This window comes from Archocentrus centrarchus, chromosome 11 (assembly GCF_007364275.1).
Source record: "Archocentrus centrarchus isolate MPI-CPG fArcCen1 chromosome 11, fArcCen1, whole genome shotgun sequence".
Taxonomy (NCBI): domain Eukaryota; kingdom Metazoa; phylum Chordata; class Actinopteri; order Cichliformes; family Cichlidae; genus Archocentrus; species Archocentrus centrarchus.
In genome coordinates, this window is record NC_044356.1 from 1385788 (window position 1) to 1440580 (window position 54793).

Below are 54793 nucleotides of genomic sequence, written 5' to 3' on the forward strand. Positions count from 1 at the left end.
GCACTGCAAACCTTATTTAATTATTTTGTTTTCTTTTCAAACATATTCATCATATCCCACATATCTTCTGTCAGTCTCCACTCGGTGTCAGGGCAAAGCTGGATAAAAACACTCAGGTCTGTGGGGACACGTTCTCATCAGGTTTACCCATAGATATCTGTTCTGGAATCAAAGCATGCACGGCTGATGTTTGGATTAAATGACTGATCACATGCTGGACCTTCAGCTCGCCTGAGGCACCAAAATGGCTCGAGCCGACTCTGACTGTAGTGAACAGAGGAAACACGAGTTTCTCTATGTTAACATTCGTGTGGCTGTTTCAGTTGCTCAGTAGTTCAGTGGAACACACAATAAACCGATTCATAAACTACAATATATTCTGAGAAAAGATGCTCTGTTTATTGTGACAGCTGATTGTCACAGGATGACTGTTTAGTTCGTCAAATCTACTATCAGGCAGGCGCTAATATACGAGCGTATCAGATAGAAGAACATCAACATTTTATTCTGTAGTTTGAGGAATTTTATTAATTGCACTGTAATCAAGCAGAATAGATTGGATGGATGATTATTGATACTGCAATCTAATTCTATAAAAGCCGATATCCACAACTCTCAACAATTGACAACAGCAGTTATACTGCGAGGTCTTCACCCTGCAGTATAACTGTTGTTGTAAATACGAGAGAGAAACTCCAACAATCACACGACTCCCTGTGAGCAAGCACAGTGGGGAGGAAAAACTCCCTTATTAACAGGAAGAACCCTCCAGCAGAACCAGGCTCAGGCAGGGGCAGGGGTCTGCTGTGACCGGCTGGGGGTCAAATGTACACATATACACGTAAAATGAACAGAGTTTACAAATTAAAATAAGACACTTCATTTTCTTTTAGCAATGAAACTACAGCAAAATTAGAGCTCCAAGTTTTATCGCATACAATAAAATTTTAGGGTTAAAAAGGTGTCGGGACACGGTGACAGTTTTAACAAATATATTAAAAAAATGATTTTTTTTAGCAAAAGTTACATACTGCAGCTTGCCAAGTGACGGCAACATCAAGAATAAGGAACACAAGAAGCTTGATAAATTTCAAGGGCTCAGTGAGGAGCAGGAAAGGATGTGGAAGGTGAAGGTAACAGTGGTCCCTGTGGTAATCAGCACACTGTCCAGAAGAGCGCAGTCCTGGGAACAGCTAAGATACTGGCAGGACCCTCTGGTAGAGGACCCCAGATTGAAGGACAAAGACTGCGCAGCCAGGATTTATATGTGTGTGTGTGTGTGTAAGTGCACGTGTGAATTGAATGTACGTATGTGGCATCTGTGCTCCGTCTCCTTATTTTTTCTCTTTTCTCCCCTCTACCCTTTTCTTTCTCACTCTTTTCTGCTTGTCAGACCTGGCAGTCATATTGTGTGGACAGTAATAGAAATGTGTTACGACCCGTCTAGGGGCCCGGAGCGCAACATGACTGAGAACACCATTCGCCCCCCAAGACCCAAGCAGCCACACAACAACCGTCTATGCAAATATATATACACAAAGCTTTATTAGTTCACAGACAGATACACAGAGCGATTCACATCAGGGTGAGCCCAGGCCAAAACAATAAACAAAACGGGAACTAAAAACTACCGTGATCCGGCGTCTAACCTAAACCAAAAAGAAACAAAACAAATGACACTTGCTTACCTCCCTACCTATAACAACACAGGAGAAAACTGAAGAAACAAACTGGCGGCTCACCCCTACCCACTCTGGAACAGAACATATGTTTAGTATGGTGGCTGGTTGAACGCTTGGGGACACAAATGATGCTCTCGGGTCCGCGTGGTCCCTCCAGCCTCCTAAGTAGGGCGTGTCCCTCTATCGCAGCCAACCGTCAGCAGGCGGGAGCACACCGCACCAATCGAACCCGAGCACCTGCACAGACAAATTAGCATATAACAGACACACCCACACACAATACCCTTACAGACGTAACAAATGAGTGCATAAAATAAAAAAAAAACTAAAAACATTAACATGAGTAGCCTATAGAGAATTTATAGAGCTCTTCTTGTACAAGCAATTATGTTTGGCACAACAGTGCATTTGGATCATGATCCTGATTGCAAAATCTGCCAGACATGACAGACTTAAAAAAAAAACAAAAAAACTTTCATTTTTAAGATTGTTTTTTTTTCTGTATTATCAGAAAATATTAGCATCAGGACATAGACAGTGATACTGAACTAACTTTATTTATATCTCTTGCTCATATTCAGAGGTATGCCTGAGAAACACAGCAGCTGCGACAGATGTGGAAACCAAAGCTGCAGGTAACAAGAAAAAGGACCAGAAGGTGGAAGAGCTTCAGGGGCTGAAGGAACAGCTGGAGCAGATGTGGAAGCTGAAGCCTAAAGCAGCTGTCCTTTGGTGGAGAACCTGAGAAAAGCACACATACTGAAGCGGCTGCTCACTGCAGTTACTTTATCAGTGTTAAAATTATTGACCCTCTTCATAGATTTTTCATTATGAAAATCTCAGAAGCTGCAAAGACTGACCCCCCCCCCAAAAAAGAAAAGACTTTTTAAAATCTAAAAACTCACTTAAAATATATAACTGCTGGAACAAGATATAAAAGCAAAAACAAGGGAGTGAGAAAGATTTTTTTATTGAGTGAAGACTGCTAATGCTAATTCACACAGAAAGAAACAGTAGACTTTTCTTTGAAACAATAAAAAACATCAACTTGTTACTTTTTGCCATTTCAAAAAAGAAGCTGTAAATATTGAATAGGTTAGTCCTGCTTTACAACCCTGTTATTATTCAACATGTCACAAAGATTTCAGAGGTTTGTTACACTGAGAAAGTCTTACAGCAGATATTTCACTGATTTACAAACAGTCAAACAGTCTCCTCATGGGGAGTGAACTTTCTGACTATAACTTTATTTTAAAAAGCACATTTAATCATATTTTAGAAACAACCCCCCCCCCCCCCCCCCCCCAAAAAAAAAGCATATTAAAGATTTCCAAAGTAAAGTTTCAACAGGAAAGGTTTCTAAATTTCACATCTGCAAATTTTAAAGTGTTAATATGAAAATTCTATTTACAGAATGAGTTTTAAGTGATCCTGCTGTACAATAAATTTGGATAAAAACGAGAAGCATATTTTAAAAGAACTTTCCAACTTTATTACTTTAATATTCAGCTTAGCATAAGGATCACTGATGCATTTTAAAAACCCCAACATGCTGCACTGGTTATTCTCCATTCATAAAATCCTGATTCATTAAATTTGTTTAACCTCACACTTTTAAATGAGCTAATTTCCATTTCACTTTGATGGAGGATCAGCTTAAGGCAACTTTAGCACCTTTTAAACCAATTTCATCAAATTCAATAGAACAACATTTTACTGATGATCCAGTTGTTTAATCTCCTCTCTTTCCTCCTTCGGTACATCTGGATCATGTGAGTCTTCATGAGCTGACAGAAGTTCAGGTTTTCTGGTCTGAGACAGAAGATTTGATAGTACATGTAAAAATATATGTGCAACAATATATTATGTTAAAACTATACAACAGTAGAATTAACCCTCAGTATGTAAAGTAACCTTCAGTCTTTGTTTTGGAAAAGAAAAAAGTGACTTGTATACAATTATTGATGTGTATTCATTAGTTGATTTGGAGAACAGTTTTCAAAAGGCCTTTAGAGTTATCACTAATGTGGACTTGTGATGTTTACATGAATGTATCACTCCACAACTTACAGGGTACAGAGGAAAACTTACCATTCACCCTCACTGTGACAGGGGTCCATTGGCCACACACACACAGAATATTAAAAATCATCTACAATCATTATGAATAAAGCCTGGTGGAAAAACACTTACTAAGGAGAGGTACGTTCACTTGGCCATTGGCACCACCTATACAAACACACACACAGAAAATATTAAAACCCATCTTCTCTAAACATTTTGTATGAATGTGAAGGGAGAAACCACATACCAAATATTAAAACCCATCCATCTATCCATGTAACCATTTTATTTACTTATCTGGGGCCAGCAGCCTAAGCAGAGAATCCCAGACCTAACTCTCCCCAGCCACCTCCTCCAGCTCATCCAGGGGGACACCAAGACTTCCCAGGCCAGCCAAGAGATATCCTGGGTCTGCTCTGGACCTCCTCCCAGAAGGACATGCCCAGAACAGCTCACCCAAGAGGTGCCCAGGATGCATCCCACTCAGATATCTGAACCTCAAGAGCTGGCTCCAACTCTACTCTGAGCCCCTTCCAAATGACTGCACTCCTTACCCCATTTCTAAGGGAGAGGTCAGCCACTCTTCGAAACAAGCTCATTTCTGCTGCTTGTACCCACAATCTTGTTTTTTCAGTCACTCCTCAAAGTTCCTGACCACAGGTGAGGGTAGGGACATAGATTGACCAGAAAATCAACAGCTTCATTTTAACGCTCAGCTCTATCCTTAGAGCAGACTGGTGCAGCATCTGCATCACTGCAGATGCTGCACCAATCCATCTGTCAAGCTCCTGCTCCCTTCTTCCATCACTCGTGAACAAGATACTTAAACTCCTCCACTTGAGGCAGCAACTTGCCCCTGAGCCAGAATGGGAACTCCACCCTTTTCAAGCTGAGGGCCATGGCTTGGGGGTGCTAATTCTCATCCCCACCACTTCCCAGTTAGCTGCAAATTGCTCCAGTGTGAGCTGGAGGCCACTAACTGGATGAAGCCAGCAAGAGTACATCATCCACAAAAAACGCAAAGATGAGATTCTGTGGCCACCAAGGCAGAAACCTTCCACCACCTGGCTACACCTAGAAATTCTGTGCATAAAAATTATGAACAGAATCAGTAACAAAGGACAACCCTGGTGGAGTCCAACATTCACTGGAAACAAGTCCAACTTTTTACTGGCAGTGTGAACAAAGCTCTCTCTGCGGTTGTACAGGGACTGAATGGCTCACGGACCAGACACCCCATAATCTTGTAGTAGACCCAACAGGATACCCAGAGGGATACCATCGAATGCCTTCGCCAAGTTCACAAAACACATGTAGACTGGATGGACAAACTCCCATGCACACTCAAATATCGTCAAGAGGATAAAGAGCTGAACCAGCGTTCTGCAATCAGGATGAAAACCACATTGTTGCTCTTCAATCTGTGGCTCAACTAATGGACAAACTCTCCTTTCCAGCACCCTGGCATAAACCTTGCTGGGAAGGCTGAGGAGCAGGATCCCCCGATAGTTGGAGCACACCCTCTGCCCTCCTTCTTGAAGATGGGAACCAAAACCCCAGTCTGCCAATCCAGAGGAACCACCCCAGATCCCCATGTGACGTTGCAGAGGCGTGTCAATCAAGACAGCTATATATCATCCAGAGCCTTCAGGAACTCATCCATCCCAGGGGCCTTGCCACCAAGGAGTTATTGAACTATCTCAATGAACTCGTCCCCAGCGAGCACCTCTTTTATTCCCAGACTCCTCTATAGAAGGCATGTAAGTGGGATTAAGGAGGTCCTCAAACATTCCTTCCACTACCTGACTACATCCTTAGTTGAAGGATCCACCCCATCCACACTATACACCAGAGATCATCATCTACATTTAAAATAAAAACAATACTGTATTCTAAGTAATATTTTATCATTTGCTATATCAATTTTCCTTTCAAATTTATACTATTTATTATGATGTAAAGTGCATGTCTTGCAATTACATGTTATGTTGATGGCTGTTATGGAGACACCGCAATTGTGCACAGCTGTTCTCATTATAGATATAATGAACACGTGAAACAATAAAATGTTAAATGAGAGCAGCCAGTTTATCTATAGACAATCCACTTTTCAAAAGGCGTTTTTGTGGATTTTTTTTTTTTCTTTTTTTTAAATGAGTAACATGAAGAGTTCAGATGCAAAGCCTTCTAAATCTGCCTGGACACTTTCCTTTTTAAAAGAGCAATTGTTTTTATCATCTGGATCTTATGGTAAGTTTTAGTAATTTCATTTTATATCCAATGTTGAGGTGCTCCCCCAAAACGCACTCACACACACACACACTAAAAAAAAAAAAATTAAATATAGTAATTTACCTACATTTTAAAAATATTTTATTTTGTAGCAAAACCAGCAAAATCTTCAGCGCCTCCTCTGTCCAGCATGAATGAAGGTCAAAGGTGCAAATATAATAATAATATGATAAAAACGATTGACATATATTCACACAGTACAACTGCGTTGACAGAATAGAAGATACTAGGCCGCGGGCTTCGTGACAACTAAGGGACGGACACATACTGGGGGCTGTGACCACATGTGAGTATATGCCAAACCACCTACCCATCTGGTCCCTGCACAAGCAGACCGTGTGAGAGACCCGCGCAGGCCCAGGAGTACGCTTAGCAGCCAAAAATGATCTGTCCGCAGGTTCACAGGCAGAAATCTCTCTACAACTTTTACTGCTTTTAGTTATACAAATTTGATCCGAACATTTTTCTACACAAATCAAGGCTAGACTCACCTTCAGCTGGTTTTACAATCTGATCACCACCAACAAAAACTGGCTCCTCAGCGCAGTAGTGCTGAAAATGGTCCGATTTTGCATTCTGATTGGTTCTAGGGACATGGAGGCTTTTGTGGGCAATGGGAAGTGGCATTTGAAGGCTTTTGATAATTCAGACTAGTCAGAGATGGTTATTTAACAAGTTATGATCCAACATGACTGACTAATGTATAATACCTGTGGAAAGGATTCTATAAATATCATTATCTAATTTTTGATGGAAGTGGTGTTTGGTGTCTTTTGCATCTGAACTCTTCATATATTTTTTCCTCCTCACTAGGCTAGTCTTGATTCCAGTAACAGTCGGGGGGCCGGATGGAAAGCTCTGGCCGGTCGGATGTGGCCCGCGGGCCACCCGTTGACAGTCACTGGTGTAAATCGTGTGGGGGTGTGGAACATGGTTCATTTGTCATTTGAATGCAATGTCCTTTGTATGAATCTTTGAGGAAGAAAGCACATACCATTAGCAGCAGGCGCATGTCCATTGGCACCGCCTACACACACACACACACAGGAAATATGAAACATCATCTTCTACAATATATTTTGTATTAATCTTTGAGTGTGTGTGTGTGTGTGTGTGTCACTTACCATTCGGCACAGGTGTGATCACAACGCCATTGCCATTGCCATTGCCTACAGACACAGACACACAAGTTAAGGACAAACTGCAACAACCTGTTTTTAATTTTCTAAACATTGATTTCAGCTCAGTGATGCCACATGTGAGAGAAGCATTTAAAGCTGCTCCTGTTCACTCTGTCACTTCTGTTATCTTTTATTACTGAACTGATCAGGACTGCAGGTGCTTTAAGGGGACTCTCACATGGGAACACTTTCAGGAATGCTGCTCTATAAATATTTCCACACAAACACTTAAAATTTCAATTTTTTTTAACAAGGTCCAGAGCAGAGATCCAAAGTGCTTACCTAATACGGGAGAATAAATTGTCTGAATTCCACCTGTAAACAAACGTTAAAGACAAAATCAAATATTTTTATTCAGACAGTGCTTTATATCAAATTATTTTTATCTGTATTTTTTATAAGAAGCCACAACTCTATCAATTAGACAAAGATATAACTTAAAGTGTAACCAGGAGAGTGAGACTCCTGAAACTGACCAGCAGTGTTGCAGAAAAAATTCAGAAAACTGATTCACCACATCTGAAACTCTTTGTACAGGCACACAGTGAACTACTTTCAGATTCTCCCTGATTCACAGCACAGAGCTCTGCATGTTTGACTTGTTCTTGAAAGTGACCGGTACCAAGGGTACGGACTGGAGGGAAGGGGGTCCCCTCGGTACAGAATGACTGCTTGCTAATGCTAATGGCTGCCCCTGCTAGCTAACAAATATAGTGATCCATTCCAGTAGTTAACAGCTGAAATGCTCAGCCCGGCGCAGTGCGGGACGATCAGCTAGAATCCTGCTGTTCACCCACTCAGAGCCACACACTGCCTTTAAGCAAATACTAATCTGTTAATGGAGTTAATGGATTGGGTTGGTTGGGTCAGACTGACACAATTCTCTGAACATCAATAAAATTAAGCTGTTACCTTGGTTGCTGGCTTCACGCCTGCCTCCTGTAAACACATGTAACAAAGAGTGTGAGTGATGATGGATGTAAATGTGTGAAGTGGCTCTGTGTGCTGAGCTGCACACAAAGTTTAAACGGTGACTCAGACAGAAGACAAACTGTTATTTTCAGGTTTAATGTGATCAATGGTGCAATCTCAGAGAGCCACAGTGAAGCAAATGCAGAGCAGAATAAATGGCTCCAGTACAGTCACACCAGTTTCTATATTTAAAGCTTCTGAATGCACATGTGGAGGAAATGAGCAGCAAACTATCAGCAAAAATGTATCATTTTTGTTACAGCAGTTTTTTTAAAAAAGATGTTAGAGAGCTACATTTATGCCCCAGAGAGGTCAAAGTCATTGTATCAGAAGCTGAAAACTACAGATAGTAAAAGATACACAAACTCTCATGAATCAGCTTTTTATATCACACAATGACGGGCAGCAGGTGCTGTTCGATGTGACCTTTGAACCTCTCGTGAAGTCATAATAAAATAACATGAAACGTCTTAAGGTTGAAAAGATTCAAGGAGCTGCTGTGTTTAAACACACAACACTGAACACTGTATCAGCTCACATTCTATATTTACATTCATTTGTTCATGTATTTAAAATGTGATGATTATCTGATCATTAAGCAGAGCTCCACGTCATCACTTTCTCTGATCTCAACAGGAAACTTTAACATATTTATTTTGACAGGATATAAAATAAATATTTTAACTCATGATGAGAACAATGATAATACATGAGTACACTGTACTTACTGAGAATGCCTTTTTTATACAAGAAAAATGCCAGACCGCCACATCCAGCACATACCAAGACCACGACTCCTGCGACTGCACCAATCATTATCTGGCAACATCCAGGCTCATCATGGTCACCGTTTTCTGAAACAGACTTTAGTTTTAGCTTCAGTTCACTTTCAGTATGTTATCTGCTGCTATTTGTTACTGAAATATAGATCTTAAGTTACAGTCATGATACAGTTTAATGAGAAAAAAAAGAGACTAGCAGGGATATGGAGCAATTTTGCATCTTAGAGCAATAAAAGGAAAAGCAAAGCAGGTGATTACTGAGGATAATAAAGACTACTCCATATCTGGGAACTACTCAGTTATTCTTTGAAGAAGATTGTTCCAGTTTTGATAGCCGGGAATCAGTCTGCCAGGGCCTCCGCCCTCGGCCACAGCCGGACACACACTGCACCCGACCCCTACGACGCCTCCTGCGGGTGGTGGGCCTACAGGAAGGCGGGCCCATGTAACCTCTTCGGGCTGTGCCCGGCCGAGCACCATGGGCTAATGCCTGGCCACCAGACGCTCTCCCTCGAGCTCCCTCCCCAGGCCTGGCTCCAGGGTGGGGCCCCGGTAACCCTATCCCGGACAGGGTGAACTGTTCCCTTGCTGTTTCAATCATAGGGGTCTTCTGCACCGCTCTTTGTCTGGACCCTCACCTAGGACCAGTTTGCCATGGGAGACCCTACCAGGGGCACAAGCCCCCGGACAACTTAGCTCCTGGGATCACTGGGGCACACAAACCCCTCCACCTCGATAAGGTGGCGATTCACGGAGGCCTACGGATGAGCTGGAGGAGGTGGCTGGGGAGAGGGAAGCCTGGGCTTCTTTACTTAGGCTCCTGCCCCCGCGACCCGGCCCCGGATAAGCGGGAGAGAATGGATGAATGGATGGAAGATTGTTCCTCTACTTCTAATCTTCAGTGGCTGCAGAGCCGGGATAAATGTGTTCTGAGAGAGACTGATGTGGACCTGACCTCAGGAATGTGATCAGAAAAGTAAAGATGCAGGATCTACTGAACAAACGCTCCCTACTCTGACTTCATGAAGAAAATTAGACAAATGATAAAAACACTAAAAAGATTTCTTACTCCAAGTTTTGTGAAGATTCACACTGGTGGCCTCATGAATGACTTCACAGCTGAACTCTGACAGGTCAGACTTCAAAATCTCTATTTGGTCTCTTCTCTGGAAGGTCTCGTCATTATTTGGAAGAACACCCGAGCTGATCAGACCGTCATCGATATTGAGAACACGTGTGTTCCTTTTGATCCTCATGATGATGTCTTTTGGGTAGAAGCCTGTGGCGAGGCAGGTCAGGATGAGGTTCGTCTCAACCCTGGCCTTCTTTGCAAACACGAACACCTCAGGAGGAGCTGGAGGGAGAAAATGTAAAACAGTGTCACCACATACAGACACCACCACTTAAAACTGAAACCACCAAACACAACTTTGATATTTAGCAAAAGTCTTGAGCCATCATTTCTTTATATTTTGCATAGGAGAAGCCTATGGAAGCCTGTTTTTTTTTATTTGTGTTTAGTTTATTTGTTTTAACCAAATAAACTAAACATTATTATTATTATTATTATCATTCTATCATACATACATTTTTTTTGGAGCTGCTTTTCCCCATAATTCACGAACTTGCTCAGCCAATCAACACACTCGTTCTCCAGGTAGCCCTTTGTGTACTCTTTCAGGACCTGGACACCGTCCCACTTCCTCTTGGTGGGTTCTGCCTCCTTTGTTGGGGCGACCCAGACCCCATTTTTATCATCGAAGGACAGGAAGTCGTCACCATCATAGTTGTACATGTCCACGCCACGCACAAACTTGAGCGTGCCGTCAGGCTGCGTTTCAGCCTCACAGCCATGCATCCACTGAAGGACATGAGGGGCTGAAGGAAAGATGGTGAAATAAACAGATGAAAACACATCCTGAGGAGACGTGCTGATGCTGTGGAGGTCAAGATTCATCAACATGTTAAAACAGAGAAAAAACTTACAGGTTGAGTCATTCTGCCTCATTCGCTCCATCAGGATGCCGATGTTCACCTTGAACCACTGCTGCTTGCTCTTGCGGGACTGTGTGCCTTTTTCCCAGTAATCAGCAGGTAAACACTGTCTCATCCAGTCCTGTCTGGGAACTTTTGTCTGATGCTCGCTGTCGAAGTAGTCGATCATCCTGTTATCCAGCATGCCCATGGCTGTGAACTCGTGGATCCCCGGGAGTGTGACGGGTTTGGAGAGGGCCGTGTAGATGTAATGGAGGGAATGAGTCTCTGAAAGTCACAGAAGGAAATTCATTTAAACGCAGCTGAGAAACACCAGCAGACTCCTGTACTGGAAAAGCTGTTTTTCTGGCAATTAAAAAAAGTCAAGGAAAGTAAAGCTGTTCACTGATAATCAGTAACTAACATTAAGTTTGAGCTGAAGTTGTTTTAGTTTCTGTTCTCTTACTCTGCTCTTCCACCATTCAAAACCTAAACCACGTTTTCTTATCGAGTCTTAACTGTGTTTACTCATTGTAAAAAAACCAAAGTATAATAAAATGCATCATCACTCACAGATTTACCTTTATACCTTTACTCAGCATTTAGCATCTCTGGTAGCATATTTTTACATTTCTGACTGTGCAGATACATGCGCACTGCGCTGTGGTTTACACACATCTGTTTGTATTTTCAGGAAATGAAGGTCTGTAACTTTTTAAAAGCTGTTCTGATACATCAAACATAAGAAAGTGTCCATTAAAACTTCAGCTCACATCCTCAGAGATATATTCAGTCTAACTAGGGCTATGCAATTAATCGAATTTTGAGTTTGGCTTTAAACGATCACAAAAACACTATAATCGACAAAAACGATTGTTATTAAAATAGCTTTGTCCTGATTGATGCTGCAGCATCGAGTCTTTGCGTGGCCTATGACATAACCTACGTAAGTTGCTGGTACTTAGGCTTGTGTAGGTGCATTATATGTTAATTACTCTTTATTATCGAGCAGGAATCTACACCCTAACCTGACCTGTACCTCCCAAGAAATGTAACTATGTGTTGGGGAAACAGGCCACAAAGATCATAATTGGCCTGTTCAGCACCATCGGTTCCTCGCTCACATTTTCCGGCAACTTTTATGATCAAAGGTTTGGACACACTCACCCATTCATATCAATGGGTGAGTGTGTCCAAACAGGTACTGTACTGCAGTTTATTTATATATTTTTTATATTTTAAACGGATGGATGGGATGGATTTTATTTTCAATTTAGTATTAATTTCCAAGAGATTGTAGAAGTGCACAAGATTTCAAGGTATTCACTGTTCTTTAAGTGAAATAAATGCAGTGTTTACAAATTCAATGCATAATCGTATTAAATATTTGTGATTTCAATATCGACCAGAATAAAATAAAACTCGTGATTATGATTTTAAGATGTCACAAAAAGAAACATCTCCAGAACCAGGAACTAGACCCCAGAATATCAACTTTCACAATAAAGCGTTCTTTCAGTTTTAATCAGCGGCTCTAACAACAGACTTCACAACACAGAAGTTTTGAGTGCCACAGAAACCAGAGCTGAGTCTTCCTGTCAGAGAGAGAAAAAAAAACTGCTGCAAACAAAAGGTTCAGCTTTTCTCAGGAATGCACCTCCAGTGCAGAGATACCTCAGGTATGTTCACTGTGCACCTGTCTCAGGTAAAGAGGCTGATTACAGTAAATCCTGAGCTGCTTCTGACTGTTCATCATGTCACAGGTATGATAATAATGTGCTCTGTCCAGCTCTGCGACATCGGCTCATATGTCACAGCGGCACACCTGTCCCTACCTGTTTACTGTGAAGTTTCATAACTGCTGCTAACATCAACCTGCCATAAACTCAGATAACTACGATTACATTTTTATTGTATCCAGTTAACACACACACACACACACACACACACACACACACACACACACACACACACACACACACACAGAGCTTTGAGTTTTAATCAGCTTTAAAACAGTTTTGGGATTTTGAACTAAAGACAAATCACCGAGAAATATAAAAACAAAATGAATACTGTGTTGAATAAACGCCTTTTTGTGTCCGTTTCTGCTTTGACATAAAGAAACTACCCGAAACACAGCTGGGAGGATTAAACTGGTTCTTCAGGTGTGCTGTCACATACAAGCCTGCAGAGTCACGTTACAGCACTGACCCGACCTAATTCATAGGTTTATATTAATAAATTAAACTAAAATCGTCGTCTGAACTTGTAATTTTTAACTACGTCACTGCCATGTTTTACTTTCGATTTCACCAGCGCGCCATGAACGTGTAAAAGACGGAAACTCACCGCTGTTCACCGTCAGCCCCGTCCCCAAAAGGACAAAAACTGCGATGAGGATCATTGTGAGTCCGAACCAGAGCCTTCTGTCGGTGATAGACTCGGATTTATCGCCCTTTGGTCGGAGTTTCCTCCCGCGTCCTTCTCTCGCTCCTCTCCTACTTCCTCAGTCTGAGTACTGCTGCATTCAGGAGCCGCTGGTAAACTACAACGCGTTCAGGACACGCCCTCTTTGGTGTTTACGCACCACAAAGGTAACAGGACCAGGTAGAACCAGCAGAACCAAAAACTGTCCTACAAACTGCATTTACTCCTTTATCACAGAAACTGCATGCTGCAGTCCTCGGTGCTTGAAAATAAATAAACTGGACTTGACTGTCTTGATGTCACAAAACAAAACAGATCCAGTTATTTTTTTCCACCGTGACTGAAGACCTGAGGACCCACAGACACGTCATATAAATATACTAAACTATTTTAACTAAAATAAAATGAGGCTCTTGTTAGATGTCATGCTGTGAGGATGAAAGACTTTGCCTCTGCCACATGTTTAATCTCTTAGATCATGTATGTGTCACAGAGCTTCCTGGTTCCTGCTCTGTTGTGCTTCCTGGTTGCAGCAGCACAGCTCAGCTTGCGTCAGTTAATTCCTCTTTTTTAGACCTAAAACGTTTCATCTGGGCACATTAAGCATGTGACAGGGTCCAAAGGAACTCACAGAAAATTAGCATCGACTCATTAAATTGTAGGAAATTTTGAATTTGCGCAGAAACATACGCATGAAACAAAATGGACGCTTTGGTGGTTTTTTATTTAAAAATATGTAGTTACCTCGTAGTTACAAAAAATTATGATCTATTATAATGCAATAATTGCATAATTCTGAAATACATGGTGTATTTTTCTGTTTTGTATGAAGGGACTAAAACACCAACAAGTTCCCTTAATGATAAACAAACTGCTGTGTCCATCCATGTAACCGGATTAAAGGTCAAACTGATCCGAACTGAAGTCTAAATTATGAAATAAACAGAAAATAATCAGATAAACGCAAAATTTGTCCTCCAGGTTGGATTTCATGTTTTCAGATGTCCAAGTAATCAATTAACTGGAGGAAGCAGAGTGAAGTATAAGGATCAGGTTGAGGCGGTGTTTACAGTGTCTGAGCCGTAACTCAGGAAGTCGATGTAACACCACCAAAGGGCACCTCTGCAGTTAATAAACTCTACCAACCCGTTTCTAAAAGTCCGACTTTATTTAAGGCTTATCTTTGAGGAAACACCAGTAATTAATTAACTGAAAAATAAATACAATAAAATAATTCAAATTAACTTTTTCGGGCTCTGACTCTGAGGCCCGAAACAGGCCTAGGAAACATGAGAGTGAGATTAAAATCTATGCAGAGCGTCTGTTTTGTAAAATACACATAACACATGTCTGAATGATCGGAATTGAGCAGCTATAGTTGTAAAAACGAGCCGTCAGCGTCTTTTAACAGCTGATTTTAACCAACACTTGTCAAGTAAACAGGAAACAGGAAACTAGCAGCAGGTTTTAGCTTTCGTGTAATGACTCACCGCCTCCAGCCGGGTCCACGGTCACCCACAGGAGCGGCAGGAATAAAAATATCCACATCTTTGGAAAACTCGTGATTTCGATCAGAAAAGTTTGTTCTGAAACACAGAAATCTGCCGATCTTCCGTCTGTCTGCCGACCAGCTTCTTATTATTGTTATCCCCGCTGCTGCGTTCAGGGGGCGCCACAGCGACTCAGCTGCCTGCGCACCACCAGCAGCCAATCAGATAATTATTCTGTGGTTGCTAGGTAGATTACAGGAGAGAGGTTTTCATGCTGACAGGCAGCTGAAGCTGAAGACGCAGGAAGTGCGGTGTGAGCAGCCAGAGATGCACACACTGCTGAGAGAAGACACACAGACTTTGGTGCTGCAAACAGTTCAGTCACAAACTTCAGAGCTTCTCTTTAGTTTGTGCTGCTGCAGACTTTAAACCTGGACCTTCCTCACTGGGACATGTTGTACTTTTAATCCAGCTGAGCTGTCACTCGTCATCCTTCTGCACCTCGTCTGTTAGCCGACCGAAACACTTCTTGGCTTCCTTAATTTTGGATTCCTAATGTCCTCTCCATCGGGCTGTCTCTGCCTGCATACCTAATGTTATACACAGGGGTCTCCGGGACTACTGCAGCTCACTGGTGTCTGTGCTGCTGGATGAGCAGTGCTGTGTTAACGTCTCTTCTGATGTTCAGTGAGCTAGAGTAATATGTCCTTGGTTGTGTGGCTGACTCCATTCTGGCCACACTCTTCATCCTCAGCTCAGAGGACGCATCTGTCAGCTGGTGGTCGGGTACAGCTGATAGTTGAGATGGTCACAGCTGATCATCTTAAATAGCTGAATAACTTAAGATTGTAAAGGATCTCTTATTTGCAGAGTCTTCCTCAAGCCATGCTGCTTTATTTGTCACTGGGTAAGAAAGAAACCTCCAGAAAGGAAACACCTGTAGCTCCTCCAGTAGGGTGACCAGATCCCAATAAACTGGGACAACAGGATCAATTATCAGCATCAGCCGTGTGAGGGACATATATACTGTTATTTAGTTTTGCTCACATGTTTTTTCCTAAATGGAAGATAACCTTTGTTTTTATGGGTTTTCAGGAGCTGGTCTCTCTGCTGATCCTCTTTAGGTTGCATCCACAGATCTTTTTGATAAACTCAACTGTGAGACTCACATGTAGAAAACTGTAAATGAGAGCCAGTCAAAATTAATATTGTCTCAGTCTGTGCAGCAGAATGAGGGATAAAAATGCTGATAGAAGATAATAGAAGATCTGAACTGAAAACGCTGGATCACAGACCCAGGATCATGACAGTTTGTCTGAGTCATGCAGCTTTAAAGAGAGAATATCCAGGAAGAACAGCCAGAGGCACAGTTGTAGTTACACATGTGATAAGTGTGACATTTCCTGTATTTGGATTTTAGTAGGAGATGAAGTGACAATTCAAAAAGACCTGAAGTTAATTTCTGTGAATTTAACAACACACTCTTTAATAAACCAAAGCAAGGACAACCTGCCGTTTGACTTTATTGGAACAATTTGCTGGAACTACAGAGCAATTAAGTATTTCAGGTTTTTGTGTGGATGGCTTCCAACCTTACTGTACAGCACAGAGGGACAATATATGTAATCAATATATGATGTAAGCTGAGTCTGAGGCTCCTGCAGGACGTTTCATAGTGAGGTGTCTTTGGATGGATTATTCAAACATTTAAATCTCATATTTCACATCCCTCTGTCATCAATCACAGCACAACATTCGTTTCTCACAGATCCAGGCCTAAACATGCCCATAACTATATTGAGGTGAGTGTGTCCACCTCCCATGATCATCACAGCATACTCCACAGTAACCTGTACTGGGATTCCCAAATCCTGGTGCCCAGAACCTGTCAGACAGATAAAATATGATATTAAACTAGACTAAAGTCATAACTGTTGTCACATTCATATAAATATGACTCTATTTATGAATATTTCAAATATTTTCTCTGCTTCTTTTCTGGGTTTCTAGCCTACTTTCCCTCCTTTAGACTTTTCTCTGAAGATCATCACACACACTAAAACAGCTTACAATCTTTTATGAACATGAACTCTTCGTGCTCTAAAAAATTCAGAACCAAAAGAAGTAAGAGCTTTAATACAAAAACCAGCTACCCTCAGTTTCCTGTACAGGAACACTTTTTTTTTTGTGTGTGTGTGTGCAGAGGTGGGAAGTAACGAAGTACAAATACTTCGTTACTGTACTTAAGTAGATTTTTCAGGTATCTGTACTTTACTTAAGTATTTATTTTTCTGACTACTTTTTACTTTTACTCCCTACATTTTTACACAAGTATCTGTACTTTCTACTTCTTACATTTTCAAACAGACTCGTTACTTTTTAACACGTCAGGGAGAAGTTTGCATTTCCGGTCAGTGCGCCGTCAAACATCAAACGATCTGAGCTTAAACGGAGGAATAATAAGACATATAAGACAATCGTACTGGCGTATCCTCCATCATCTGGGCTTATCTCGTACAAAGGGATTAAATACGCAAACCCATATAATTAATGTCTCATTTATAGCGCTATAATCGGGCCGGACCGAGTCCGTAAGTTGCGCTGCGGCACATAAACAGCTTAGCTAGCGCTACTGAAGAGCAGCGAGCATGAAGGGAGTAACGTGTGGCAGGTAAATGCAACGTTTTTAAATGCTCAACAAATATCAGCAAACACACAAAGTGTGTGCAGTTTGTTACACAGCTAGCTAAAAGAAGAGCTGCTGTATTTCAGGGAGAGAAAAGACAGAGAAGTTCACTCAGAGATGGAGAAAGAGGACAGGAGAGGAAGAAGAGAGGCTAGATTTAAAGGTAAGGACTGGAAAATAAACTGAAGTATGCTGACTTTGTGTAATTCAAAGATTCTATGAAAATGCTGCAGTTTAGTGTGTAATAAATAGGTTAGCTTGTTGTACTGTATTTACAGTAAAGCTCTGTGTTGGACTGGAGCACAGTGTTTGTGTTCATGGTCAGAGTTACAGGTTACATCAGTGCAGCAGAGATGAGTTTGAATCAAAGCTGCTGATGCTGAGATTCATTCACTGAATCCAACATTTCTACAGCCTGTATGCTGTCAGTGTAGGGGATGGAGATCAGCTCAGAGAGCTGTGAAATACTGGGTTACATCTTTGTGAATTCAGTTCATCCACACAGAGCAGTAAACCTCAGAGCAGCAGCAGCAGGTCAGCTGATCACAGTCTGCACACCAAGGTCATTTACTGCAGCTACAATAGAAAGCTGTGATTCTTCTCCCCATGCAGAGCCACTACAGCTGATCTTAGGGTTCCTCCACCTTCTGAATCCCACTGTAACCCCTGAGTATCCTCATGTCTGTGTTTAGGTGGAGGCACAGTCACCCTCTACTATGGAGGACACAGAGAATAGAGCTGTGTTTAAATTCCCTTTAACAGTTTGTGTCCTACATAACAGATTCAAGCTGAGTGCATTCATTAGGATTAAAATTTAGATTGGAATAATGTTTGCATTCTCATGTAATATTATTTTATATTATTACAATAATATATAATGAGGTTCAGTTAGTTTTACACAAAAATAGCAGGTAGAAACGTCCTTCAAAGAACTACTTTTACTTTCTTACTTTGAGTACATTTCAGAGCCTGTACTTTTTTACTTTTACTTAAGTAGAGAAGTTGAACCAGTACTTTGACTTTTACTAAAGTATTTTTTAACATAAGTACTTGTACTTCTACTTAAGTACAGAATGTCAGTACTTTTGCCACCTCTGTGTGTGTGTGATGCTTGTTCTTCAAACTGATAGAATCTCTAACCTCATTTAAAAAGTGCAGCTTCTTGTTTTGGTTATTTGAGATTTTGTTTAAATGATTTTTAACTGACTGATTTTCTGCTGTTTGAAAGTGTTCTGTCAGCTGTTTACAGACATCAGTCTGATGAGTGTCTATGAGGTCATGTTTCCTGAAGCTTCTTCCTTCATATGTTCTTAAGTTTCAGAAGCAGCAAAGAAGAAGAGACGGAGATTCTCTGAGACGTTTTTGTTCTGTGACAAAAGAATCATCACAGCACAAAAACATGAACACAAATTGAACAACGTGAAATGTGTCGGTCGGTGGTTTGAACATTTTTTTATTCCTGATTTCTTCAGATTGAGTTGTTGTAACTGAAAGTCATCACAGGATGAAGAGAGTTCAAGCACAGCTGCTCATTCAAAGAAGGATTTCTGCTTTTCTTTACATGCAGTTTGTGGGGCTGCTGGAAAATATCTGAACTGTTGCTGATCTAGCTTCCAAAACATGTTTCCAATTAAAAAACTTACATCTTACTTTCTTCGAGTGCTGATCTGTCCACCCATTCCCACTTATATAGTCTTGACATCTGTTTATTTTTGGCCTCCAGACCAATCCAGGACTCTCCTCTCAGGTTCAGTTTACTGATAAATTGCTAGTTGAGACGAGACAAAAATATTTAGTGCTTCTGCTGTAGTAACATCATCTGAATCTGTCTGAACTAAATGTGATGAAACTTTTTAGTTCTTTCATTGAGCAGAAACCAGATAAAACCCAAAGAATCAGTGAACATCAGCTCCTCCTGCAGCTCAACTAGAAAAACTCAGTTATTTCATTTTATTCAGTTACATTTACAACACAGAAGTAACCATGCCTCTGGATATGTTTTTAATACATTAGTCATGTTTCAATTTTCTGGGGATTTTGAACCCTGTTCGCACACATTAATCAAAATGTTCATAAGAGCATTTTCCTGTGGAGACAGGAAGCAGGTCAGAAACACAGTAACAGCTGACTGACAGATCCATCAAAGATCACACAGACACACACACACCTGTTCCTCTTTGCTCTTTATGATCACCAGATCAGCTCTTTTATTCCAACAGTCTGTCCAGCTCTCAGACCAAGTTTTCCTCTCAGTGGATTTAAAGTAGCAGCTGCATCCAAATCTGCTCCATCCTTCAGGACACATCTCTGAATGTCAGACAAAACAGACTTTTCTCAGTGCTCATAGTTACGACCTTTACTGTGTGATACAGATGTTTTCTAAGCTTTCAATAGTTTCTCACTTTCCATCGTGTCCTTTAACTGCTTCACTTCTTCCTGGAGCTGAATTTTGTCTGCTGCCATGAGGTGACAGAAATAAATGAATTAAAAACAACTGAAATTGGATTCCAAATATTGTTGTATTTACTTTTCTTTCAAAGCTCCTTTACCTGACAGCCTGGTCTGTAGCTGACTGTAGTTTTTACTTAAGCTATCATACCTGCTCTGTAGCTGACACAAGTTCACTGCGTGTTGAGAACAAAACTCATTCGTAAAACAGGAGAATAACTGTGAAAGTAGATTAATGCATTTGTTTTAAAATCGTTCTTACCTGAATGATCAGCCTGGAGCCGACTGTAACTGATGCTCAGCTGCTCTTTTTCCAAACTGACTAAAATATCTGGTTAGAAATGGAATAAAACAAGAAACTGATTTAAAGCTTTAACTCATTAAATGATTCACTCTGCAGCAGATTTTAACATGGAAATCTGTGGGGACTGACTCGCTTTGGGAATCAGTCTCAAGTGGTCATTAAAGGAACTGCAGTTTTTGGGACTTAGTTGGCTTCATTTTCTTCCTTGACTTGCTGTGGCAGGAGGACACACTCTGGTCCTGAAGCTGCCTGTTTGTTGGCTGCTGGGATTCAGTATCAGTGATACTTTCATTTGCAGGAGAAGTTCAGAGGTTGTATCATATCTTACAGCATATGGACAGGATGATGATCCCAGCTAACATCAGGAGGCACAGCACTCTTAGACCCAGTTTAGCACATCTGAAGGACCCCTTCTGGACTGATGGAGGGTTCTGAGTCTGCGGTCCTGTTAGAAAGCAATGTGGAAGTCGATTTTTTGCTTATTTCCTGTAACTAAGCTTTTAATAGACCTGTGGCAGTATTAGCTCAGCTTCACAAAAAGGGTCGGATGCTAAAAACAAGGACATATTCCACCTGCACTGTGACTAAAGTGAACAAACTGAGTTTTCTGTGCAGAGAGCTCTGTATTCAAAAGTCAATAAAACAACATAATCCCACCAGCTACAGGAGAAAAAAACTATATAAGTGTCAAAGGTTCATCTGGCAGATGGAGAATCAGATGTTTGATGGGCTGCAGTTATTTGGCATTAAAAGCTGACTGTAAAAAAACAAAAAACAACTGGAAATACATGTATTTTATAATTTATTTACCTCCTTCCTGTGACTGAAAATGAGCATAACTATCTCTGATGACATCCGTACTCTCGTAGATATCCACCTCCCTCTGCGCCCACTCGGCTCCGTCTTCCTGCTCTTTTCTGTTGTATCTCACCTTGGTATAAATATCTGAGGACATCGTGAGAGGACTGAGACAGCTGATCAGGACTTACTGAGTGTAAACTGTACTCTCACAGTTATGCAGTACTAACCCTGGTAGACAGAGTGCTATTCTGCACTGATGCTGCTCTCAGACCTTCTGTCTGCTTTCAAACAGGAAGAAGCTTTGAGGAAGTCACAGCATGCAAAGAAACACAGACACTTTAATTAATTTGTATTAAAAAGCTTCACTACCTTTTGTGTTTTTCTTAACTACAGATAGAACTGTTTGTTGCACAATATGTGCACTTTGTTCAGCTTTTGAGGAAAACAATCTAAATGTGTTTGCATAAAGCAGAAAATATGTAAAGTCTTCTGTTTCTACAGACTGATTCACACCTCAGTGTCACAGTGTGATCCGATCCGTTGTGGTGAGGAGAGAGTCGAGCATCAAAGTCAAAAAGGAAAGTTTTAAGCCTAATCTTAAAAATAGAGGGTGTCTGTCTGGGTAAAGTATGCTCTCTCTTTCTAGTCCCTGTCAGTACTCCAGCTGCAGCACGTTGGAGCAGCTGAAGGCTTTTCAGGGAGCTTTAAGGACAGTAATGAATGAACTGATAATAATGAATTACAATAGTCCAGCCTAGAAGTAATAAATGCATGGATTAGCTTTTCAGCATCAGTCTGAGACAAAATGAACATTTATTGAACATTTATGAAGTTTTGTGAAATTGGTTGTAAAATCTACAACCCTCTAGATTTCTTGCTCAAATTTTAATAAATAAATCTTGTATTGTTCAACATGAAGCCTGTTTAATATCTTTTGCCTGCGACATGCAGTTACAAATGATGCCAGTGTTTTTGGGACACCCTGCACACATCTCCTTCCAGCTCCACCTGAGGTGTAGACATTTGCAAAGAAAGTTGAGACAAACCTCATCCTGATGTGCCTCACCACAAGTTTCTACGCAAAGCCCATCACCATGAGGATCAAGGAACAGACATACGAGCTCAGGACTTCTTCCAAATAATGATGAAACCTTCCAAAGGAGAGTTTAAGGTCACTTTACGTCATCTGATTGATCAATCAGTTTGTTTTTTTGAGTGTAATACCATGTTTCACCACGTATTCACCACCTGACATTTAGAGGGGGCGCTGTTTCACTTAGTGTATTTAACGGTCGAGTCCTCTGTAAGAAAAAAGAGGATGTTGCTTTTACGATTCTATTCATAAGCTTCTTAACCCGCTCAGTTTTACAGGTCACGTGTTTCTGACCTGCACAGGTAATTTTCGTGTTTTGTGTAAATAAATTGTTTCACAGCTCTAACTTTAAATCGGCATCTCCGTAACAAACACAGCAGCACGAGTGAAAATGACCTGAACCTAAAACTGATGCTGATGACGTTTCAGGTTGTCACCTGCTCAAAGGCTCTGATGTTTCCATCACTGCTGCAGCTGTTGTAGTCCTGCTCGAGGTTCATGGTGTCAGTGTGGTTCTGCTGGTGTGATGTAACAAACAATGATAGGTATGGAGTACAGTCTAATCATTGTGCCTCATTCACAAACTGTTCATTCTCACAAATCTGTGCTTGTGATTTATAAATATGGTCTTCCCCGAACTTGCACTCTGTGAACAACTTTAGGACTGCCTCAGACCGTGCACACGCACCAGGGTTATAATAGTTTTGGATTTTACATTATAGTTTAGTTTTAGTTAGTTTTTACTTTTTTCTCTCTAATTCAGTTAGTTTTAATTAGTTTTCAGAGTGGTTTTGCTCGTTTTTATTAGTTTTTATTTTTGGTTTCATGCTTAGTTTTAGTTAGTTTCAGTTAGTTTCAGTATTAGTTTTAGTATTTTCATACCTGATCAGGTGCAAGATTCAAGGCGCAAAAGTGACTATTGTGTAATGAAAACTTGACAAAAGATACAGTTTAAAGAAATATAGTCAACAACCAACTGTTCACAAGACATGCTAAATTTGTGTAATATTAAGGACACACATGAACATCAACAGGGAGAAACAAAGAAAAACATGAACTCCCAAACTCAATAAACTCTACAATAAACTCCACAATAAACTTCAGCGTCAGTGCAGCAGATTAACAACAGCTACATGTGGTGTTAAACAAAAACAAACTCTTTGAAGGAGTCAAAGCTCAAATCCATCTGCATCCTGATGTTCTCACCACCTGAAGCTGCTTCTGTTTTAGAGCTAGCTTGGTTAGATGCTCGCTAATTAAACCTGCAGGGTCTTTGCGGCCTCTGTACACAACCTACGGAAGTTGCCGACCTCATGTCCGCATTTATGCTTGTGTAGCTGGATTGTGTGTGTTAATTACCTTATGGTCGTGTGCAGGTGTTTGTACTCAAAGAACCTCCATACGGGACTCGGCAGACCGCAGCCATTACTTTGCGGACCAGCGCGGTGAGCGCACGCACATGCGCACTCACACACACAGTTGTCCTGTGGCGCTCCCAGCTTAAACTCCGAGCGCGGAAACAATGATTTCATATCAATCCACAAGGCTTAAAATGAAAGTCAGTTTATCTATAATTTCAGTTAGTTTTAGTTAGTTTTGTAAACTCACAATTCAGTTTTAATTAGTTATCGTTTTTTCCTTTTAATTATAGTTTTTATTTATTTCAGTTAACGACAATGTTTTTCAATTTCAGTTTTCGTTATTTCGTTCGTTTTCGTTAACTATAATAACCCTGACACGCACAAATGATGAACGCTTAGAAGATTTAAACCAAATATATGATCAGTTTTTTCAGTCTGTCGGTGTCACTACAGCACACACACGCACACACACACACACACACACAGTCAGTGCAAAAGATGTGGCATTACATCAGGCCTCCGACACAAACATTCACAGATCTGTGTGTAAACTCTGTGTACACACATTTCAAATTTGTGATTGCCAAATATTTTGGTTTTTGTTCTGTTGCACTCTGAATGGTTTTTTCAGACCTGGTCAGCTGCTGTAGCTTTATTTATGACTCCACAGTAAACACAGAGGGTTATTATATTCAGAAAGTTTCACATGTCGTCACACTCCTAAGTCATAATTAATGCCCCCCCCCAAAAAAAAAAATCATCATATTTTGATTATTTGGCTCCGTTTTCATCTTCTCCGAAAAACCTGGAAAAATGACGTGGCTCTAATTTTAAGAGGGTGACGCTGTTTTCAGACATCCCTTTCCACCCGGGGTCTCGCCCACGTGTGCGGTACTTTCCCGTCATTGGCTTTGTCTCAGTCTTTGCTCTCAGTTTGATTTTTGGCGCAGCGAGAAACCCCGGACCAAACCGAATAAACTGGATAAAGTGGAATAAACAGGTTTCAGAACGGGGCAGAGGGACTGTTTTGGAGTACAAATGTTCGCCTGGCCACTTTTTGTCCTTCTGGGGACGGGACTAACGGAAAGCAGCGGTGAGTTTCGGTTTTCAGCGCAGTTAACGTAATGAATGAACGTGAGGTTAGACTTCATATTTTAGAGGATGACTTTATTATAAAGATGTTGGAGAACGGGGCTAACGGTCAAAGCGGCAGCCATCGCTCCGATCACTGCAAAGGAGAGATGGCTGAGTTTGTCTTTGTGTGCCTGGAGAACATGTGGCGGCTCGCACGTGGTTGTGCACAGACGCCCGTACGACATCTCCGCGTGCGCAGACCGGTGGTACCGAAGCAGATTTATGTTATGTTCTTTTTAATACACAAGAATTATGGGATGTTTGTGGATTTTCGGGTCTGAATTCAGTTCAGTTTTATTTGGGGGTCAGTGAATTAATGCTCGGGAGGCAACTTAACTTCATGACAAAAAAGGATTTTAGAGCAATTCTTGCCATCACTCTAGAGCCACAAAACACATTTACGCCTTACTTATTTATGCTAACTGTTAAATGTTTGTGGTTTTCAACTCTTTGTTTGTTTGTTTGTTTGTTTGTTTTTTTAACATATTCTGACTAAAGAATTTCCCACCTTTAGGCCAGTAAAGTATATCTGTAACCTGTCCCGGCTGTCATAGGGAGAGAAGCAGGGCACACCTTGGAATAAATGTTGTCATACTAAATTCTGACTTTCAAGCTTATTAGAAGTGAGCAAACACTTGTTTTTGTCTCATATTCTGTATTTCCATTTCCATTGTTTGTGCATTTCAATAAATAAATGCACCTGTTTCCCATTTTCCCAGCAACATCATGCTGTAATGATCATAGCATATGTATGTATGTATGTTTGTATATTTCCCAATTCCTCCAAGACAAATGGACCAATCTTGATGAAATTTAGCTTCAACAGTGCCTGGGGCATATGGCATATATGTATATATTTTATACAAATCCCACAGTTGTGGATGTATTTGTACATTTGACACTTGATGTCACAAGATAATGTATCATAGCCTCATACTGCAATGATCGTAGTGTGTGTCTATTTATGCATGTTTATATGATCCATGTCTCTCTGGTGTGGCACGAGGGTTTGATAAATGAATAGAATAGAATAGAATAGAATAGAATGCCTTTATTGTCATTATACAGGATGTACAATGAGATTGGAGGGCCACTCCTGTTCAGTGCCATGTAACAGAAAATCAAACTCTCTAAAATAAAAATATTATAAAAATATTATAATCTAGTATGATCAATATAATCAAGAGATATACAGAAATAAACAATGTGTAAAATATGCAAAAAATAGAATGTATAAAAATATATACATACATTGGTGCATCTGTACATTGTAAGAAAAGTAAATATGTGTATACATATAATAATGAAGATGATGAATATTGCACTAGTGAATGAATACTGGATATTACACAATATAGGAATGTCAGATATTGTTCAGTATGAATAATATAATATTGCACAGTTACAGTGGGTGAGTGTGTGAGTTCAGGGTGGTGATTGCTCTGGCGAAGAAACTGTTCCTGAGTCTGTTTGTTCTGGCTTTGATGCACCTGTAGCGCCTGCCAGAGGGCAGCAGGTCAAACAGGTCAAAGCCAGGGTGTGAGCTGTCCTTGATGATGTTCCTGGCTCTGCTGATGCAGCGGGAGGTGTAGATGTCCATCACGGAGGGGAGAGGGCAGCCAACGATTCTTTGTGCTGTCTTGACTACCCTCTGAAGCCTGACCCTGTCTGCCTCAGTGCAGCTGCCGTACCATACTGTGATACAGTACGTTAGCAGGCTCTCAATGGATGAGCGGTAGAAGGTCAGCAGCAGGTTTGAGTCCAAGTTGTTCTTCCTGAGGACCCTCAGGAAGTGAAGTCGCTGCTGAGCCTTCTTGGGGGTCATCAATGAGGGGGTCATCAAAGAGTTTTGCACAATTCTGCTAGAATTATTAACCCCTTATTTATTTGATTACAAACAAAAATGAATAATTATGTTATGAAAAACTACCAACGTGTTTAAGTGGAGTTGAGCACAGTGAATCTTAGCCGAGTTTGGCGTAACAGTGTGATAACATATTTACAGCTCTTCTTGTAGCACTGGGCCCAATATATATATATATATATATATATATATATATATATATATATATATATATATATATATATATATATATATATATATATATATATATATATATACTGTATATACTGTATATATGGGTGGCTGTAGCTCAGGAGATAGAGCAGGTCACCTACTGATTGGAAGGTCAGCGGTTTAATTCCTGGCTACTCCAGGCTGCATGCCAGTGTATCCTTGGGCAAGATACTTAACCCCAAGTTGCTCTCCCACACAAGCTTTGGAGTGTGAATGTGTGTGTGTTAGATAATAAAAGCACATGGCTGAGTTAATCATGGAAGTGCTTGTATGAAAGGGGTAAATGTAAACATGTTGTATAAGTGCTTTGAGTGCTGAGACAGAGTAGAAAAGCGCTACATATAGAATCAAATCAAACCTTTATATAGTAAGGCAAAGGAACCAAAAATATGAGAGGGGGAAAAAAACCCATCCATCCATCCATCCATCCATCCATCCATTCGCTTCCGCTCATCCTGTTCAGGGTCGCGGGGGGGGGGGGGGGGGGGGGGGGGGGGGGGGGCTGGAGCCTATCCCAGCTGTCATAGGGCGAGAGGCAGGGTACACCCTGAACAGGTCGCCAGCCTGTCGCAGGGCCAACACAGAGAGACAAACAACCTTTCACACTCACATTCATGCTCTCATTCACACCTATGGGCAATTTAGTGTAGCCAATTAACCTAACCTCAGTAAGTGCATGTCTTTGGAATGTGGGAGGAAACCGGAGTACCCGGAGGAAACCCACGCAAGCACGGGGAGAACATGCAAACTGCACTCAGAGAGACGGAGAGGCCTGGGCCAAGGTGGAATCGAACCCAGGCCTTCCAGATGGTATTCTAACTGTGAGGCAGCAGTGCTAACCACTGCACCACCGTGCAAAAAAACCCCAACAGTCAAAATGACCCCCTATGAGCAGCACTTGGCGACAGTGGGAAGGAAAAACTCCCTTATAACAGGAAGAAACCTCCAGCAGAACCAGGCTCAGGGAGGGGCAGTCATCTTCTGTGACCAGTTGGGGGGCGTGATGGAAAAGAGGGATGGTGTGTTAACCTCCCACTAATAAGTTTAATAGAAAAAAAGGTGGAGGAAGAGCACCATTGTACTCCAGGTTAAAGTGGAGAAACAGAAGACTGTCTGCAGAAGAATCTCTGCAGAACCTCTGCAAAGGGACACTTTTTCTTCTTTTTCCGGCAGCGTTCCTGTAAATCTTTGTTCTGCAGTGTGAGGTCTTTTACCTTACGAAAGGCTTCTGCATTCTCTTCTTCAAGTTTCTTGCATCTCTTCTCAAGTTCTAAAATTTTCTTCTTTTCTGCCTGCTGTTCCTTCGTTTTGTTACATTTCTCTTCCTCTGTTTTCTTTGCCTCCCGTATTACTTTGTCATGCATGTCTTGTAACTCTCGATTTTTCTGCTGCAATTTTTGAAATGCTTGCTTCGTGTGTTTGTGTGTTTTCTCATGTTGTTGCATCTCCTTCTGCGTTTCAGTGTTTCTGTTCTGTACATTGTTATATAGTCCTTGCAGTTGTGTAATTTTATAATCCATTTCTTGGATACTACACTGCATCTCATTGCATGTTTTCTCCAGTTCTACCTTCTCTGCCTCCGTTTTAATGTTTTTGTCTTTGACTTCGTTATAAGATGCTTGTAGTTCGGCATTTCTCCTCTCCAAGTCTTGGAGAATATTTTGCATCTCTTCCTGCTTTTCTCCCACTTGTTTGCTCTCGTTTAGTTTTTCTTTATTTATTTGCAGTGCTTGAGCAAGCTGTACTTGCAAACTTTCATTATTTTTCTTACTTTCATCAAGCAGCTGTTTATTGTTGGCATCTAGTTCCTCTAACTTGTCCATTTCTTTCTCCATCCCTTTATTCTCTGCCATCAAATCTATAATTCTGCTCTGTGCATTACTAAGCAGTTTGTCCCAACCTTCATTTATGATTTGCAAGGTGGACTGGAGTTCCAGATATTCTTCCTGTTTGGAAGTTTCTCTGAGGTGCTTATTTTGGGCCTCCAACTCTCTGTTCTTCTCCTCCAGATGACGTTTCTCTTCCTGCGTTTGTTTAATCATATTGTGCAGGTATTGATTTTCTTTTTTAATGCAATCAAATGCCATTCTGAGGGATTCAATGTCATCTGGGACATTTTGCTGACTACTGCAGTGAAGAGGGTCAGCATTACCACTCTGTTGTTCGTCGTGAGACATGTTCTTGAGATCTTGAAACAGTGATGATTTAAAAGAGCCAAATGACTTCCAAGTGTTTTGTAGTTGATTCGAATGCTGCTGACTTACTTCTGTCTGAAAGATTCTCTAAGCGTTCTAAGGTGTCAAAAAGTCTTTTGATGGTTCGAATGACGTCATCAGTTACATTTGTTACTAAAGCCCCGAGGCCTGTGTCGAACAAAAGGGGCGTGTGTCAGAATATCACGTGACAAAAGCCAAACGCGGCACGGTTTACTGAAATCACGTGACTTACTCGTACGCGATTGGAGTTGCTGAAAAAGACGTGGGAAATCGAGGAAGTGTTCTGGGGCCTGTTCCAGGAAGCATGATCAACAAACTGAGTCTAAACGCAACTCTGGGATCGGCAACTCCCACAACAGCTTATCAGAGTTAGTTTATTCACCTCTGAGTATGTTCAGCCTGAGAGTCGGCGACACCAGGATTCACCATGGCAACGGGTAAATAAGGATCGAGGTTCGCCGAGTTGCGCGCCTTTTTTATTCAGTCATTTTCTATCCATAAACGTTTGTTTCTAATAACCAATAGAACAACGAGCATCGCGCTGTGAGTGACGCATAAACGAGTGCAGATAATAAGGTGTATGTTTTAGTTGTAGGTCTGACCGTCCTCGAATCACTGAAAGCATGTGAGAGGAATCATAACACGAACAACCTCCGCACTGAATACACTGAATATTCAGTGCGGTGGTTGCTCACGTTGTATCGTTGTATCGAGATTTTCTTGTCAGAAACTGCAGACTGCTGCATCTGTTTCCCCCGCACATCTAAAACACCAGTTCATCTGGCATCACCAGCAGCGGTTCAACATTGAACTGTTTCCTGGGGGTTAACCTAAGATACCCAGCCTATGTTTGTGCGGGCAGGTAGAATGATGGCTAAGGCTGATCAAGATGGCATTTTAACAGCTGACGAGTAACCTGCAGGGTGCTGGTTTGAGTCCCTGCTTAGATCTGCGAGGTGACTGCACGTGATCCCTGACAAAAATGAGCACATGCTATTAAACCAAACCAAACAGGGTTTGTTCTAATCCAGCAGCTTGGTGATATTTCTACAGTCAGAACCAGGGTTATAATAGCTCTGGATTTTACATTATAGTTTAGTTTTATTTTGTTTTAACTTGTTTTTTCTGTAATCCAGTTAGTGTTAATTATTTTTAGATTGGATTTGCTTGTTTTTATCTTTTTATTTTTTGCTTAATGCATAGTTTTAATTTAGTTTTCATTATAGTTTTAGTTTTTTCATGCTTTGCCAGGTGCAAGAGTAACTATTGTGTAATGAGACCAACAAATTATACCATTTAAAAAATTGTATTCAACAACCACCTGTTGACTAGATTGCAGCATTATGTGCTAAATGTGTGCAATATTAAGGACACACGTGAACATCATGAGACATCAGCAGGGAGCAACAGAAAGAAAAATCCAATAAACTTAAACTTGTATCTGTGTGGTGAACAGGTTAATCACAGTCTGGGCTGCGTGGAGCCGTCGTGTAGTTACATTTCTGGAGAGGTGCGGGCAGTGGCGCAAAAAGGGGGTATGCACTATATGCAATGCATAGGAGCGCCGCACAAGAGGGGGGCGCCAAAACGATGTGGGAAAATATTTCTCTAGTTGCATTTTCTGTATTTGACAGCTGTGCATATGACATGATCAATAACAGAGGTGCAGCGCTGATTAGGCGCCCCTGCGCTCCTTCACATCCCCTCCTCCTGTCCAATTTAAAGACAGTCGTAAGTTATGAGCCGTTACTGAGACAGTGCGCTCAGACCAAAGCAGCAGCACTTACTCCTGTAACCACCTTAAAACTTTTATTGGGAAACAGCTGGAGGTCCTTCTTCAACCACCTGATCAGCAACATGAAGAACAGAGAACTTTGTAGCTGCTCCATAAACCGCTGTTTGTTTCACACAGAGCAGGGCTGTCAATCACAGGACGGGCCAAAATTGAAGACACATTCTGAGTCGCGGGCGGAACAGGATTAAAAATAATTATTTAAATTAGTAAAATAAATTTGAATGGCCAGAATACAGCAGCTTTTTTCCTCAACACATTAAATAAAATATAAAATTATATTATTCTTCAAAAATCACATGAATATATTTCAAACTGATGAAAAGTTGCAAATTTTTCGGGTAAAAACTGTAATGTGAATTTCTGCGCTTCACAGTCGGAAAAACGCTGCATAAACTGCGCAGTGTGTCAGTTTATCAGCAAATAGCGCAGCTGCAAACACAGCGGTGGAGACAAGTTATCATGCGGTCCAGTCCCCAAAGCTGCAGGGACGCATTATGATGCTTCATGAGAAAAGTCGACTCTCACAGCCACCTTTCATCCCGGAGCCCTGCTGAGGCTTTTCCTTCACTTTCTATGAACTGACAGATTTCCTCAGGCAGCTCATCGCACCTGTGTAATAAGGCGTGCCACCAAATTCAGAAGCTATTTACTCCAGAAAGACTGAAACTGCCTCTTACGAAGTTCCCTGTCTGTGTTTCGGTGTTTATGACGCGTTCTGTCTTCAGGACTTTGCTGCGCACCGTTTCCTGCTGTGTGACGCAGTGATGCACTGTCAGCTCACCTGTGCAGGTCTTCTCTTCATCTTTTCCGTATCTGTCCCACCAATCCGCTCTTTCCCCCGCAGCGCAAGTGAGGAAAAGAGACAGATGGTTTACCTCCGATGTCAGCCTTCAGGTCTTTTGCCTCCCACCTGTTTGGAAAATCCCTTTTTTCCACTTTTCGTTTGGTCATTTTTGGGGAGTCAGGCAGCTTAAATGTCACTGTAAAAAGTGCTGACCGATGTTTTCTCCGCTGATCACTGATCAATCGGCAATAGGGAAAACAGGTTAGCGCACAGTTCTTGGCCTGCCGGCAGCTGCTGCAGTGCGTGGAATTTGTAGTATAAGTGGTGGGAGCACATTTACCCGCGGGCTATTAATAATAGCTATATGAAATCATCTTGCTGGCCGTATAAAATTAGATCATGGGCCGGAAGTGGCCCGCAGACCTTGAGTCTGACACGTGACATAGAGAAAAACTGCAGTGCGGAAGTTAAAATGTGCAGATGAATTGTTAGTACGAAAAATTATTTCTCATCCGATTACTTGATTAATTGATGGAATAATCGATACAATACTCGATTCTGAAAATAATCGATAGCTGTATTCAGAAAGCCATAGTCAAACATTAGTTTTCAGCACCAGTGGAGCTGTGAAAGGCCTTCAAGAAAAATGACATGCACCTCGAGAAATGTAACTACAGGTTCACAAAGACTGTGATTAGACTTTAGATGTGCTTTCTGGTTACATGTGTAGGCCCCTTCACTCAATTAACAAGCGGGAGCAGCTTTTAGCGGTTAGTATTAGCTTGCTAATTAGCATTACCACCCCCGCCCCTGTTTTTTTTTTTTGGGGGGGGGGCGCCTAAAAATGTGTCCGCATACACCTCAGAGAGTATATAGCTGCACCCCTGGGTGCGGGTCAGGTTACATCGTAGGTCACTGCGTAGGTTCACAGGAGTTTCTGTAGCCGCCTTGTGCTCTTCTCAGGTTGACTGAGGTTGGTGGGTTGGTTCCACACAGTTTGTCATCATATCATCCACAACAAAAACACTCGCTTGTCATAGCGTACTCTAAGAAATCCCTTTATGGGACTCTGCTGCTTTCTCCCACCTTTTGCTGTTGCCATTATTTTGCGGACTGGTGCGGTACACACACACACACACACACACACACACACACACACACACACACACACACACACACACACACACACACACACACACACACACACACAGTGAGGTGCTGGATGGTGCTCCCAGCTAAAACTGCTAGAGCAGAAAAGTGATTTCATATCAAACCACTATTCTTTTAAATAAGCTGACAGACTTGAAAATGAAGGTCATTTTTTATCTATAATTTCAGTTTGTTTCAGTTACATTTGTAAACCAGCAATACAATTTTTTATTTCAGTTAACAAAAATCCATCCATCCATTCTCGTTCGCTTATCCTACTCAGGGTCGCAGGGGCGCTGGAGCCTATCCCAGCTGTCACAGGGTGAGAGGCAGGGTACACCCTGTACAGGTCACCAGCCTGTCATACATTCACACCTGTGGGCAATTTAGAATCACCTGTTAATCTGACCCCAGTAACTGCATGTCTTTGGACTGTGGGAGTAAATCCACACAGACAAGAGGAGAACATGCAAACTCCACACAGAGAGGCCTGGGCCAAGGTGGAATCGAACCCAGGACCTTCTAGCTGTGAGGCAGCAGTGCTAACCACAAATGGTTTTTCAATTTCGGGTTCTATTTTGTTCGTTTTCGTTGGTCAGAACATAATCTACAGAGAGGTGTGCTATAAAGTGAGTTTAATGCCTTAATTATGTTGAGCTTAAACTCTGAGTTTTCTGTGTCATTAAAGTGTTGCTTCTTTGACCTGTTAAATCACCATGGTGACTTATACAGACCACATAACCTGGTCAGGAGCAGGTTAGGTTCAGAGTTTCAGTTTAAAATCAGTCCTTTTTTTCGCACTGCAGTGTTCCCCTAAGCAATAGATGTCGCCGCACAGACGATACCTACACATCAGTGCTGATATAGAAGTCAAACTAGACAAAAAAATTGTAGATTTTTTTTTTTTTTCACAAAGTTTCATCTTTTCAGACTGTTGCAACATCTCTGTATGGTCTATGAACCTCTGAACTTAGTCACTGATATGTTATTAAAATGGGGGGTAAAAACTGATGTGATTGTAATCTTGTCACTTTAACTCAGCTGCAGAGATAGTGCTACAAAACACCAGGATACAAAAATTCAAGACCTGCAGCCTCTTATTGTATGTATATGCCGAAACGGCAGCTAGTGGCTGCAGGTATGACGTCGGTTTGGCATCAGCTTTGCTGTGCAGTGCTCTTGTTGGGCTCGAGTATAAAATGGTCCTAAAACCTGCAGTCTATTTGTAGGCCATCAGATGGTGATAAACTTCCAGTCCTGTAGATGTCTATTCTTTCTTCTTCTCTTAAACACTTTCCCTCTCAATTGAGTTTTATTTATCACTACCATATCCCAACAAGAAGTCACTGTGAGAGCATTTTCTTTTTGTTTTGTGTTATGTGTTTGGACACTATGGGCAGTAGCGCAGCGGGTAGGTGTTCGCCTTGCAGCGGGAGGTTTGCTGGTTCGAGCCCCTGTCCCTGTGCTGCGTTGTGTCCTTGGGCAAGGCACTTAAACCACATTGCCTAACGGTAGCGCCGGTCTCTGGCTGCATGACCGCAGATGCTCGTCTCTGGATGAGTGATCTGGAACGATCATTTCTTTGTGTGCCTTGTGCGCACAATGACAATGAGTTGAATCTAACATCTAACTAGGGGGCACTTAGTTTATGAGTCATTGTATTTATATGGGAAGGGGTTTGCTCATTTGGTCGGCATTAATGGTGGAGGCGTTACAGTTTTTGACTGTGCAGTCTGTTAATCAGGTATGCCAGCATTTACACTGTTAGGCTGCAAATACTGTTCAATGATAGAGACGAGAACTACCTGTTGTCGGTCACAAATAATAAAAGGAAGTGAAGACAAAGATGTTTGATTTTGTCAAAGTGTGTGAGTACACACACACTTTGACAAAATGTGTGAGTACACAGCTGTGGAGCACATGTCAGAATCAGCTGAAGTTAACACCGAGTATCAGCATAGAAAAGCTGATACAGTCACCTAAAGGTGCTTTATATTGTAATGTAAAGACCATATAATAATCCAGAGAAAACCCAATAATTAAAATGACCCCCTTATGGGCAAGTACTTGGTGACAGTGGAAAGTAAAAAAGGGGCAGTCATAAATGCGTGTGTTAAAGCATGTTTTTTGCTGGTGAAGGAATGAGTCATAAACACTTTAGTAGAATTAGCTTTTCAGCATCACTCTGAGACAGGATGTTTATAATTTTAGAAATATTGTGCAAATGCAAAAAAGCGGTCCTACACATTGTTTAGAATGTGCATTGAAGAACATATCCTGGTCAAAAATGACTCCAAGATTTCTCAGTGTTACTGGAGGCCTCTGGTTAGACACTGTGTTTCTAAGATTTGTGGGGCAAAGTTTGTAGTACAAGAACTTTGGTTTTATCTGAATTTAGAAGCAGAAAATTAGAGGTCATCCAAGTCTTTGTCTTTAAGAAATCCCTGCAGTTTACTAATTGTTGTGTGTCATCTGGCTTCATGGATGGATAAAGCTGAGTATCATCTGCATAACAATGAAAATGTATGCAATGTTTTCCAATAATACTGCTTAAGGCACGTGTCAATCTCAAGGTCTGCGGGCCAGATCCGACCCGCAATATGATTCCATAAAGCTATCATTATCACAAGTAAATAGCGCTCCCACCACGTTACTAAAAATCCCAAAATGCACTGCACCAGATGCCATGCAGGCCAAGACCTGTGCACTAACCCATTTTCCTCCATTGCCAGTGACATATTGATCAGTGATCAGCGGATAAAAACATCAGTCGGCACTTTTTACAATTCAATTTTATTTATATAGCGCCAAATCACAACAAACTGTCGCCTCAAGGCGCTTTGTATTGTGGGTAAAGACCCTACAATAATACAGAGAAAACCCAACAGTCAAACAGACCCCCTATGAGCAGCACTTGGCGACAGTGGAAAGGAAAAACTCCCTTTTAACAGGAAGAAACCTCCAGCAGAACCAGGCTCAGGGAGGGGCAGTCATCTGCCGCGACCGGTTGGGCTGAGGGGAGAGAAAAGACATGCTGTGGAAGAGAGCCAGAGATTAATATCAATTAATGATTAAATGCAGAGTGGAGTATAAACAAAGTAAATAAGGTGAATGAGAAACAGTGCATTATGTGAACCCCCCAGCAGCCTAGGCCTATAGCAGCATAACTAAGGGATGGTTCAGGGTCACCTGATCCAGCCCTAACTATAAGCTTGATCATAAAGGAAAGTTTTGAGCCTAATCTTAAAAATAGAGAGGGTGTCTGTCTCCCGAATCCAAGCTGGAAGCTGGTTCCACAGAAGAGGCGCCTGAAAGCTGAAGGCTCTGCCTCCCATTCTACTCTTAAGTATCCTAGGAACCACAAGTAAGCCAGCAGTCTGAGAGCGAAGTGCTCTGTTGGGGTGATATGGTACTATGAGGTCTTTGAGATAAGATGGTGCCTGATTATTCAAGACCTTGTATGTGAGGAGAAGAATTTTAAATTCTATTCTAGATTTAACAGGGAGCCAATGAAGAGAAGCCAATATGGGAGAAATTTGCTCTCTCTTTCTAGTCCCTGTCAGTACTCTAGCTGCAGCATTTTGGATCAGCTGAAGGCTTTTCAGAAAGCTTTTAGGACAGCCTGATAATAATGAATTACAATAATCCAGCCTAGAAGTAATAAATGCATGAATGAGCTTTTCAGCATCACTCTGAGAAAGGATGTTTCTAATTTTAGAAATATTGCGCAAATGCAAAAAAGCGGTCCTACATATTTGTTTAATATGTGCATTGAAGGACATATCCTGGTCAAAAATGACTCCAAGATTTCTCACAGTGTTACTGGAGGCCAAAGTAATGCCATCCAGAGTAAGTATCTGGTTAGACACCATGTTTCTAAGATTTGTGGGGCCGAGAACAAGAATTTCAGTTTTATCTGAATTTAGAAGCAGGAAATTAGAGGTCATCCAGGCCTTAATGTCTTTAAGACATTCCTGCAGTTTAATTAATTGATGTGTGTCATCTGGCTTCATTGATAGGTAAAGCTGAGTATCATCTGCATAACAATTAAAATTGATGCAGTGCTTTCTAATAATACTGCCTAAGGGAAGCATGTATAATGTAAATAAAATTGGTCCTAGCACAGAACCCTGTGGAACTCCATAATTAACCTTAGTGTGTGAAGAAGACTCCCCATTTACATGAACAAATTGGAGTCTATGAGATAAATATGATTCAAACCACTGCAGTGCAGTACCTTTAATACCTATAGCAAGCTCTAATCTCTGTAATAAAATGTTATGGTCAACAGTATCAAAAGCTGCACTGAGGTCCAACAGGACAAGTACAGAGATGAGTCCACTGTCAGAGGCTGTAAGAAGATCATTAGTAACCTTCACTAATGCTGTTTCTGTACTGTGATGAATTCTGAAACCTGACTGAAACTCTTCAAATAAACCGTTCCTCTGCAGATGATCAGTTAGCTGTTTTACAACTACTCTTTCAAGAATCTTTGAGAGAAAAGGAAGGTTGGAGATTGGCCTATAATTAGCTAAGACAGCTGGGTCAAGTGATGGCTTTTTAAGCAGAGGTTTAATTACAGCCACCTTGAAGGTCTGTGGTACATAGCCAACTAATAAAGACTGATTGATCATTTTTAAGATTGAAGCATCAATAATTGGAAAGACTTCTTTGAACAGTCTAGTAGGAATGGGATCTAATAAACATGTTGCTGGTTTGGAGGAAGTAACTATTGAAGTTAACTCTGAAAGATCAACTGGAGCAAAAGAGTCTAAACAAATACCAGCAGTGCTGAAAGCAGCCGAACATGAAGAATAATCTTTGAGATGGTTATGAATAATTTTTTCTCGAATGTCTAAAATTTTATTTGTAAAGAAATCCATGAAGTCACTACTAGTTAACGTGAAAGGAATACTCGGCTCTACAGAGCTCTGACTCTTTGTCAGCCTGGCTACAGTGCTGAAAAGAAACCTGGGGTTGTTCTTATTTTCTTCAATTAATGATGAATAGTAAGATGTCCTAGCTTTACGGAGGGCTTTTTTATAGAGCAACAAACTCTTTTTCCAGGCTAAATGAGCATCTTCTAATTTAGTGAGACGCCATTCCCTCTCCAGCTTACGGGTTATCTGCTTTAAGCTGTGCGTTTGTGAATTATACCACGGAGTCAGGCACTTCTGATTTGAAGCTTTCCTTTTCAGAGGAGCCACAGTATCCAAAGTTATACGCAGTGAGGATGTAAAACTATTGACGAGATAATCAACCTCACTGGGAGCAGAGTTTAGGTAGCTGCTCTGCACTGTGTTGGCACATGGCACTGAAGAGCATAACAATGAAGGAATTAGATCCTTAAACTTAGTTACAGCACTTTCAGAAAGACTTCTACTGTAATAAAACTTATTCCCCACTGCTGTGTAATCCATTAAAGTAAATGTAAATGTTACTAAGAAATGATCAGACAGGAGGGGGCTTTCAGGGAATACTGTTAAGTCTTCTGTTTCTATGCCATATGTTAGGACAAGATCCAGAGTATGATTAAAGTGGTGGGGGGGCTCCTTTACATTTTGAGAGAAGCCAATTGAATCTAACAATAGATTAAATGCAGTGTTGAGGCTGTCATTCTCAGCATCTACATGGATGTTAAAATCACCCACTATAATTATTTTATCTGAACTGAGCACTAAATCAGATAAAAAGTTTGAGAAATCAGACAGAAACTCTGAGTAGGGACCAGGTGGACGATAGATAATAACAAATAAAACAGCTTTTTGATTTTCCCAATTAGGATGGACAAGACAAAGAGTCAGGCTTTCAAAAGAATGAAAACTTTGTCTGGGTCTTTGATTAATTAATTAAGCTGGAATTGAAGATTGCAGCTAATCCTCCTCCTCGACCTGTGCTTCGAGCATTCTGACAGTTACTGTGACTCGGGGGTGTTGATTCATTTAAACTAACATATTCATCCTGCTGTAACCAGGTTTCTGTAAGGCAGAATAAATCAATACGTTGATCAATTATTAAATCATTTACTAATAGGGACTTGGAAGAGAGAGACCTAATGTTTAACAATCCACATTTAATTGTTTTATTCTTTGGTGCAGTTGATGAAGCTGTATTATTTATTGTTTTTGAATTTTTATGCTTAAATAGCTTTTTGCTGATTTTAGCTTTGGTTTTTGGTGGTCTGGGAGCAGGCACCGACTCTATGGGGATGGGGTGTTGGGGGGAGGGCAGGAGGAGAGAAGCTGCAGAGAGGCGTGTAAGACTGCAACTCTGCTTCCTGGTCTCAACCCTGGGTAGTCAGTTTTTAGGAGGGTTAATAAATTTGGCCAGATTTCTAGAAATGAGAGCTGCTCCATCGAAAGTGGGATGGATGCCGTCTCTCCTAACAAGACCAGGTTTTCCCCAGAAACTTTGCCAATTATCTATGAAGCCCACGTCGTTTTTTGGACACCACTCAGACAGCCAGCGATTCAAGGAGAACATGCGGCTAAACATGTCGCTCCTGGTCTGATTGGGGAGGGCCCGGAGAAAACTACAGAGTCCGACATCGTTTTTGCAAAGTTACACACCGAGTCAATATTAATTTTAGTGACCTCCGATTGGCGTAACCGGGTGTCATTACTGCCGACGTGAATAACGATCTTACCAAATCTACGATTAGCCTTAGCCAGCAGTTTCAAATTTCCATGAATGTCGCCTGCTCTGGCCCCTGGAAGACATTTGACTATGGTCGCCGGTGTCTCTAGCTTCACGTTTCTCAAAACAGAGTCGCCAATAACCAGAGTTTGTTCCTCGGCGGGTGTGTCGCCGAGTGGAGAAAAACGGTTAGAGACGTGAACAGGTTGGTGGTGTACCCGGGGCTTCTGCTTAGGACTACGCTTCCTCCTCACCGTCACCCAGCTGGCCTGTTTTCCCTGCTGCTCGGGATCTGCTGGGGGGGAGCTAACGGCGGCTAAGCTACCATGGTCCGCACCCGCTACAGGGGCCTGGCTAGATGTAGGATTTTCCAGGGTGCGGAGCCGAGTCTCCAGTTCAAAAAGCCTGGCCTCCAGAGCTACAAACAGACTACATTTATTACAAGTACCGTTACTGCTAAAGGAGGCCGAGGAGTAACTAAACATGTGACACCCAGAGCAGGAAAGTGCAGGAGAGACAGGAGAAGAAGCCATGCTGGTAGTGAGTCGGCTAAGGGCTAAGCTACTAGCTGAGCTAAGCTAGCGAATTTCTAAAAACAAATAAAGTGAGTAATGTGAATACAGGTGATTCAGCAAAGAGTATGCTATTTAAAGTAGGTGAAGATTACACTAAAATATGTTATTATCCAGATAAATCGAGTTATACAGATATAACAGCTAACAGACAGCAAAACACTGTGCTCCGAAACAGGAACAGGAAGTGATACAATACCGCAGTGAGAGCCAACACCAAGTGACAGTTTACAGTGATATGTATGCTAGCCTGACCCCCAAAAATGGCCAAATGAAGTGGAAAACTGACACTGCAGTTAAACCGTGTCTCTCTTTTCCTCGCCTGCCATGTGTGGGGAAAAGAGCAGATTGGTGGGACAGATATGGGAGACGATGCAGAGGGAGACCTGCACAGGTGACCTCTCACCTCTCAGAACGGTCTGTGAGGATTCTGCCCTCAGCGTATGCTCTGTTAACCTTTGTGGCATCAGGTTGAAGTGCTGCATTGTTAGGTGTGATAGTTTGTTGCTCTTGAAGCTGTTTGATATTTGAACACCAGCCTTTGTTGCTGAGGTGGAGAGACCAGATGTTAAGCTTACCTGTGCACACCTGCTAATATATGCCTTTTGACTTATGTTTGCCTAAATGATTGGATGGATCTTCAAAGATACCTTCCCAGTAGATAAGTGTTCATTTTAAAACTGAGTCAGATCTGCTGCTGCTTCTCTAAATGAATTTCCTTCTGTGATTTTTCAGAGATTCATTCCCTCCATTACATCTACACCGCTCTCTCCAAACCCGTTGGACAACCGGGCATCCACGAGTTCACAGCCATGGGCATGCTGGATAACAGAATGATCGACTACTTCGACAGCGAGCATCAGACAAAGGTTCCCAGACAGGACTGGATGAGACAGCGTTTACCCGTTGATTATTGGGAAAAAGGCACACAGTCCCGCAAGAGCAAGCAGCAGTGGTTCAAGGTGAACATCGGCATCCTGATGGAGCGAATGAGGCAGAATGACTCAACCTGTAAGTTTTTGATTTGATGAATCTTGAGCCACACAGTATTGTGTCCTCTCTGGATGTGTGTTCCTCTGTTTCTTTGTTGTTAATTTATTTCACAGTTGTTTTTGTCTTTCCTTCAGCCCCTCATGTTCTTCAGTGGATGCATGGCTGTGAGGCTGAAACGCAGCCTGACGGCACGCTCAAGTTTGTGCGCGGCATGGACATGTACAACTATGATGGTGACGACTTCCTGTCCTTCGATGATAAAAATGGGGTCTGGGTCGCCCCAACAAAGGAGGCAGAAGCCACCAAGAGGAAGTGGGACGGTGTCCAGGTCCTGAAAGAGTACACCAAGGGCTACCTGGAGAACGAGTGCGTCGATTGGCTGAGCAAATTCGTGAATTATGGGGAAAAGGAGCTCCAAAAAAAATGTATGTATGTTAGAAAATAATAATAATGTTGGGTAGCATGGTGGTTAGCACTATCGCCTCACAACAAGAGGGTCCTAGGTTTGAATCCACTGTCTGGTCAGGACCTTTCTGTGTGGAGTTTGCATGTTCTCCCTGTGTTTCCGTGGGTTCCCTCCAGTCCAGTTCCTCCCTCAGTCCACAGACATGCAGTGAGTGGGGTTAGGTTACACACTGATTCTAAATTGAGTGTAAATGGTCGTCTGTCTCTCTGTGTTAGCCCTGGTGACCCGTCCAGGTGTACCCCGCCTCTCACCCTATGACAGCTGGGACAGCCTCCAGCCCCCCCGTGACCCTGAACTGCAGAAGTGGAAGAGAATCAATAGATGGTCAATAATGATAATGCACAATTTATACATTATTATTAGACTTTATAGAATTCGGTCTAGTCATAGTTCATGTATTATGGAAAAGAGATGCCAAACTCTGTGTGACATCACATACATGTTCTTTTTCTTTTTTTGGTTTTTTTTTAGTGGCATTTATAGAAACATCACTGGATTTATGAACAGGTTTAAACACAATCATGTACACAAAAAGTTACTTTCATTTAATTGCTGTCATTAATTATCACATTCAGCTGTGGAAATATTTTCAATGAAAATATCTGATTAGACATTAATATTTAATAATACTCAAAAATCAAATACAGATTCTTTTAATGTGCTTCTGAAATCTTAAATTTTGGTTTTCGGGTTTTTTGAAGTTAACCTGAAAATAACCAAAGGTCAAAGGTTCCTCTGAGTTCTGCGTAATCTCGTTTATTCAGCAGAAATATGACAACATCAGTGGAAACAGTATTATTGACTAAATACAAATACAAAAGGCATGTGTGGATTAAATGTGGATGAACATGTGTGCAGCTTCTCTGCAGGTTAGAAAATAAAAGCTGGACTTTAAAAGAAGCTCAGCATGCTGGAAGCATTGTTGTTAAGCAGCTACAGTTCACGTTTGACCATCACAGGGTCAAACAGCACCACCCACAGATCCAGCCACCTTTGAGACAAAACGCAACAAGACAAAGCTCCCATGTTAACGACAGTACTGGTTATAATATTGTTAGAAACACATAGTTGGCAAATCAAAGAAACTGATCTTAAAGAAGTTGTTTGAGAGAAGATCACAAATATTCTTCAAATGCTGCAATTTACAATGAAACAGAGCACAAGGCAGCGACTCGCATGCTGCTGAACAAAATAACACATCAGCCCAAAAAACACAAAACACAACCAGCTCACCTATCTCTCACACACACACACACAGTAGCTACTCACACTGAGCTGATCACAAGTATGCTGAGCCACCCTGCACTCTTTACATTTTGTCCCTCCAGCTCCTCCTGAGGTGTTCGTTTTTACGAAGAGCTCCAAGGTCGAGGCCAATGTCTTCCTGGTGTGCCTCGCCACGGGCTTCTACCCAAAAGACATCATCCTGAGGGTCAAAAGGAACGAGCGGGTTCTCACAAAAGAGGACGGCCTGATGAGCACAGACATTCTTCCGAATGATGACGACACCTTCCAGAGAAGAGACTTCGTGGAGATTTTAAGGTCTGATGTGTCAAAATTCAGCTGTGAAGTCATCCATAGAGGGACTAATGTGGACATTACTAAGATGTGGGGTAAGAAACTTTTTCTTTTATCTGGTGCTGGACAACATGAACCAAAAATCATTTTTCTGATTAATATTTTGGCATAAATAGACCTTTACAGGAGTTTACAGCTGCAGTTGAATTCTCCTGTCACATATAGAGAATGTTTATAGTTTTTATTTACATGACCAGTATAAATAAAACATAAATAAAATAAAGCTTTTCATGTTTTATGTATTTAAATTGTATCACAGCTCTCAGTAACAGACAGACGTGACCTGAACCCAACACTGATGCTTTCTGGGTTTCAGATCCCATCGTGCCCGACGCTCCTGCTGGAAACGGCGGCGTCGTCGTCGCAGTGGTGGTAGTGCTGCTCGTGTTTATTGGTGGAGCTGCGGTTCTGTGGTTTTTACGTAGAAAATGGCTTCTCGGTAGGTGTAATGTGCAGTTTAATCACACACACTCTTCACACTCACAAATCTGAGCGAGATTACATTCAAAAAAATGTTCTTCCCCAAATTTGTTTTCTGAACAAATGATGAAAAAAATTGTTTAAACAGAATATTAATGCTACTACTACTACTACTGTTATTCCTGTTACTACCATTACTACTATTGCCACTACTACTAAGTTTTATTTTGGCCATTTGCAGTTTTACAAAATGTCATAATAATAATTATAATCAACTCTGGGGACTGAAAATATACACAAAATATTGACCAACAACACTCACATGCTCTAAAAGGCAACCCTTTTATTCTGAGATGAGATTAGATGAGAAATACCATATTTATCGATGATGATGATGATTCTCTGGCAGACAGAGATTTTGTGTTATAGAAGATGTGGAGGACAGATCTTTGTCTCAGCTGAATCAGAGCTCTGCTGTCTGTTTATGCTGCTATATAAATAAAAGTGATGTGTTTTATGTTCTATTGTGAATGAAATATAGGTGTGAGATTTGCTTTCTGTTTTTATTTACATTTTAAACAGCATCCCATCTTTTTTTATGTAAGTGAACATAGAAAATAACACAGCTGTGTTCACCCCTGCAGATCGTTAACCTGACGCTGATATCCAGCTGCCAGAGGCAAACGGAGGCCTGTTGAAGCCGGAGTGCTGAGCTGCGTGAACGCTGTTTTTAACTGTTATTCTTTCCAAGTGTATGATATATGAAAGGCGACCTTGAGAGTTTCCAAAGGCAACTAGAATGATATTGTAGGAAGAGGAGATGTGAAGTTTTTGGAATAACTCGTAGCACATGAAGACTTGATGCAACCAGATTTACCAAAACAACACACACAAAAAAAAAAAAAAAAAGCCGAGCATTTTGCATTTGCTGCTCCCTTCAGATTAGATGAGCATTATTCCATTTGAATCAATAAGTGGGTTTGAAACAAGCATTAATGCTCCTTTAAGCTGAACCTCCAGCAGTGAAAATGAAATGAGCTCGGTTTGAGTTTATGAAATTCTCTCAGCTAAAAGTGAGTTCAGGACTTTAAAACTTAAACGGGGGTCCTGATAAATGTGCAGACATGTCAGGATTAAACAGGAGTTACAAACTGAACAGCTGGATTTAATTTAAAAACACTTTTAAAGACTTGAAGGCAGGTCAGAGGCTGAGGACCTGTGGAGAGAGCAGCCGACCCAACACGGTGGCTTGGTTCAAAGGTCATGGTACAAAATATGTTTTAGGTTTATAAATTTTTCCAAACTGACAGATTACTGTTGGACTTTTGTTCTGGGATGTCACCAGAAACTCTGTAATGTACTAATGCCTGTGGTCATTTTTACTACCTTATGCACCTGAATTCTCTCTGTTTTAATCTTTTGATAAATCAGTGAAATATCTGCTGTGTGACTTTTGGTGTAAGAAGGTGTTTCCTGATGTGTTGAATGATGTTGTCACTGTGAAGCAGGACTGACAGATATATAATATTTAAAGCCTGTTTTAAATGTTCTTTTTGTATAAAAATGTCAATCAAGTTGATATTTTTGTGTTCTTTTAAAGAAATCGCTCCATTTTGTTGTGTTTATTTGTGCGTTTGAATTACCTGTTGTTTTTCAGTAAGTTTAAACTGTTTAATTTTTTATTTTTCATTATGACTTAATTCTGTTCCATTGAATTTAAATATATTGTAGGAAGGAAGCACACGTTACAGATTTAAGTGCTTCAGTGTTTGTGAAATGAACGATTTATGTTACAGAAAAATGTCCAGGAAATTTCATTTGTTTTTTTTTAAATGAAATAACTAAAGTAAAATCACATGAAGTTCTGTACTGTTATTGTACTTCTACACTTTGAGGTACTTTAATGCAGTGTTTTCTTTTAATACTACTTTATTTGAGTTTACCTTTCACTCCACCTTTACATTACAGCTGGAGTTATTTAATATTTTTGAACAAAAGTTTATTAGAAATCGTATTTTATTATTTTTTTTTAAAAACACATTCCCGGTAAGAAATTCAGTTAAATTCATTCTAAAGATCTTGTCCTCCTCCTCTCAGCTGCTTCCTTTAGGGGGCGCCACAGTGGATCATCTGCTTCCATCTCTCCCTATCCCAGCATCCTCCTCTGTCACACCAACCCTCTGCATGTCCTCCTTTAATGCAAACATTAAAAACTGACTGATAATCTGAAATGGATGAAACCAGCGGGTGAGGTGTGGTCCTCAGGCCCTCCGTCGAGGGTTCAGCATCTGCGCTTCGTCTCCTCCTTGCGGACAAACAAAATCCATCATGGAGGCTGAAGGCTCATCGAGGCTGATCCCTGTTTGTGTTACATCGCTCTCTCTCTCACACACACACACACACACTTAGATATGCTGTTGGGATCTTTCCACGTTAAAGTGAGTTAAAGTTGGTCACTGTAAAGCTGTAACCTCACTCGGATGGTCATTTCACCGCTCAGTGACCTCTGTCTGACCTTTTACTTATTCAGTTTTTATGTTTTGATAAAGTAGGACAGAAGGACAAGTAGCCAATTAAAAAATATTCACAAGAGCTGTAGGCTTACTTATACACACACACACACATATACCTCTTAGAGGTTTCACTGCGGTTTGCACATGAACACCTTCCTGATGATAAAACTAAGCCTGGGTCCTACCAGAAAATGAACACGCCGAGTGGCTCTCTGAGGATTTATACTTCTGTCTGAAGTCATGCGTGGGAAAAACAAAAAAAAACAACAATGAGCAAATCTTTTCATTTCATCAGCACAGGTATTCATCAACATGCACAAAGCAGCCACGCTGTCACAGGTGGGCAGACATTCAGGTAACTGAGCTGGAGCTGAATCCTGCTCCTCCAATCAGCAGTCTTTTTGACAGTCCTACTGTGATTGGTCACTTTGATGTTTGATTCAGGTTACACAGAGTTTCTGTATTTGTTTCTAATTTGGAAAATTAGGAGTTTAACTTTCAGCAGTTACTGTTTCTGTGCAGCAGCAGAAATACTGAAAGTGTCCCGGATTCATTTGTGGAGCCGCAGCTCTCCGGTCTCATCAATCTGTTGTATTTGTTAAGCAAAGGTGCTTCGGTTCTTCCTGCTTTAGCAGAGTCTACTCTGGAAAACAGACAGCAGCCTGCAGTCCGCACCTCTCGACTCTTTATTCATTGCTCATGTTCATGCCGACAAGCAAACACTTTTACATAAACTCTATGTACATGTTATATTACATTTTCAGATTTGACATGGAGAGCTGTACATCCAGTGAAATAAATAATTCTCAGCCTTAGTATGGAAAGACCAGGAGAAACGCTTGCTCCTCAGGTTACCACATTCATGCATATACATGTTTTCTTTTGTGCCATTGTGTACTGAAATTTAAATCATAAGGCAACATTTACAGAGTTTATGTATTGTGCTGTAATCTGGCAGTTGCCTCTGCTGTCTGAAGGAAACTGCAGAGGGCATCAGCACCATTTCAGCCTCTTTGTCTTGCATCACCCTCCTCTCTTGTCCCTTCTGAAACTCCTTCCTCATCACTTCCACTTGTCCTCCTCTGTTCTCCCTCTCCTCCTTCCCCCCACTCTCCGTCAGTCCATCTTTTCCTCCCAAAGCGGAAACCAAACCCTCCTTTTTCACGGCTGACAGCTTGGAGTCCTCCTACGATGGAGGTCAGAGCATCGTTCCTCTTCCACCCGTCCTCCCCCTCTCCTCCCTCCTGATAGTGCATGCTCTCCAGCGAGTGACCCTCAGGGAAGGGTGACAATGGCTGGGCCATCAGGTCTCCTCTCCGGGCCCTCAGCAGAGCTTCTTCTTCCCACGACCCGTCCTCCTCATCACTCTCCTCATCTGGCTGGGGGTCTTGAGGCCACTCAGCCCGGACTTTATGCTGGACGAGCCTGTCGTCCCTTGGCTCTTCCAAAGCAGCCTGGAGGTTCAGCAGGGTGGACTCTAGCTCAGAGCTGTCCACTGTGGGTAGGGGGGTGGTGGGGGAATAAGGATAGGATGTGACAGGGCGTGGGATGGGGGAGAGGAGGGTGAGGGAAAGGAGGGCGAGCTGTGAGGCACCGAAAAAAAAAGAAAGTCTCATCTGGAAACAGAAATTCATCAGTAGGTTATTGTTTCTGTCTTTTTATTATTATGATTAAAAAGATTTAAATAATTTAATCTGAATTAACATCAGCTCATTGGTCAGTCAAATGAAAAATGATGGATGAAGAAATTATTAAACAAAACGCTGCTTTTGAAGTACTAAGGTACTAACCAGGTCACGGATTATGTTAAAATAATATTTAAAGACTTTGTTTGAATCAAATGAATCAAAAGAAAAAATGTTTTTCCCTTTGGAATTTGTAGAAATGCTATAAATGAAGTTTGTCTTATTGCACGCATACAAACCCACAACAGACACACCAAAACTACAAATCCCACCTCAGACCAGTCAACAGGAAGTGCTGTCAGTATATTTTATCACATTTAGCTGAAATCTGTTTCTGATTCATACAAGAAACCCATATTGTTTAATTTGTTCAATATGCCACTTGTTTTTATTGCATCATTTCTGTCTCATTATCAGCTTGTCAATCATCTTTGAAGCATTTTGAACTGCACTAACCTGGATGGAAAGTTCTGTACAGTCTATGAAGTCTGATTGAAACACATCGTTATTTCTGAAAAATGGAAATAATTTTCCAAGAGCACCAGTGAAGAAGAAAAATCCTTCAGCCAAATCCCAAATTTCCCATTTCTTACCTTGCGCCGTGTCCGATGACTCGCTGTATCTTCAACAATCTGCACTTCTGACCTTTTTAAAAAACTGGCCTGCTCTCCCCGCCGCCCCGCCGTCACCCATTGGTCACTCGCCCCTGTGACGCACGAGGAGATAAGCGCTGAGCATCATGAGCTTCATACTTTCTTCTGAGAAACGCTGACCCACTTCATCACGGAGGCCAGGAGAGTCATTGCAATTATCGCTCTTTGATTGTTGAGGAAGTTTAAGGCAGGGATGCAGGTGACTCATTAAGACATTTCTGAGGAGAGCGAGGGCTTCCTTTCTCCAGCTTCTTTTATCTCTGTGCTCGCTCTGAATGTCAGCTCGCCGGGGAAACGCAGACACAACTTAAAGAATGCCATTCAGGCAGCCCCGTCTACGAGGAACCCTTTCTGTGACGAACAAATCCACACCTCAGGCCAGATGATGCCACTCTCTGAGTCAAATTACCACCAATTATGTGACAGCAGATCTTCTGAGCTTTGATTTCTGGGAAGATTTGTCACTTCCGGCCATTTAATGATCAAAAGTACAAAGTCTGTCGCAGTTTTCACCATAAGCACGCACCACTCTGATAAACAGTTCAACGGGAGTTGATCATTTAATGGGGAAAGACTGAATGAATTACAGGATGTAATGCCAGTGAGCCATAAAAGTAAAACATGCAGGATTCAGATGATTAAACTGACAGGTGAGAGGAACCATGGACTGGACCATGGACATGAATGCTGACATCCTGTCACTGGCAGTGATGCGACAGCGAGAAGAAACCAGCTCCTGCACAAAACTCTGCTCAACAAGCTTTGGAGATTTTATTGGTGCTTCAAGCACAACAAGCTGAGTGCCATTTAATTCCATTATTTTCAGAGAAAGTAGGCATCGCTGCTGCTGATATAACTGGGAAACACACCAAAGATATTCTAAATAGAGAAACAGCACAGCACATCACAGGAAAAATATGAAAACTGGATTTTGCTGTGAACTAAAACTTCGGGGGTGGCTGTAGCTCAGGAGACAGAGGATGTCACCTATGAATTGGAAGGTTGGTAGCTCGATCCCTGGCTGCTCCATTCTGCATGCCAAAGTATCCTCAGGCGAGATACTGAACACCAAGTTGCTCCTGATAGTTGGAGCATGAAGATAGAAAGACCTGCTTGTATGAATGTGTGTGAATGAGGCATGTTGTGTAAAGCGCTTGAGTGCTCAATGTAGAGTAGAAAAGCGCTGTATAAGAACTGGTCTGTTTATCATTTAATATCAACCTCAATGTTCACTGCTGACACAAACCCAACAGCTCATCAGAATTTCTAAGGATAGAGTTTAAACTACCATCTAAATGCTGTTTATTTATTGATTAACAGTAATGTGGACTAAAAGTATCAGGGTTAACTTCTCCCTCTGCTCCTCTTCCTCCTCCTGCCTCTCCAAAATCGCCTCGGGCCTCTGGAGTGGACATACACCCCGCTGCACTCTGGGAATCATAGTCCGGGAAGAAGACGGGGCTTTGCAGGAGCTCCTGAGACGAGTGACCGATGAGCTGGTCACTGAGCGGGGTGGTGAGCAGGGAGAGTTGCAGCTGGTCGATGGTGCTGGTGGGGAACGACTGCAACTGGTCCGGTGGGGAGAAGGTCGGGGATGAAGGGCTGGCTGCCATGGCTGCAGCTCTCAGAGGTGCGCAGGGGGAGTTGACCTGAGAGTCGTCGGAGCTGAGGGAACGCCGGAGTTTGGCCCGGGCGTTCTGAAACCACACCTGAGGGAATGGGAGGGGAAAAGCACAATTATGTGTAACTAAGGGATGATATAAGTTCAGGTGTTAAAGGGCCACTCAGCTCACAATGCAGTGAAAACCACACTTTTCCATTTATCTGGGTGTTGCTATCATAGGACCGATTAGACAATGGGCCCCCACCTCTCCTACACTTTAACTAAAAGAAACTACAGCTGTGCTGTTGTTGTCAGCCGTGTACCTGCAGATGGTTTCAGTCAGTCTACATCAGTCTGAGGTTACACCTATGATAAATGCAAACCCAAGAGGACTCAGAACAGAAAAACAAAAAAAAAAAAACGCTACACAAAGACACACAAAATTACTAAAATAAAGTATGAACCTAAAACATAACCCATAAAAGATGTATGAACAACCAGAAAATGATGCAGAACAGCAGCAACAACAAAAATATGACACAAAGCACAATGCAATACATCTACATGGTTTGACTCTCATTCTATGGATTTTTCCATGCATGCAGGCATTTTGAGGGGTAAACCTGTGTCCAGCAGACCCCTGTCTGAACAACAGCCCAAACACCACAACTCTGTAATGAACCCTGAGTGATGCAGTTCCTCTAATGGCCACTGGAGGCTGGCTGCAAAGGTGAGTCAGTCCCCATAGATGCGCAGGTTAAATGGTAAAACTTCCCTCCTCTAAAACAACATGAGGCAGGCGAATATGAAGAATCAGTGTTCATCTTCAAGTCTGCGAGTCTACAGAGCGAGAAGTTTCACACTGCTGACCCAATGAGAATGTGAGCACCAATCAGCAGCATTAAATTCAGATGCTGGAAGACACACCTTAAAGAGTCCCCGCCCCCATCTGATCTCAAAGACTGAGGTGTGTGTACCTGCAGGACTCTCTTGGGCAGACCGGTCTTATGTGCGAGGCAGGTCCAGTCTTTACCATCGGGGTTGTGCTTCTGAGCGAAGTAGGACTCCAGCGCTCTGAGCTGCTCACTGCGGAAACACGTCCTGATTCGCTTGGTCCGCCTGGGGATCCGCCCACCCGCCTCCCTGTCGTCCAATCGTGGCTCTGGACTGCTGACGGACTCCTCCCCTTCACCAGAGACCTGGGCTGCATTCAGCCCCAACCAGGACATTTATTTAAATTAACTCTGGACTATTTTGAGTCAGAATGGGATTTGAAAATTTAAGCAAACTAGCTCATAATTTATTATATAATTGCACAACTGAATTTTAAATTGGAAAACGAAATCTGAAAATCGAGAGGGAGGTTTCATGGTTCCCCACCCAACAGCTGACATTTAAGTCCAATGAGTGCAGGAAATCTATAAAATGGAATAAATGAGATGTACATAAAGGCCCCAGAAGTTCTGATTTCTCAAACACACTCACCATCTTTCAGATGCTGTTTGGGCTGCAGGTCATGGGGGGGCTGGACGCCCCCATCACCCTGATAATGAGCCTGACAGTAGAGGTTTGGGCCCTGCATGCAGTACAGGTTCCCAGGCATTAATTTCACATCACACTCCTGCAAAATATCAGGAAGAAAATCTGCATATTTTTTGTATTCTTTAAAAAAATAAAGATAAAAGCACAAAGCTTTCAAACTAACCTGACAGGAGAAACAGTGAGGATGGAACGTCAGCTCGCCAGACCTCATGACCAAAGCAGAAGCCGGGATTGGCTGGAAGCAACGAGCACACTGACCCCCTGCAAACATCCTGTGCGGGAGGAAAAACCACACAGCGTCAGACCTGGAAAACTGTAAGTAAACAAACAAACAAACAAACAAAACGTGCTGCAATTAACAAGATCATGCAGACCTGCAGTAGTCCTGCTGGCAGTAGATGTTTCCGTCCCTCCAGTAGAGCGACGGGTGTGTCTGCAGCTCGCAGTGACATTGGCTGCAGCGGAGGCAGGGGTTGTGCCACACCCTCCCCGCAGCCAATAGGAAGTAGCGGTCGCACACCTGCTCGCCACATCCGGCACACGTCATTGGCTCCTGGATGTTCACAGCTGTTAGAGGCTGAGACTGATAGACAGATTTGACGTTAGTCAATATTTCCTGATGATCACGTTTTCCTACCTGCACCAAAAAGCTAATAAAGAATCAGACTTCATTTAATTTTATGATTCTGGATTAGTGAGGAGGAGGCCAATATCCTCATCAAAAACGTGGATGTTCTCCTAGATTAAAGAGGTACATTAATGTAGGAATTCTCTGAGATGACAGTTTTTTTAAATTTTATTTTACAAAGTTAAATGAACCTCAGCTTAAATTGCTTTTGTAATCAGATTCAGCAACAAGGAAAAAAAATAACTATTACTTAAATTATTATTGAAATTATATTAATTATATAATTATATAATTATAACATCCAGACTTTGAGGAGAAAATTCTGTGAACAGATCTGGATGAGCTGATCTCTCTTACGATATAAGAAGCTACACAAACCGGCTCCATCCGCCACACTGCTGCACCTCCTCACTAATGTGTGTGTGTGGTTTCACCTGTTTACATCTGAGCTTGATCCAAGATTGCAAAGTGAAGGGAATTGATTCATTGGCAAAACAAAGTTTCCATTTTGTTTCTCAACAATTTGTGAATTTTTCTTTGGATTTCCTCACAAACGTACTATTTTGATTTTATGGTTTATTAATTTCTTATGTACATTTATTAATTTAATTTTAGAAATTCATTTTTCTCTGTAAAATGAATTAATCTCACTCTATCACCATTATTTATTTATTTATTTATTTATTTATTTTAACAAGATCATAGTTTTGATAAAAACGCAGAGTTGTTTTGGTTTGCTCTGTAAATAACTGCGCCTGAGCTCATTATTTAATATTATATTGCAGTATATTTCAAACTAAACCAGGCAGCTCTCATTGATAGAACACATTTGAGGTCAACTTGAATCAAAGGCAGATGTGAAGTGTAAAAGTGAGGTCAGAGGTCAAATGTGACATGATATTTGGATGTAGTCGATAAAGTGATATTTAGAATCTGCATATATTACAATTACATATAATCCAAACAAAGGCAGCAAGAACCAAAGTTTTAAATATGTCTATAAGGCATTATCATCACTTTGACCTTCAGAATAATCTACTGACCTTGAAGCAAAGCTCAGCAACTAGTGAAATTTGTGGGCCAAAGTAAATCATAACCTTAAAATCCTCTGCACATATTTATGACAGGGTCATGAACGCACCACGACCAGTTTACAATGACACCAAAATAGAATCAAAAAAAAAAAAGTATAATATTATTTAGGAATAATAATATCAATTTTAATTTTTACATCGTCTCCAGCAGCCCTCTCCTCTGCCCCCACCAGGCTGCTGCCCAGCTCCGCCCCTTCCATCTCGTCACCAAGGTCACTGGCGTACAGCAGGTCCTCGAGGGCTCGGTCATCTGGCGACATCATGACTGTCCTGAGAAAGCAGAGGAGGTAATTATCAGCCTCATTAAAAACACTCAACGAAGGGCTCTATTAAACCCAAAACCTGACATTAACATCAGACTCGTCATGTCTGCCATCCTTACATATTTACTCCTCACACCCTCACCAAAAAATAGAGACTTTATTTTGTCCTTTATGTTCTCACGTGATTATTTTCTTTATTTATATTTTTGTTACCAACAGTGTTTGATTGGACAAACCAGGACACTGGAAGATGTAAACTAATGCTGGAAATATGAATTACTTGTGAAAATTACTGCACTGTACAATAAACATAAAAACGGGAATCAGAGGCAGGTGGAGGAGAGAGCTTACCTGTTGTGTTCAGACGCTTCTGGTTTGTTTTCCACTGAGCGTGCTCCGTACGAACCTTTTAAGAAGAGGATGAAGAAGAAGGAGGTGGTTTGCTGAGCTTCATGAAGGCCCAGGCTTCTCTCTGAATCACTTTTACAAAAACACTCCTCAGTCTCTACCTCCTTCTACAGCGGCCCACCTGAGCATTCTCACCCCTCCAGGTGTCTCAGCAGCCACCTGTCTTGTGGTTTTGGGACTGGTTCCCCCTGACCTGAGACCTGCCTCCATGTCGTTCCCGACCAATCACTTTCCCCACCTCTGATCAGATGTCTGTCCCCAGATAAACACCTGTAAACAAGCTGACTCGTAGGACAGGTGAGACCTGCTGTGATTGGTTTCCTGGTGAGCAGATGGGCAGGAGGGTGGGAGCTGCACCCTGGGGACCAATTAAAAAACAAAAGGTGTTTAAAAGGCCATCTGGGATCTGAGGTGGGGAATGAAAAGGCAGCTTTTCCCTCAATGCTTTGGCTGAATATAGACTCAACTGAAACCATACAGGAGGCCTTTTTCTACACATTTAACTGAAAAATGTGACTAAATGGTCATTTTTAACCCAATCCATATTATTTTAGTAAACTTACCTTAATTTTAAAATTATTTTGACTGCTCTAACCATGACAGCACAGAAAATGAAGCAGGTGAAAGGAAGGCCGATCTTCTTGGGGTTCTTTTTGTAAGAACGCTTATTTACAAAGAGTTTAAGGCTTCTAATGTTAACCAAACCAATCACCAGAATGTGGATAAACCACAGCTATGATGCCCTGAACACCACCAGCTGAATTTGAAATAGGACTGAGCTGTACTCTGGCATGATACCATTTTAAACTACGAGGTGGTGCAGTGAGTCATCATCATCATCATCAAGCGATTGTTAGCTTTGTACTGAATTCATATTAGCATCATATTTAACTTATTTTGGCGCCTACGAGAGCACAGACCAGCAGCCTAGAAGTCCTCTTTCAAACTAGCGATTCAACATAATATGACAGTAAGTACATGGGTGCTGGTTGGGGTGGGCCTCTATACTCAAATGTTTTAAAAACTC

General features: G+C 41.6%; 5 protein-coding genes across 7 annotated transcripts; 1 reads left to right on the top strand and 4 right to left on the bottom strand.

Moving 5' to 3' along the window:
• Positions 1–2976: 2976 nt before the first annotated feature.
• On the bottom strand, positions 2977–15065 carry LOC115787838 (class I histocompatibility antigen, F10 alpha chain-like). Of its 2 annotated transcripts, none has more exons than XM_030740582.1 (11): positions 14865–15065; positions 10960–11235; positions 10561–10851; positions 10043–10327; positions 8920–9045; positions 8132–8158; positions 7502–7534; positions 7163–7207; positions 7033–7065; positions 3876–3911; positions 2977–3494 (listed from the first exon to the last, which is right to left on the bottom strand). In XM_030740582.1, the coding sequence occupies exons 1-11, from the start codon at positions 14920–14922 to the stop codon at positions 3481–3483; spliced, it is 1224 nt and encodes a 407-aa protein (XP_030596442.1). In that variant the 5' UTR covers positions 14923–15065; the 3' UTR covers positions 2977–3480. The 2 variants fall into 2 exon arrangements, with proteins under 2 accessions (XP_030596442.1, XP_030596443.1); XM_030740583.1 differs by lacking the exon at positions 14865–15065 and adding an exon at positions 13297–13480.
• A 1396-nt stretch (positions 15066–16461) lies between these two features.
• Positions 16462–21357, bottom strand: LOC115788650 (CD209 antigen-like protein C). Its single transcript, XM_030741775.1, has 8 exons — positions 21113–21357; positions 20631–20747; positions 20261–20329; positions 20100–20174; positions 19953–20006; positions 19718–19857; positions 19194–19318; positions 16462–16749 (listed from the first exon to the last, which is right to left on the bottom strand). The coding sequence occupies exons 1-8, from the start codon at positions 21255–21257 to the stop codon at positions 16641–16643; spliced, it is 834 nt and encodes a 277-aa protein (XP_030597635.1). The 5' UTR covers positions 21258–21357; the 3' UTR covers positions 16462–16640.
• A 3117-nt stretch (positions 21358–24474) lies between these two features.
• LOC115788675 (H-2 class I histocompatibility antigen, L-D alpha chain-like) lies at positions 24475–45016 on the top strand. 2 transcript variants are annotated; one of them, XM_030741805.1, is made up of 6 exons: positions 24475–24650; positions 40656–40931; positions 41048–41338; positions 42708–42992; positions 43274–43396; positions 44022–45016. In XM_030741805.1, the coding sequence occupies exons 1-6, from the start codon at positions 24596–24598 to the stop codon at positions 44027–44029; spliced, it is 1038 nt and encodes a 345-aa protein (XP_030597665.1). In that variant the 5' UTR covers positions 24475–24595; the 3' UTR covers positions 44030–45016. The 2 variants fall into 2 exon arrangements, with proteins under 2 accessions (XP_030597665.1, XP_030597666.1); XM_030741806.1 differs by lacking the exon at positions 24475–24650 and adding an exon at positions 29238–29421.
• A 1878-nt stretch (positions 45017–46894) lies between these two features.
• On the bottom strand, positions 46895–48922 carry qrfp (pyroglutamylated RFamide peptide). The gene is made up of 3 exons (XM_030741091.1): positions 48877–48922; positions 48169–48281; positions 46895–47473 (listed from the first exon to the last, which is right to left on the bottom strand). Exons 1-3 carry the CDS (start codon positions 48920–48922, stop codon positions 46895–46897), a joined length of 738 nt encoding a protein of 245 aa, XP_030596951.1.
• A 619-nt stretch (positions 48923–49541) lies between these two features.
• LOC115788151 (LIM/homeobox protein Lhx9-like) lies at positions 49542–53828 on the bottom strand. Its single transcript, XM_030741092.1, has 7 exons — positions 53710–53828; positions 53233–53365; positions 51748–51956; positions 51537–51645; positions 51311–51452; positions 50809–51035; positions 49542–49937 (listed from the first exon to the last, which is right to left on the bottom strand). Exons 2-7 carry the CDS (start codon positions 53356–53358, stop codon positions 49542–49544), a joined length of 1209 nt encoding a protein of 402 aa, XP_030596952.1. The 5' UTR covers positions 53359–53365; positions 53710–53828.
• Positions 53829–54793: the final 965 nt, after the last annotated feature.

Coding starts and splice junctions, on each gene's coding strand:
- LOC115788675 (XM_030741805.1), top strand. CDS start 24,596: ATGTTCGCCTGGCCACTTTTTGTCCTTCTGGGGACGGGACTAACGGAA. Junction 24,651..40,655: donor GGGACTAACGGAAAGCAGCG/GTGAGTTTCGGT, acceptor GTGATTTTTCAG/AGATTCATTCCCTCCATTAC. Junction 42,993..43,273: donor GGACATTACTAAGATGTGGG/GTAAGAAACTTT, acceptor TCTGGGTTTCAG/ATCCCATCGTGCCCGACGCT.
- LOC115788151 (XM_030741092.1), bottom strand. CDS start 53,358: ATGATGTCGCCAGATGACCGAGCCCTCGAGGACCTGCTGTACGCCAGT. Junction 51,646..51,747: donor TGCCAGCAGGACTACTGCAG/GTCTGCATGATC, acceptor CCTCCCGCACAG/GATGTTTGCAGGGGGTCAGT. Junction 49,938..50,808: donor TGCCCAAGAGAGTCCTGCAG/GTACACACACCT, acceptor CCATTCCCTCAG/GTGTGGTTTCAGAACGCCCG.
- LOC115788650 (XM_030741775.1), bottom strand. CDS start 21,257: ATGTCCTCAGATATTTATACCAAGGTGAGATACAACAGAAAAGAGCAG. Junction 20,007..20,099: donor GCTACAGACCAGGCTGTCAG/GTAAAGGAGCTT, acceptor ACCTCATGGCAG/CAGACAAAATTCAGCTCCAG. Junction 19,858..19,952: donor GTTAAAGGACACGATGGAAA/GTGAGAAACTAT, acceptor TCTGACATTCAG/AGATGTGTCCTGAAGGATGG.
- qrfp (XM_030741091.1), bottom strand. CDS start 48,922: ATGTCAGCATTCATGTCCATGGTCCAGTCCATGGTTCCTCTCACCT. Junction 48,282..48,876: donor GTCCATGGTTCCTCTCACCT/GTCAGTTTAATC, acceptor CGTGCGTCACAG/GGGCGAGTGACCAATGGGTG. Junction 47,474..48,168: donor GTCATCGGACACGGCGCAAG/GTAAGAAATGGG, acceptor GGTGCCTCACAG/CTCGCCCTCCTTTCCCTCAC.
- LOC115787838 (XM_030740582.1), bottom strand. CDS start 14,922: ATGTGGATATTTTTATTCCTGCCGCTCCTGTGGGTGACCGTGGACCCG. Junction 10,852..10,959: donor GAGGCAGAATGACTCAACCT/GTAAGTTTTTTC, acceptor TCTTTCCTTCAG/CCCCTCATGTCCTTCAGTGG. Junction 7,535..8,131: donor GCGTGAAGCCAGCAACCAAG/GTAACAGCTTAA, acceptor GTTTGTTTACAG/GTGGAATTCAGACAATTTAT.